The sequence below is a fragment of the Molossus molossus genome, unplaced genomic scaffold (genome assembly GCF_014108415.1).
Source record: "Molossus molossus isolate mMolMol1 unplaced genomic scaffold, mMolMol1.p scaffold_m16_p_5, whole genome shotgun sequence".
Classification (NCBI taxonomy): domain Eukaryota; kingdom Metazoa; phylum Chordata; class Mammalia; order Chiroptera; family Molossidae; genus Molossus; species Molossus molossus.
In genome coordinates, this window is record NW_023425388.1 from 4886144 (window position 1) to 4956366 (window position 70223).

Here is a 70223-nt window from a genome sequence, read left to right on the forward strand (position 1 = left end):
GTCTGGCTGGTGTGGCTCAGTTAGTTGGAGCGTTGTCCTGTACACCAAAAAGTCTCGTACCTCGGTTGCAGTTTGTCCCCGGCCCTGGTTGGGGTCGTGTGGGTGGCAGCCACTCAATGTGTCTCTCTCACATTGATGTTTCTCTCTCTCTCTCTCTCTTCCTTCCTCTCTCCCTCCTGCTCTATCTGACAATAAATACAAGAATGTCCTCAGGTGAGGATTAAAAAAAAAAAAAAGGTCTCAGGTTTAATTCACGGCCAGGGCACATAACCAGGTTGCATGTTTGATCCCGGATCAGAGTGTATACAGTAGGCATCCAATCAATGTGTCTCTCTCACATTGATGTTTCCTTCTCCCTCTCCCTTCCTCTCTCTCTAAAATCAATAAAAGGATGTCCTCAATAAAATAAATAAAACTATAAAATGGGGGAGAAGTTTAAGGCATCATTCTATTTTATTATTTTTTAATAGTTTATTGATTCCACTTACAGGACAGGAGGGGGAGACACAGGACAGATACATGAACTTTCCATGGTCACAGAACCGGGGCTCCACGACCCCCGGCCAGGTGGGGCCCAGCCTAGAACCCAGGCCTGTAATCCACACCCCCCACGGCCTCCGATCAAACACAGGTGAGCAAAGGCCCAGGCAGTCAGGAGGCCTCCCAGCAGGAGGAGGACACCCCGTGAAGCTTGCCTAGCGGAACGAGCCCTCTCCCGGCAGGCGGCAGGCGGCAGGCGAGGCCGGTGACTTCTGAGCGTCCTGTGCCTGTGACACAGTCTGCCCTCAAAACTAAAAAGAAAGAAAGAAATGAGCATAATGGTGGCAGAAATAATTAAAGATGAGATGAGAACAATTAAAAAGAAAGGAAAGGGGGAGGGGTTTTCCTGAGAGAGCCGTACTTTTAGGGATGATTTTTCTTCTCATGACTCTGGATCAAACGCTGAGGTTCGATGAAAGAAATGACCTTGAGCCACAGCGGAGAATAATAAAAGATGATTTCCAGTAAGTGTGCTCGCTCGAATTAATGATTTACTTTTTATTTTTAAACTGAATTCAGTGGAGATTTACATGCATTAGATTATAGTGATTAACATTTGAAATTTGACCTTGAAATAATCTTTACATTTTAAATTCTTAATGATCAAAACAATGTTCTCAGTGATTAAAACATATTAGTAATTAATTATTAAAGGAGAATAATTGCAAATACACATTCCTAAAATCTCAAGGCTTTTAAACCATTTGTACAAATGACTGGACATTTTCTAAATTTGCCCCAAAAAAAAAAACACCTTCCATCTGATTTCTCATTTTCTTTTTTTTTTAATCCTCACCCGAGGACATTTTTTCGTTTTTTGTTCAGATAGAGTGGGAGGGAGAGAGAGAGAGAGAAACAAAGCCAAAGAAAAGGAAAATCTGTTAACATTTTTTTTTTTTTTTTTATCCTCACCCGAGGACATTTTTCCAATCCTTGTACAGATAGAGTGGGAGGGAGAGAGAGGGAGAGAGGAACATCGACGTGAAAGAGACACATCGAGTGGCTGCCACCTGCACGACCAACCAGGGCCGGGGACAAACTGCAACCGAAGTACGTGCCCTTAGCGGGAACCGAACCCGGGTCTCTCCGGACCGCAGGCCGACGCTCTAACCGCTGAGCCAAACCGGCCAGGGCTGTTAACATTTTTTAAAATCCCCAAAACTTCTTAAGTGAGGGTGATAAAAGGTCAGCAGATTTGACCATAGCATTTCTTTAAAAGCCACTTTGTAAACAGCTTGGTGACAAAGTCGGGACAGGACCCCAGTGCTGCACCCAACAGCGCTGGTGGTGCCGAAGTCAAAGAGGAGAGCATGGCTACTCACAACCCGGATTCTCCTGAACGGTGTTTACTAAGCAACAACTTTGCAAAAGAACAATGACACCTCACGCTGCAGAAGAAGAGAGTTCAGCCGGGCCCACCTGGAGCTTCCCTCTCAACAGAAGAAACCCCAGCAGGTGGACAGACCGGGCCTGCCTGCAGCTGCCCCCGGCCAAGGCTGTCCCGGGACCAGGACGAGGACTCTCAGGGGCACGGGCCGAGCCTCCTCAGGGCTGCCCGCACCTGGCCCATTCTTGGAAAAGATACAAAAGCACCCTCTCTTCTCTCCCCAGTCTAGCCCCTTGGCCATGGGGTCCCATCAGAAGTGACAATGTTTAATGGCCCAGGCGGTGTGGCTCAGTGGTTGAGCGTCGACCCTGCACCCAGAGGTCGTGGGTTCCATTCCCGGTAAGGGCACATGCCCAGGTTGTGGGCCACATCCCCAGTGGGGGGCATGCAGGAGGCAGCTAATCGATGTTCTCTCCCATCGATGTTTCTATCTCTCTCTCCCTCTTCCTTCCTCTCCCTCTAAAAATCAATAAAGAAAAAAATTTTTTATTTTATTTTTATTTTTTTTATCCTCACCCGAGGATATTTTTCCATTTTTTGTACAGATAGAGTGGGAGGGAGAGAGAGGAAGGGAGAGAGAGAGAGAAACATCGACGTGAAGGGACACATCGAGTGGCTGCCACCCGCACGACCATCCAGGGCCGGGGACAAACTGCAACCGAAGTACGTGCCCTTAGCGGGAACCAAACCCGGGTCTCTCCGGACCGCAGGCCGACGCTCTAACCGCTGAGCCCAACTGTCCAGGGCAAGAAAAAAAAATTTTTAAAGAGGGGACAATGTTTAATGAATAAAAAAGAAAAGGCAATTTTCTGGGGCATTTACTCTCTAATTTCCTGAGCGTCAACCATTACTTCTCACAGCTGACTACGTTGATCATAGCATGCTCTTTTCTAATGTAAAGGAGGGGTATCTAAAACGTTACCTGTATGAACCTCCTATTGCTGCGTAACGAATTTCCACGCGCTTCATGGGTACAGCGGCACAGGTGCATTGTCTCACTTCCGTGGACCAGGAGGCCTGCCGGTTTTGACCGAGCTCTTTGCTCAGGGTTTCTGCTGTGAACTAAATGTCTGTGCCACCTCGAAATTCATATGCTAAAGACCCCAATCATCAATGTGATGGGAACTCTGGGAGGTGGGCCCTTTGGGAGGTAACTGGGTTTAGAGGAGGTCATGAGGGTGGGCCCCCCAGACAGGGTTAGTGCCTTAAAAGAAACGAGACCAGACCTCTCTCTCGCTCCCCACCACGTCAGGGCACAGCAAGACGGCGGCCGCCTGAAACCCAGGAAGAGAGCCCTCACCAGACACAGAACCTGCCGGCACACTGATCTGGAACTTCCAAGACCTCAGACACTGGGAATAAAAGCTGTGGGCCCCCCAGCCTGGTAGAAGACAGCTGAGACAGCCCCAGGCTGAAATCCACCTGTGCGCAAGGTGCTCCCTCATTTGTGGGTCTGTCCTTCATTCTACCCCTTTCCATGCAGGCAGCAAAAACGGTAACCCCGAGGGTGTTAAAGGTCCAGGACAGCCTTGGACCGAGAACTTGCAGTAAAAGCCCTGTCTTTGTCCTGCTCTGCGACCTCTGTCCAGACACCGCAGCTGTGACTCCCGTTCCCACCTCCCCGCGGGCTGGGGAAGCCCCTGCGTTCCCCGCAGGGAAGTAGTGACCCCGCCGAGGAAGACCGACCTTCACACCAGGTGAGCACAAGTAATCTGTCACTAACAACGCCGTACCAGCGCCAGCATAAGATGGTCACTCTTCCAATAACTTACCATAGATTAAACGCCATCCCTGAAGTCATGAAACTTGATGTGCTTCCCGGTGACTGTTGCTTTCCTTTGCATTTCACTTGGGACACAGTTTCAACAGGACGGACGTCAAGGGCAAGCAGAGAGTGCGGAGCTGCGCGGGCACGGCCTGCGGTGAGGAGACTGCGGCCCCTCCTCTGGGCAGGTGGGCACCGGGAGTCCAGCTGCACCGCGTCCTCTTCCGTTCCGAGACGGCTGCCGGCGCGCTCACGGGAAGATCCGCGTCCTGGACGGTGCCTGTCCCTCCCGGGCTGGGGAGCACCCCAGCTCCTGCGCGGATGGGGCCTCGCCTCTTTCTCTCCTTAACACCGAAAAATCGGTGAATTCCATTCATTGTGATCTTTAGCAAAAACCATGTTTATCTAAGTGTGTTGACTGTAGTGCACGTTTGCTCGATTACCTGGGGGATACGGAAGAACAAAATCTTTTGAAATATAATCTATTCCTTAAAATACATTTTAAAACTAACTTTCAATAATTACATCAGCAATATTCAGTTTTTGGTTTGTTTTTTTTTAAAGCTCGTTTTCTTCACATTTAATTTTTTTATTTTTATTTTTATTTTTGGTACGTGCCCCTAGCGGGAACCGAGCCCGGGACTCTCTGGTCCGCAGGCCGACACTCCAACCGCTGAGCCAAACCGGCCAGGGCAGCCATCTTCAGTTTCTGCCTATAAGGTGACAAGTTCTGAAGATCTTCCAGGGCTGCTTGCCCAACGTGTGGATGACGGCGTTCACGGAAGTCACCGAAAGCGGCAGTGCCGTTGGCCTCACTTCTGGAGGAGATCTGTTACGTGCTCTAAAACTCCGAGTCCATCCACGGGACGCGTCATTACACCAGATGCACACACATCTCCACAGCTTGGATGTGCGTGGCGCCCAGTGCGTGTGGCAGTGGGCTGAATGGTGTCGAAAGGGAGCAGAATACTCCGCCCCAAAATATGCCGCTTTGGCACAAGGGCTCTTTATTTTATTTTATCTTCATTCGAGGACAGTTTTTTGTCATTTACCTTCAGATAGAGCAGGAGGGAGAGAGGGAGGAAGAGAGAGAGAAACATTAATGTGAGAGACACATCAACTGGCTGCCATCCACACAACCCCAACCGGGGCTGGGGACAAACTGCAACCGAGGTACGTGCCCTTAGCAGGAACTGAACCTGGGTCTCTCTGTACCGCAGGCCGACGCTCCAACCGCTGAGCCAAACCAGCCAGGGCGGAAGAGACAACTTAATCACCAGACTCCTATCCCTGGTGATTGTCAACTCGAGTCAGCTTAACAAACCTTACTCAATAGCCCTTTTCTTCAATTCACTCCCCCACATATTTACCTTCCCACAATGTACCCTCCTCCGGGCGACAGGAAGCCCAAATCTCATTGTCTAGTCACTTCTCTACAATGTATCACCTTTTTAAAATGGTATATAAGCTCTTAAACCTAGCTGGTTCTTGGGGTTTTCATTGCTTTTCTGTATAGCCCCTATGTACATGCAAAACAAATCTCTACTCCTGAGCTATCTTTTGTTGGTTTAATTCACAGGCCCCAGCCACTGAACCTAAGAGTCTAGAAGAAAAAGTTTTCCTCCCTTATAATGTCCCCACAAAAAAAGAAAGGTCTAAGTCCTAAGCCCCAGTACCCGTGAATGTTGCCTTACTTGGAAATAGGGTTTTTGCAGACATAATTAGGTGAAAGATCTCAAGCTGAGATCATTCTGAATTAACTAGGTGTACCCTGTATCCAAGGGCAATTTCGTCTGAGAGAAAGGACAGAGAACAGATCCAGAGAGGACACAGGGAGGGTGATGTGACTATGGAGACAGACCGCAGCGATGAGGCAACAAGCCAGGGACACTCAGGTGGCTGAGAGGGTGGCTGAAAGCGACGGACGCTGAGACAGGCCCACGACAGACACTCCCTCGGGACCTCCGGGAGGAACCGACTCCGCAACACCTTGGCTTCAGACTTCCGGCCTCCGGGAGGGTGAGAATAAAATTCTGTCATCCTAAGCCACCAGGTTAGTGGTGACTGGTCACAACCACCCTGGGAAACTCACACACGTGTGCCAGAGGAAGAAAGGAAACTGTTGACACAGGGCAGGTAATGTTTGTTCCAGGTGTTAAGAGAGCAAAGAACAGGGTCTGGTTACTGTCAGTCCAGCCCCGGAAGGGCAGCAGGTGCAGCGGGGAGCAGATGCCTGCGGCTGGGACGGGCTGATGTGGTTGCCTTGTGGGCACCAGACACCAGGTAAAGAACTGGGCCTGTGGAAACCCAGTGACCAGGAGGAAGGTTCTGTCAGCCCTAGAGCAGGAGCCCGCAGACCCTCTCTGTGAAGGGCCGGTGGCGAATACCCCCAGCTCTGTGGCCGCGAGGTCTGCCGCTGCTGCTCAGCTCTGCTGTCGCGAGGCGGAGGCAGTTATAGACAGCTGGTCCACAGCCGTCTGGCTGTGTCACAAGAAAACTGCAGTCACACTTCTGGGTATGTGCCGAGAAGCAGGGACGGCACAGATGCAAAGAGCTACTGGCTCCTGTGTGCCCAGCGCAGCAGCAGCACGCACAGGGGCAGAGGCGGACACATCCCAAGTGGCCACCACCTGGTGCGCAGGTCCACAAAACCTGGTCCATGCACACAGCAGAGTGTTACTCAGCCAAAAAGAGAAGGGGGTCCTGGCCCGGCTGGTTTGGCTCAGTGGTCAGAGTGCTGGCCTGTGGACCAAAGGGTCTTGGGTTCAATTCCCAGTCAAGGGCACATACCTGGGTTGCAGGTTCAATCCCTGGCCCCGGTCAGGGTCGTGCAGGAAGCAGCCAATCAATGTGTCTCTCTCGCATCAATGTTTCTCTCTCTTTCTCTCCCTCCCTCCCTTCCACTCTATCTAAAAAACCCAATGGGAAAATATCCTCGGGTGAGGATTAACAAAACAGGAGAGGAATCTTGATACATGCTATAACATGGATGAAATGAGCCGAGTGAAATGAGCCCAACAGACGGGCAGACCGCACGATGCCACTCACGTGAGGTCTGAAGGAGCCGAACGCCCAGGAACGGAGACCAGGACGGCGGTCCCGGGGCCGAGGGGAGAAGGACGTCAGGAGCTGTTACTCTGGGTACAGAGTTGCCATCTCACAGATGGAAAAGTCCTAGAAAGCTGCGGTATGACACTGGAACAGTCACCACCACCGACCTGCACATTTCACATGGTCACGGCGGCAAGTTTTAAGTTATGCATTTAATAAGCAAAGGTGCACGATGAACAAGTTCTGGAACAGGAGTTAACGAGACGACTGTGTACCTGAAATACGCTAAGAGGGTAGATCTTAAGTGTTCTATGCTAATGAGCTTGACTGTGGTGATCATCGCGTAATGTGTAAGCACACCAAACCATCAAGGTGTACCCCTGAAGTACACACAATGTTTAACTGTCACGTACACCTCAGTAAAGCGAGGTGGGGGGCAGCGAAGTCCTGGCACCTGCTGCAACACGGGTGAACCTCAGAAGCTCGGCACTAAGTGACAGAGACCAGACACAAAAGGGCAAATGGTGTATGATTCCACGTACATGAACTGTCGACAGCAGACGGATCACAGAGCAGAGCAGGTTCGCGGTTAGCAGGTGCTGGGGGAGGGGGCGGGGCTGCCGCCGAGCGGGCACAGAACTTCCGCTAGGGGCGATGGGGATGTTTGGGAAACAGAGCGGTGATGGTCACCCAGCATCACACTCGGTACCACTGAGCTGTCCATTCGAAATGGTTTAAACGACACATTTTATCTAGTGCGTATTTTACCACAATAACAAAAAGTTTGCACTTTAACAAAACTTCATAAACATATAGGGGCTGGCGACAGTTTGCTGACCTCTGACTTAGACTTTTCTACAACACTGGAGAGACTCTTACCACTTATTACTAATTCTCCAGCGCGACAGGTACAGGGCGGGAAGTCCTCCCCACAAACTGCGACCCTGTCCCCGGGCTGGGCCAGGTCCTTGTAGATATATGCGGATACACACATGGGACATGGAGGAAGGGCTCCTTCTATTGGGTTGCTGTGACCTTCAAACGCCTCCAGACTGTGTCACGCACACCGTGCTGTGTACCTGAGAAAGCAGGCAGGACCGTCTGGGAGACCCAGGCTCCAGGCACCGCCTCGCTCTCTGGGCCGCGTCCGAGCAGATGAGTCCGATCTGCTGGCCACCTGCCACCCGCGTCGGAGAACAAGCGGTGAGAGACCGTCACAGCTGGGGGGGCTGCCACCGTCCTCGGGCCCCGTCCACCCAGGAGAGGAAACACCCTCGGAGAAGGTTCCCAAAGTGCGAACCCCAGTCACGACTCGGGGTCCAACCACCCGCAAGCCAGCGCGGTTTCACGCGATGACAAATAAACCCAGACACGGGGGGTCCTCAAGGGGGTGCTGACGTGTGTGGTCACTTCTCGGGCATAAGGCGAAGGAGCTGTAAACGCTGCTTCCTGCAGGGATTTTCCTCAAACAGAAAGCGGTCACACGGGTAGAAAAAAGTGCAGACACGCCTCATGTCTGCAGAAACCATAAAAGAGGAAGATCAAATGGAATCTCTTTCTTTCAACACAGACAACCGCCGTGAGACTCCCCGTTCGGGCAGACCGAGCGCAGCCTCGAGCGTCCGTCAGTCATCCTGACAAAGCCATTCGGGCTGAGTGATGTCGGGAGTGAAATAAAACAGGGGAGGGAAAACCGGAGCACGATAAAAGGCATTTTTCTTGGTCTGCTGAGAACTCGCTGTAAGTTATCCATTCGGGAGGGAAGGCCTCACTTCCTGCCAAGGACGGCCCCGTGTGATCTGGGGTTCTCAGGTGACTCTTGTTTGACAGCGATAGAATGGAAAGACAAAACTCAGTTTTCATGTCCCTCAAAAGGGAGCCAGCTCTTTTGTACCCTCACAAAGAAAAAAATGTACATAAACAAAAGAAGGGACACCGGGCGCTGTTCCCGTCTTTCTGCGCAAACCTGAGCGAATGGGCGAGAACAATGCCCTGAGAACGCCGGCCAGCACCCCAGGCTGCCAGCAGCCCCGCCTGGCCCCGGCCTGCGCACTTGGAGCAGGTCCAGACTGGCTGTGGGGCCAGAGCCCGGGACGGAACAGGCCCAGGCAGCGTTCTGAGTGCAGGTGTCTGGCCCCCCAGCTCCCTGAAGTTCCTCCTCTTCTGGGTCTTCCTGTCCCAGAACCCAGACGGCCGGAGACGGCCAACAGAAGGCTGCCCCCCTCCAGACGAGACTCCGAGCCCCACCCTACACTGGACCCAGCGTTGCAGGATCAGAGGGCAGCCGTGGGAACGCCCAGCAAGGAGCTGTGTGGACATCACCACGTGGCAGCAGGCAGGCCGGGCTGAGCTCCGCGGCAGGCACTTTGGCCACAGCATCTCCGCAGCGAACATTCTTGCCACGTAACTAGTTGGCTGCGAGGAGATTTTGCCATTTAAAAAAAGAGAAAACCACGATGATAAAAAAAAAAAAAAAGAAAAAAAAGAGGGAGATGTAAAGAAATTTAATAAAATATGAAAAAATAAAAAACAAAATCCTAAAGATTTTATTGTGAGATGCAAACCATTTGACTACATTTAATATGTGTGTGGCCCTGGCTGGTGTTGCTCAGTGGTTAGAGCGTGGGCCCCTGGACCCGAGAGTCGCGGGTTCAATTCCGATCAAGGGCATGTACCTCGGTTGCGGTTAGGTCCCCAGCCCGGGTTGGAGTCCTAGGGGATGTGTTTCTCTTCCTCTCTCTCCCTCTCTCCTCCTCCCCTCTATCGGAAGATAAATGGAAAAATATCCTCAGGTGAGAAAGTAAACAAACAGAACGTGTGCAGACTCAAGGCAATACCGCACAAACGACAGGCTGTTCTGTGGGTGGCACCTAAGCACTGGCCTCCTTCTGTGGAAACAGTGGGCACAACTCTGCCCTCAGAGAGGCTCCAGGCCTCGCTTTCCCCTCCCCACGTCCTGAGTTTCAAAATAAGAAACCAACCTGCCCGGCCGGTGTGGCTCAGTGGACTGAGCATCCTCCCACGGCCTGAGAGGTCCCGGCTCAACTCCCGCTCAGGGCACATGCCGGGTTTCAGGCTCGATCCCCAGTGGGGGGCATGCAGGAGGCAGCCGGTCGATGTATCTCTCTCATCGATGTTTCTATCTCTGAAAAATCAATAAAAACATTTTTTTAAAATAAGAAGAAGAAGAAGAAACCAACTCCTGGGGCAAGAGATCACGTCTGGAAGAAACGCCGGCTACTTTAAGACCACGGTGGGCCACGCCTGCCCATCACTGCAGAGACCACGGCGAGGGCTGGCTGGGACCCACACGTAACACAAACACGGGAGCAACGGAGAAATGAAACCAAACCACAAAAAAAACTCTCAACCCGTTATTTTATCTTTTTTATGTCACTTGATCGAGTCGTCAAGAGAGAAATAAAACCAGACAACAAAGCTGTCGACCAGTTATTTTCTCTTTTTTACAGCAAAAGTGCCTCACAGCCAATAGTTCTGTGGCAAAACTGTTTGCTGCAGAGATGTGCACAGCAAACATGCTACAGTGGCGAGAGGACCTAGAGCCCACTGTGCTCTGCTGAGTCCCCGTTCTTGTGCAGGGACGCGACTTCGCCCGCTGACCCACCAAGCTGGATTTCCTCATCTCTCGGGAGCACAGTGCCCGGCGAGGATGACCACTGTCCAGGGATGGCGCCCATCTGGGACGGTGCTGGCCCAGCGCCTCCGCTGTCCCTGAAGTGCTAAGGCAGCTTTTCTGACTCCCCAAGCACACAAATCTGTCCAAGTGCCAACTTGGACTCAGCAGGTCCAGGCGGGCCTGAGAGTCTGCATTTCTAACAAGCGTCCGGGGTTGCTCACGCTGCTGGTCTGCAGATCACCCTTGAGGGGCAAGGTCCTAAGGCAAGTGACCCCAGTAAAAGGTGCCGTCAGTGCTTATCAGCTTCCTGAGGGACGCTCTGGTGGCGGTGGTCTCTCCTAGAGACTCCTGCCACTAGTAATCTGTAAAAGCAAAAAGGTGGCGAATCCCGGTGGCCCACTAAAGAGACGGAATATTTCCTCTTTCTCAAAATGTCTGTTGGTCCCCTGAGTCATGGCTCCCAACCTCGGCTATGCCTGGCTGCCGGCCCTGTACACTGAACCACAACATCACAAACAGCTCATGATCTCAACCCGAACCCTCTTCAGCAAGATCCATTTCCCAAACGAGCAGCAGCCGCCACAGGAAGGAACTCCCATCAGCCACGTGTAGGTGTCGCTCCTCTTCCCATCAAAGGGGGAAACCTTTGACGCTGGATGAGGCCTTGCGAGCGCTCTAGACGAAATGCCACGAGAAAACAAGCATGCAGCCAAGGCCGGGCCAGGACGTGCACAGATGCAAGAGGTAGGGCAGGGTGTGCAGTGGAGAACCGTGGATTCGTCTTGATCTAAGGACAGCCGGTGGGGCCCTGAGAACGCCCAGCAGACCCATGAAGCCATTTCGAGTGAGGCTGCCAGGGCGTCCCCGCCCTTTGGGGTCTGGAGCCTGTCGGTGACGTGCAGGGCGGAGCCCACGGTGCAGCGCACGCAGCCTTGCTGTCCTCACGTTGCACACACCCAGCACCGGCTGGCCAGCCCCCGTCCATCCGAGGACACGGCTCCTCTCCGCCAAATGCGCCAGTTTCTAATTCTAGAAACATGTGGCAGAAGACCAGCCCCGGGAGCAGGCTCCCTTTCTCGGTGTGGGTGGGCAACGTACACTCCCCAAAAGTGATGCTTCCGCTTCCCTCTGTGTCAGGACCTCTGTCTACATGTGCTCGGTGACCACAGAATTAACACCTGCTACCTCATGGGAGAAATTCTCTCCTTTTCAAAGAAAAAGTGCTAAATATTGACATTATTGATGGCCTGTCCACAGGCAGAGACAGAGCAGTTCCTGCGTCTTACCACCTGCCTCCTCTGTCCCCCTGAGCCCACCACACCCGGCCAGGCCCCTTCATCTGGAACTCATGTTTACTGGCCTGTTTCTCATCCAAGGAGGTCCAACGGCCACAGGCGAATCTGAACGTCTGCTTTTACCCCAGTAGCAACACAGAGTTGGTCCTGCTTTGTCCGGACCGTCTACCCTCTGAAAGGAACGCGCCCTGGCCGTTTGGCAGAGCAGCAGGTAAGCTTCCTCAGCTCAGCGGTCCTCTCCCGCCATCAAGTGGACGAAGACGGAAGTGTCTCAAGCTCACTGCCAAGTCCCACAGACTCGGAGCACCACTTGGTATTTTTCGGGAACCGGCCCCAGCCTTTGGGACAGTGACAGGTGCGGCTTGTTTTTAAAGGAGACACAGCTGAAATGCCCCGAGCACCTGTCGTGGGCTGGCCACTCATGTTTAACTGGACTGGCCGAACCAAGCGTTAAGCACTGAGCTCTGGGTTAATCTGTGCTCGACTCAGGCTGGTACTATTTATAAGATTATTTCAGCAGCATTGGCACTCTCTATCCTGCCTCCCAAAACCATCGTGACGGTGGCCTTGGAAAACCAGAACGTTCCAGCTGGGAGAAATTAAAGCAGCTGTGCCCATCGCCCCGAGGCTCCGAGAGGGAACAGTGGGGCACGCGAGACACCTGGAGCTTCAGGAACCCCACATGCGCTAAAAGGTCTTCAAGCTGAAACAAAAATATGCCAACTCGTAACATGAAAACACATAAAATTCACTGGTAAAGGTCAATATATAGCCAATTTCAAAATATTCTAATATTGCAATGGTGGTGTGAAAATCACTTTGAACTTGAGCCTATAGGTTAAAAGACAGATTTGTTAAAAAATAACTATAACAACGATATTTTGTTAACGAATACACAATATGAAAATATGTAAGCTGGGACACCAACAACATCCATTGTGAGTGTGAGCAAGTAAACCTGTAGAACGTTTTACGTAACTTAAGTTATCAGCCTAAAATAGTCATGACCGTAGGGTGGATGATGAGAGCCTCGTGGTACCACCAAGCAAGCAGAATGGAAGCACACCCCTACAGGACTCAGCTTCCAAAGACAGCAGGAGAGAAAGACAGGAGTTACAAAGCAACCAGCAAGCAGTTAACAAAATGGCAATAGCAATCAAGTTATTCAGATGGAAAAATGATTTAAATTCCCTAATTCAAAGGCCAAGAGTGGATGGATGAATTTTTTAAATGGCTTTTAAAAAACCAATGATAGCCTGGCTGGTGTGGCTCAGTGGTTGAGCATCGACCCTGCACCAAGAAGTCACTTGGTTCAATGCCCGGTCAGGGCACATGCCCAGGTTGTGGGCCCGATCCCCAGTGGGGGGCCTGCAGGAGGCGGCCAATCAATGTTCTCTCTCATCGATGTGTCTATCTCTCTCACTCTCTCCCTTTCTCTCTCTCTAAAATCAATAAAGGATCCCTGGCCGGTTTGGTTCAGCGGTTAGAGCGTCGGCCTGCGGTCCTGAGAGACCCGGGTTCGGTTCCCGCTAAGGGCGCGTACCTCGGTTGCAGTTTGTCCCCGGCCCTGGTCGCTTGTGTGGGTGGCAGCCACTCGATGTGTTCCTTTCACGTCGATGTTTCTCTCTCTCTCTGTTCCTCTCTCTCCCTCCCACTCTACCTGAACAAAAAATGGAAAAATGTCCTCGGGTGAGGATAAAAATAAAATAAAATAAAATCAATAAAGGAAAAAAAAAAAATTTTCCAAATCGCTTAATTGAGATGTGACTCATGTGCCACACAATTCATGGAAAGTGTGCAGTTCAGTGGGTTTTAGACTATTCACAGTTGTGCAACCACCAGCACATCAATTGTAGAACAGTTTTCATCACCCCAAAAGGAACCCCGGACGCTTCACTCTCACCCTCGACTCCCTCCAGCACCCAGCTCGCAGCAGCCACGGTCTACTCCCATCGCTGTGACCCGCCTGCCCTGGGCGCTTCCCGTGGATGAGATCACGTGGGCTTTGGGGCCGGATTCTTCACTCAGCATAACGATCTTAAGGGCCATCCATGTCCAGGACTTCATTCCTCCCTATGGCTGAAAAGTTCTCCATTTCAGGGACACACCTTTAGTTTGGCCCCTGGCCTGCTGAAGGACATCTGGGATTGCAGGGAGTCCTCACGTTCGTGTCTGTGTGGACGTGTGTTCAGTTCTCCGGGTGTGTACCTAGGAGGGAACCGCTGGGTCTTAAGGTCACTCTTTGCTTGGCCTTTTGAGAGACTGACCAACTGATTCCCAAGCAGCTGGCCCACTTCCTTTCCCACCAATGGCGGACAGGCTCCCAAGTTCTCCAGATCCTCAGCAGCTCTCGTTCTCGTCTGTGTTGATGACAGCAGCCCGAGTGGGTGTGAAGTCCACTGGATTTCTGTGAGCAGCTTTTAGAATTTGTTCACAGCCTAATGTTAAAACTGCATGGAATGGAAGGAAATTAAACAAGAAGTATCCAGGGAAAGGTTACAACAGACTGAGAAAGACAGAGATGCCGTCTGAGAAGAGAGGACCAGCCCTGAAGAGAGCAGTTGGCACACTTGTGTGTGGTGCAGTGACACTGGGTGTGGGGTGCAGTGACACTGGGTGTGGGGTGCAGTGACACTGGGTGTTGCACTCTGACACTGTGTTTGTTGCACTGACACTGTGTAGTACACCGACACTGTTTGTTGCACTGACACTGTGTGTGTTGCACAGACACTGTGTTGCACTGACACTGGTGTGGTACACTGATACTGTTTCACTGATGCTGTGTGTTGCACTGACACTGTGTGTTGCACTGACACTGCGTGTTGCACTGACACTGTGTGTAGTACACTGACACTGTGTGTTGCACAGACACTGCGTGTTGCACTGACACTGTGTTGCACTAACACTGCGTGTGTTGCACTGACACTGCGTGTGTTGCGCTGACACTGTGTGGGGAGCACACTGACACTGTGTGTGGGGCACAACCCTATTGTGTGGGCTGTGACCCTGCTGTGTGAGATGACACTCCTAGTGCCCCAGCCTGAGCAGTGCCTCTTCAGCTTTTAGCTGGAAATATGTGAGGAATGCCTGAAACCTCCTTAACTTCTAGGTGTCTGTCCCCTCGGGCCCAGTCTGAGTAGGAGGTTTCCCACCCAGACTCTGCAACCCAATACCAGCAGGGTAGGTGTGTTAGGAGCCTCGGGCATGCACAAGGCACCAAAAAAAGAGAACAGGAAAAAATGTTCGAGACACAATAATAATGTTTATTTCTAACTCTGTCAGAGGAACCCACTCACTGGGTTCTGTGTGTTCCACATGAGATGGATTCGATTTCCAGGAGGGAAAACAGGAGGGCTCTGGGCAGCAGGAAGGTCTGAGCAGCGCAGGCCCAGCCCCAACCTCTGGGAATCCAGAGACCCCTCCATGGCGCCACCCCCTGCATGACGCACCCAGGGGTCCCTGGAGGCCAAAGCCCCTTGAGGTTATAGAGGGATACCCCCTTCTTCCCACCCTGGTTCTGAACAGGGTATAAAATAAGAGTCAGGATAGAGGTCGAGATGTGATGGTGGTTTCAGGTCAGTTTATGTACATGAACCTCAGAATCGAGCAGACACTCCAAGGCCCAGCTGTGCTGGACCAGGCCAGCTTCCCCAGCTGGAGGCTTGACCAGGAAAAACTCCAGGGGAAAATCCTAAAGAACTGCATGGCCAGCCAACCCGTCTTCCCAAATTAGCAGTTAGATAAGCTCTGCTTCAGGGTGCAAGAGGCAAGGAGCACCTTTAGAGGTAACGCCCTCCTCCTGGGAACCCTAAATGTGTCCCCCAGAAGGCTCCTCCAACACCTACGCTAATGCGTCCACGTGAGAAGGACGCATGGGCAGAGGAGTGGTGTCTGCAGAGCAGAGGGGCGAGCCCCCGGCTTCCTGAGTAAGACTCCATCTCTCCCGGCGCAGGCCGAGCCGTCCGAGCTCTCTCGAGGCGACATGCGCAGTGAGGACGCGGGCTGGCTGCCCGGAGAGGACATGCGCAGTGAGGACGCGGGCTGGCTGCCCGGAGAGGAGAAGGCTGCTCTCTGGCAGGCGAGGCTCCCACTACCTTTTGCATCAAGACGGATGTTTCCATGGCGCGGCAGGACAGCAACGCTGACCCCTCCGAGGCCTCCCACCGAGCTTTCTGAGGTCGCAGCTCGCTGACGCCAGGTGAAAGTCGAAGCAGCCTCCTCTGAGCCAGTCGGTGCCAGCTAACAATCATGCCGCAGGCACTGGCCAGCGTGGCTCAGCGGTGGGAGCGTCGGTTTTCGGACCAAAGGGTCTCAGGTTCGATTCACCGTCAGGGCATGTACCTGGGTGGCAGGTTCAGTCCCTGGGTCAGGGTAGCATGTGGGAGGCAACTGATCAATGTCGATGTTTCCTTCTCTCTCTCCCTCCCCTTCCACTCTCTCTAAAAATCAATGGAAAAATATATCCTTGGATGAGGATTAACAAAAAACAGATGACAGGCAGAGGGCGTGAGCTGCCCCCCCAGGTGCGGACAGCGGGGAGGCGCGGACACAGGCCCACCACACTGAACAGCGGCCTGAGGGCGGGAGGGGCCTGTTCCACCTGTTCCCCGCGAAGCAGGGCAGGCAGGCTCAACTGAAGCTCTGCACACACGGCTCTGCACCCAGGCGGATATGCAACAGACGCTCCTGTCTTGTGTTTCAGTGACGTCCGGTTCTCATAAGCGCCGTGTGCTTCTGCAGGATGATCTGACCGCTGCTCGGACACCCCCCACCCCTCGGCTGTCCTGGACATTAACAGCCATGGAAACGCTGTGAAAGTGTAAGACCACAGCCAAGATCTAAAAAGTACTATTTAGAGCACACTTCACATAGAGCCACACTCAGAGAGAAGTCACTAGCCTAAAACGCCTTCCTAACTTAAAAAAGAAGGCAAAGACTTGTAATTCTGAATGGCCAAGTGAGCACACGCGTGTTTCTCATCCTCCTGACACCACGAAAACCACAGAAAGCAGCAGAATACAAGGTGAGCAGCCGTCACAGAACGTGGTGAAGGGACTGGCTGACCAGGTCTGAGCTGCAGACGGACTGGGAGGCAGGGCACACGGCTGTGTACCACGATGACTCATCAACAAGTCATGGTCGGCACTGGATGTCCCTCTGATCATCCAGTTCCCTGGTCCACAGACAGCGGGACACACGGCGTCGCAGGGCCTCTACCGCGGAGGGCTAGCACAGCAGAACAGCCTCACCAGCCCAACCGGCTGTTTCAGTTGGGAAGTCAAGGGTGGAAAATCTGAAGTGCTCTGCTCAGCTCAGAGCTCCCTAACCCTGCTGGTGTCAAAGGGTACGAGAAGCACTTCGTGCAGCACAGCGCTGAGTCAGCCGCAGCAGGACACCCAGTGACAGAAGACCCCACACGGAGCTGGCTGGCTCCCCGCTCCCTCGGCTCCCTCTCTCGGTACAGTTCACACTTTCTTCACACTTCTTCCTTCAGGGCTGCTGTTTATTTTGAGTTTTCCAAGAGCCTTAGGAGGGCACATCCTTCTTCACTTCCAGCTCCGCAGGCCCGGAACCTGCTCTGCCCGCTGCAGATGTGCTAATGTCCTGGGCCCTAGCCGCGGCCGCCGCGCCAGCCCACAAACGAGAGGAAAAGGCACAGGATCGCGTACACTGTTGTTTATAGAAACATCCGTCACGTGTACAGGACTCCAGGTAAACGAACCTCAGTGCAAAGACAGTTAAGAAGTCTCGCCCCGCAGAGGAGGCGGTCCTGTGACTTCGGCAGTTACCGGAGAGCTGCCCGCAAACTGCTCAGGGTCTCGGCGGACACCCGGAGGACCTTCAGCCCCTCTGCCCACAATGCTTCAACCAAAGTGAGCTGGTCTCTCAAAGCCACTTCTTCATCTTTCATGTGACACACCTGGAAGTTATTTTTAAATTTATTGTAATAAAAGATACATAAAATGTACCATTTTGAGCACTTTTAAATATACAATTCAGGGTGTTAAGTGAGTTCACAGTGTTATGTCATCATCACCACACTGTTTCATCGTCCCAAAAGGAAACCCTGCCGCATTAAACACTGCTCCCCGCTTCGGCCTCCCAGCCGCGGCACCTCTCCTGTCGGTCTCCAGGAATCCGCCTACTCTAGCATCTCATGTAAGTGGAATCATGCAGTATTTGTCTTTTTTCTGGTTTATTTCACTTAGCACAATGTTATCTTCAAGGCTCATTAAAATTTTTAAATCCTAGCAAGGTTTTCATTCTAATGAGATTAGTCATTTAATTAATACATTTACTAAATTAAAATAAAAGGAAAAGACTACTTAAAAACATATTACCAAGAATTCATGCAATAATGTTACCTATTAAAAGGTGCTGACACAATGTTGGTAGTGAGAAAATAGATCACATCAATGTTCATTTATTTAAGGTATTAAATAACACCCTGAGGTGTACCATCCTTATCCAATGCATCCAACATGAGACTTATTCAAAACACTTCTTTAAGAAAAGATTACAGCTCGGCCAGTGTGGCTCAGTGTTTGAGCCTCGACCCATGCACCAAGAGGTCGCCGGTTTGATTCCCAGTCACGGCACATGCCCAGGGTATGGGCCCGATCTCCAGTGGGGGGCATGCAGGAGGCGGCCAGTCGATGTTCTCTCTCATCGATGTTTCCATCTCTCCCTCTCCCTTCCTCTCTCTCTAAAAATCAATAAAGCCCTGGCCAGTTTGGCTCAGGGTTGAGCATCAGCCTGCAGACCAGAGTCCCGGGTTCGGTTCCCGCTAGGGGCACGTACCACACACACACACACACAAAATCAATAAAGAAAAAAAAATTTTAAAGATGCAAAATTATAGGAACCTACCTTTTGAAGCATAGCATTAGCTTCCTCTGTGAAATAGTGGCATATTTTCTGGGCTATGTCCAAACTTGTCTTCTCATTTGTATCTGAAATTATTTCCCCAAGAAGTACTTTTTTCCAGCGTGGACTAGAACCAAAATGTTTAATAAGATCATTTCAGTAGGGTCTCAAAAAATAAAGACGACTTTTACACTGCCCGGCTGGTTTGGCTCAGTGGTACAGCGTCGGCCTGCAGACCAATGAGTCATGGGTTTGATTCCGGCCGAGAGCACGTACCTCGGTTATGGTTCGTCCCCAGCCCTGGTCGGGGTCATGAGGGAGGCAACCAGTCGATGTGTCCCTCTCACACGAATGTTTCTCTCTCTCCCTCTCCCCCCCTCCCACTCTGTCGGAAGATAAATAGAAAAATATCCTCGGGTGAGGATTAAAAAAGAAAAAGGCTTCAGACACAGCATACCATGTCCTCTGCTAGTCACGCGGAAGCATCTCAGGGAAGTCCTCCCTGTTCACGGCTCTCACGCCAGCTTCACTCCCAGTGCGCTGCTCCGGTGCCCTGACCGCCACCGGGCCGAAGGAGCTCCGGGCTGGGCCACACCGCCCCGGGAGCCCACGGCCCTTTCCGCACCGGGGAAGAACCAGAAGCCTGACCACGACGCGCGTTACACCAGGGGCTCCTCTGTGCCCCCCCATGAACACGCCCAGGCCTCTCCTTCCCTGGGGGCCTGGGCCTGCCAGGGCGGAACTGGTGGGGGTCAGGAGCTCTCCTGGCTTCTGGACGGGCCAAGGCCACACTTGGACGTGCATGCCCTGAACGAGCTGCGGGCCAGCAGGGAGAAGGTCTGAGCAGAGACGAGGACGTCCCCCGCACCAGCACCCTCGTCACGATGCTGAGGCCAGCGCTCCAGAAACAGTGACGGCTTGGAGGTGAGCAGCCGCCCACGGGGAGTGACGGCAAGGATGAGCAGCCCGGTGTGCAGGGCCTTCCAGAACACAGCCCGCGGCCCACACGAGGGACTTACAATTCTTCGGCCTCCAGACATAACAACTTGAGAGCTGTGAGCAACCTCCACGACGGCCCGTCCCATCCAAACGTCAGATTTCTAAAGTAGGACGACAAGGACAGACCCGTCACTTCGGGGCTTCATGACACCATGGCAGAAAGTTTTTCTAAAGCAGCCACTAAATACGTAACCCGCGACCTTGGTCAGAGAGATAAAAGGGAATAATAAGTCTGTAAATACTTAATTATAAAGCCTGAGTAACAGAAAAGTCTTTCATGTTAAAAAAAAAAAAAACTAAAACGCTGTTTTCCAACTTGTTTTGGGAAGCACGTGAACTCGGATGAGGGGCACAGCGGGGGGCACGAGCCACAGCCGAGGGAGGTAAGTGAAGAATCTGGATCGTCCTGGGGGTCAATGGAACGGCAGCCGCAGCCACAGCGAGACTGCCCCCGTACCGAGGCTGGACTATTTATAACTTATTTCATCTACAGAAGGGGGAGCCTTGAACCCTGTTTACCCCACATGGTGTGAAATCACCCCATCCCAAGAGCCCACACCATGTGTTAGGTGAGGGCCAGCCTGGCCTCCAGTAGCCTAATGCCACCCCCCCTTACCACTCGGGAGACACGCACACTGGCCACCAATCAGTACGCAGAGCTGTCTGCTGCCTTGATTACCCAGTTCACGACCCTGAAAGAGCTTCGTGAGAGGAATCTCCCACCCCTGCGCGCCCCACAACAGCGAGCACAGTTCACTGCACGTAGCGAGTGCTGGACAAACACCCCCTCCGAAGGGTGCCAGCCAAGAGGTACCGCATACCCACAGAAACCCACACGGACAGTTCTGAGAGAAACACTTACTCTATAAAGTCATGATCCTTTAAAATGGACATCTTTTTGTTCATCTGTTTATCTGTTGATGGGAGATATTTAACAAGCATATCTACATAAAAAAATCAGAGTGAGATCGAGGGTGTAAGTGGGATAAAGCACAGCCTTTCCTTCTCAGCTTGTCTCCTTCCCACTGGCAGGCAACACTGGAGACAGCGTTGCCTAAGCCACGCCCGGGAAATCCACTCTTCAGTCCCACTCGACGAGATCGTCGTCAGCTCCAGAAAAGCCACGAGAACTCCAAGCAAGGACCCTACACCCCCAACCCCAGCTCACGCTCCCTCTAAGCACATCCACCAGCACACTCGGGCCACGAAGCCCTCGGAAGGACCTCGGAGCACACCCACCGAAAGTGTAGGCTCTGGACAAACACGAGAAAATGCGCCCAGAACTACGTTTCTAAAGCCAGACTTCACCACTGTCTGACACTGTGACCATAACCGCCAGCCACTGAAAGAGAATATGCAAAAACTGACGAAGCTATTTGGAGTATTAGAGTCATGAGAGACTTCTGTATTTATTTATTTATTTTTATCCTCACCCGAGGACATCTTTCCATTTTTTGTTCAGACAGAGTGGGAAGGAGAGAGAGGAAGAGAGAGAGACATCGACATGAAAGGGACACATCGAGTGGCTGCCACCCGCAGGACCAACTGCAACCGAGGTATATGCCCTTAGCAGGAACCAAACCCAGGTCTCTCTGGACCGCAGGCCGACGCTCTAACCGCTGAGCCAAACCGGCCAGGGCTATTTTTAATTATTTAAATGTAATTATAACTAATACATAAATGTTCACAAATCAGTATTTCATCAATATTTAAGTTATTCTGATAACATGAGGTTAGTTTCAAGGCTAGTTTTCTAAGACACCCAGCAAGGTCCCATTGTTGCTTTCCTATTTTATTTTAATAAGTAACTTTTTTTTTTTTTAATAAATAAGCAGTTCTTTAATAGTTATGTAAACATATTCCAGAAGTGAAGAGTGTTTATAATTCATTTACAAGTGCAGTCTATTACACCAGTAAATGTTTCTTGACCTGTTATATAAAGTAAACAATGCGTGAGAATTAGTCCTGAAATAGTTCGTTGAACTTGTTTCAAATCCGGTGAATTAAGAACACAACTGTGAATGGTATAAAAATGTAAAAATCATATTGTGATAAAATCAATCGCAAAAATAAAGAATCCAGATCCTACCCAGATGATTTAAGTACTCAGCAGTTTTCCTCAAATTAAACATGAGCGCCACACAAAATATTAGAGATGTGTTTCGATGTGATTCAACTGTATAAAACTAGAATATGACCATTAGATGACCAATGTATCAAAATCAACGAAATTCAGAAGACACATCTAATTCTAAAGTAAGCAGAAATAAAAAGGCAATTTACAAAGAATTATATCTGCTCTCTAATCATCATCAGAGTCTGAATCATATGTCTTTCCTCGGATAGTTTTCTTTTCCAGCTTTGTGAAGTTTGTTCCAGTTTTCTTTCGGCTCTGAAATGGTGGCTCCATTAAATTTCCACTGTAATTGAGAATATCAGAACCACCAAGCCTCCATTCTAAAGTTTCTGTGGTGAAGTCATCTGTATTTCCTAGGTCAGTAAATCCAACGATGTAATCTTGTGTTTTTCCATCTTTTACCAGTGCCAGTGGGGGGAATGACTTTGATCTTCAGTCTCTCACAAAGGAAAGGTGCTTTTTCCACATTCAGCTTCAAAAATTTGGTCTCCAGATGTTTCTTGGACAATATCACCAAATGTTTGTCTAGTATTTTACACCTCAACGTGGAGTCTCTGTAGAAATGGCAAACCACATTTTTACTCTCCTTGACTTCTTGAAAAAAGTCTCTCTCACTAGGGATTTCTCTGTATTCCCCATGTCCTTTGGAAAGCCATTCTTGTTTCTGCTGTTGAGCTTTCCTTAGTGCCTAAGTCTCTTTTCTTTGAGGTGTTCCAATTCATCTTCGTCCATCTGATCCATTTTCTGAATTTCAGCATCCAAATATTCTTCCCCTAGTTTGGTGGTCTGCAGCAACTGATTCTCCAGGACTTTTGAAAACATGTCGACAGATGCATTAGCTTCCATTCCTTACAGTTCAGCCTTGCTGAGTAATAAGTAACATTATTATTCTGCCTACAGAATGTAGTTATCGCCTCTACCAAGTTTCTGCTCTCACTAAACTTACATCAAAGTACCTCAGATTACACACTCAGTAACTGGCCATTTCGTCGTGGCCTGGAAAACCGTTTCTCTGCTGCTCCAGGAGGGGGCGGGAAGAATCATCTTCTGTGTTCTGCTTTTTCATACTATATTTGGAGTTTTCACAGCACAAATTTAATAGCTAAATTATTATCTTAAAAATAAGAACACCAATGACACTACTTAATAGGTCACAAAAGAACATAAACCAGTATTTCATCATGGCACTGAACCCCGAAACAAGGACTGTGTGACATACCCATCTCTGTGATGAAGTCAGTGCTTAATAAACATGTGTTATTTGTTGCTTTCTAACCATGTTCTATCTTTAGCTGAGAGTGAAATGTCTCAGTACAAAGATTTCCTTTTCTTTCCATCTATTAAATATTTAATTCCTGCCCTGGCCGGTTTCCTCAGTGGTTAGAGCATCAACCCTTGGACTGAAGGGTCTCAAGTTCGAATCCTGGTCAAGGGCACATACCTGGGTTGCAGGTCTGATCCCTGGGCCCGGTCAGAGACATGCAGGAAGCAAGCAATCCATGTGCCTCTCTCCCATCGATGTTTCTCCTTCTCTCTCTCTCCTGCCTTTCCACTCTCTCTAAAAATCAGTGGAAAATAGCCTCACGTGAGGATGAACCAAAAAGAAATGTATTTCCTTACACTCTGCCTGCTGGCATCCTGCCGTCTGACCTAATGCAATGGAGCTCTGCCCGGTTTTTCTCACCCTCAACATCGATCGAAGCCTTGTTATTACTGAAGCCAATGGGCACTAAGAGGAAGGCCAGTCCTACTGAGGAGACATGACTAATATACATTTTAAAGTTTGTCATTTTTATTAAAACTGAAAATAACCTCATGCCGACAAGGAACGAAACTTCTATCCCGCTCGCGGGAAGAAGCAGAGCGAGCCCCACCTGGGGAGACGCGGACGCAGGCGTGGGGGTTCCGGCGGGGGACGAAGCCGTACTCCAGGAGCAGCCGCTGGCTGTCGTGCGGGCCGTAGCAGACGAGCACCTCCTCGTACGGCCTGCAGCCTGAGCCCGTCCTCACCTCGTAGCAGCGAGTTTCCTCACTGAATGCTGCTTTTACCTGGAAAGTCAAGTTGTTCAAGAGTTTGTTAAAGCAAAACATAAACTAAAAAGACTAAGTTTCTGTATTAATTTAAGACAGATGCCCCTGCCCAGCCAGTGTGGCTCACAGGTTGAACACGGACCCAAGCACCAAGAGGTCACTGGTTTGATTCCTGGTCCGGGCACATGCCCAGGTTGTAGGCCTGATCCCCAGTGGGGGGCACGCAGGAGGCGGACAGTTGATGTTCTCTCTCATCGATGTCTGTCTCTCTCTCTGTCTCTCTAATATCAATAAACAAAAAACTTAAAAAAAAAAAGAAAAAAAGATAAAGACAGAAGATCCTCGCAAACACCTGACAGTGGATTTAAACACGCTCAGAACAATGCACATCCACACTGCATTCACCTGCTGGGGAGGAAGGGGGTCCTGCCCAGGTTCTGAGGATGGCAAACACCTGACAGTGGACACTGGTACATACACAGCCTGGGAGAAGGACAAGCGGGCCACACAGGGCTGCACCAGGAGCAGGGTCGGCAGCAGGGCCACCAGAAGGAAGCAGGCTCTGCAGTAACGGGTGGTTCCTGGTGCCCCTGCTCCCTGTGGGAAGATGTGACTGGCTTGTCTGAATAATCCCACGGGCTGGCAGGGAGGCTGAGACCAGGCAGGGTGCAGCTAGCCTGGCCGACAGAGCCACTAGCCAGGTGGGAGCCATGCCCAGGCCGGGGACTATCCGGTGAGAGCAGAGTACTCACCGCCAGCCTCTGGGGCCCTGTGAGGCCCGAGGTGTCCAGGCAGCACACAGATTCAAGTACACGGCCCTTGAGCTTGACATTGTCGTGTGGGTTTTGTGACAATTCTGTGAGCTGACAGGTACAGAGGCAAGAACAAGAAAACCTAACTGCTCCCCACAGTGAGGACTGGGCACAAGCACCGAGACCGCCTACCTGGCAGCGAGTCCCAGGAAGGCTGGAATTCCTACCTTGCAGCACCAGCAACAGATTAGGGCCATGGTCTGGGTTTCACACCAAAAGCCAGCTGCAATGCACCTGAGACTAGAAGTTGGCACTTTTTCTCCATAAAGGGCAGACAGGAAGTATCTCAGGCCCATCCAGGGCCCTGGAACCACATGCGCACAGGCTGTAGAATGTGGTGCCCGACACTCAACTGTACAATCACTGGTCTGGGGCACAAATGCACTGGCAGCCCAATCAAAACCAAGTCACGCCAATGGGGACCAAGCCCCTGGGTTCAGCATCCTATTGTACTTCATGCCCCGACATCAGCCACAAGAACACCCTTCTAACCTCGGCCTCCTTTGCCAGCGTTGTTAGAAACCTCTCTCAACAGAAGTGACAAGCAGACAAGCCGGGAGAGGGCCCTGGCCTCGGACAGCACAGCCAGGGCCCCACACTCTCCTCTCCATGGCAGCGGGCTCCCCAGGTGCCACGTGCCCTCTCAGGACAGCTGCCCATCAGGCCCAGCCAGTGTGCCTCCAAGCTGCCCCAGCTGGGCTACAGGAGAGCCAACACACGGACAAGCTCTGCCCGCAAAGCAGAGCCCTACAGACAGATCCATCTCCTTTCTGATTTCCCAGACTCCTTTCCCCACAAATATGCATCCATTCAACAGAGGCTTACTGAACGCCCACTGTGTGCCAGGCCCTGCACTGAGCACTGACTGGGGTTTCAACGAGGAACAAGGCGCCGGCCAGTGTGGCTCAGTGCACCAAGAGGTCGCTGGTTTGATGCCCGCTCAGGGCACATGCCCAGGTTGTGGGCCAAATCCCACAGGAGGCGGACAACTGATGTTCTCTCTCATCGATGTTTCTATATCTCTCCCTTCCTCTCTCCCTAAAATCAATAAAGAAAAAAATTTAAAAAGAAACAGCCCTAGCTGGTTTGGCTTATCAGTACAGCATCGGCCCACAGACCAATGAGTCACGGGTTCGATTCCGGCCAAAGGCCTGTAACTTGGCTGCGGTTCGTCCCAGCCCTGGTCTGGGTCATGCGCGAGGCAACCAGCCAATGTCTCTCTCACTCCGATTTTTCTCTCTCTCCCTTTCTCCCTCTATCTCCCTCCCACTCTATCTGCAGATAAACAGAAAAATATCCTCAGATAAAGATTAAAAACAAAACAAAACTAAATAAAAAAACAAAACAAAACAAAACAAAGAGGAACAAGGCAAGTCCCAACCCTCTGGGGCTGCAGAGGTCAGCGAGGGCAGAGGGAAGCTAAGTCACGGCAGAGAAACGCTGACAGCAGCGCCACCAGGGGCAAAGGGGTGGGACAGGAAAGCCAGACAGGCCTAGTGCCAGCTCTGGGGGGAGGAAGGGAGACTCGCACCCCACGTGGGAAGGAGGGGCGGGCTGCTGGTCAGACGGTCCAGGGCACACAGCGCGGACACCAGGGGGGAAAGCGGGGCTGGGAGGGAGGACAGGCGCACACCTGAGGGCAGGCAGGTTTACCTGGAGCCAGCTACACCTTTCCCTGTGGTGTCCCTATCCAGGTGCTGCACGTCGGGGTCCCTCCTATCGAAACAGAGCACGCACCCCTCGTGGACGCCTCACCTGGACCTCTGGGCTGTGATTCAGCAGATCCAGGTACGGGGCGAGCGCGCAGGTGTCCGGCTCTGCGGAGAAGCACGGCCTCCGCCCGCGCTCCATGTACACGGCCCTGGTGCTGACCGTGCACCAGGCCCACAGGAAGGCTCCGTAGCTGAAGATGCTCTCAACAGCCTCCGAAAACAGAGGCTGCAGGGAAGAGAAAAGGTCTCTGGAGGAAGTAAACAACTCCTGCACGTGGGTTCTCTGCTCGCTGGCCTTCGCCTTCAAGCATTTGGGAAGAAGATTCACCACTTCTGGCTCTAAACAAACAGGGCAGGTGTAGGCCTTCGGCAGAACCTCCAGGTACGGCTTCCAGGGAGACCGATCCCCAGCATGCCTTTCTGCGACTAAAAAGGTGCACAGAGCCAGCAGAGGAGATGGAGGAGGCTGCCACCTTGTAAAATTAAAAGCCAAATTAAAGGAATTAATTTCACTGAAAGATACAGACATCCTAGTGCTTTGTTCTGCTCAGTTCGTTTCCCGCGCCCACAGTGGGGCCTTCCTTCCTCAAGGGTTCCCCCCCAGAGAGCACCCAACAAGGGTGCTCTGAGCAAGGCACATCGACACAAGAACGGACTCACGGACCCAAGTCCCAGCTTTGTTTGCAAGAGAGTCCTTTTTCCAAAACACCTCTTTGCTTCCAGCTGGTTCCCTAGTTTTAAAGCTTTGGCTGGAAGTTCGGCCGTTTCACTTGGACAGTGACAAGAAACAGTGGGGAAGAAACTGATGAATCCAGACATGCCCCATCCGCTGGGTACGCACAGCTATTTCGATTTTAGTCTGAAACTTACCGTCTCTGTTGCAAATTATACACTGCAGTATTTTTATCTGTTTCCAATAAAAAAGATCTCATGCTGCAAGAATGTATTTAGAAAAGTTTACGTTAATTCTTCAAAGTCCAGATTCCTAAATTACCGTACATTCCACTCAGAATTCCAGAACGAGATGGGAAACATGTCCTCGCCTCTACTTAGGCCAATGAGGATGTGTCAGTCTTCTTACAGAAGCAGGTGGGGGGCACATTCAGAACCACCCTGGGCTAAGAAACAATATGAGCCTTCAACCCTCACAGTTCAGAACGCCCTCTGCCGAGGCCTCGCACTGCCTCGGACAGCGCCCGACGAAGGCCCGCTGTTCCATGAGCTGGAAATGAGTTCTCCCTCCACTGCCGGCCTCCTCTCTTCCACGCTACATAAAACTCTCTGATAATGTCAACAACTCTTAAAGAGTTGAAAGAAAATTCAAGTACAATAAGGGTAAGAACAAGATAGAGTAATTAACATCGGTCAAGCTCTGTGACAGTGGGGAACAAGCTACCATGAGGCAGGGCACTCGGCCACGACTTATCTCTATTATTCCATTGAATCTTCATTTTCCGTGACAGATCAGGATTCAAGCCCACCTCCCAGGCAGCCTTTTAAAAACCTTTAAAATGCAGTTTACAATGAATTAAGAGCAAACTTCGTAGAAGAGCAGACCCTGAGCATCATTTCAGGTATCGGCTCTGCAGAGGGGCTGGACCCTCGGGAACTCTGTCCTCAGCGACAGATCTGCCAATGACAGACATAAGGAGAAGCAGGTGTGCCAGGAGAGCACGTGTGGTCACTTACTTAGCAATGTACGCCCCTAAGTAGCTCCTAATCACTGTGTCCGTGGTGAGCAGGCAACTCTCAGGCAACGAAATAATCACCTGTCCCTCCTTACCAAAAAAGAAAGTACAGTTTAGAACACCCATGCTTTGGGAAGTACCTGTGAGTACGTGTTTTTCAAAGTCCTTGATTTCACTACCTCTACTAAGAACCCAGAATAACCAACCAGACACCAAAGAGCCCACCGGTAGACTGACTCCAAGCGAGTCAGCGGATACAGGCAAGCCTGCTACAGCGCAGGTACTACGACCCCGACAGGAGTTAAAGGTCAATCATGTGACTGACACCTACCACCAGTCAACCTTTCGCAGGAAGGGCTGTGGAAACACTCTGACAACTGAAACCAAATTGTTCCTGCCCTCTCTTAGGCCAGGAAAGAGTGCTACCTTCGGGAAACAGGTATAAACCACCCAAAAAAATTCCCTCCAGTGAAACCCCATGTATCCATTGACAGTCCCAGACAATGGCCTACTCTCCATGTAATTTGTGCCCAGTAGCTAAAGAAATGGCAGCCCACCCAACACGAGGGTCTCCTCTTACTACCTGCAAAAGTATTGTTTTCAGCCCCTCCCACTGAGATAGAAACAGAGAAAGAAAAATTAAGATGTCGAGTAACAGACCCCAGAAACAAACAAAGCACTAGGAAGCCAGGTGCTGAGACCCTAATTTCATCATAACTGGCATCCAAGTTATAATTTCAGGCAACAATCGTCTGGGTCCCGCTTCTGGTTTCGCATCTGTAAATCGAGATTAAGCCAGATGATCACGACCACCCTCCTACCCTAACAGCCAAGGCTTTCTGATTTTGAGAAAAGCCACTGGGCCCTGGCCAGGTGGCTCAGTTGATTAGAGTATCATCCTGTACACCAAAAGGTGGTGGGTTCAATTCCCAGTCAGGGCACATACCTAGGTTGCGGTTTGATCCCTGGTCAGGGCACATTCGGGAGACAAACAATCGATGCTTCTCTCTCATATTGATGCCTCTCTCTCTCTCTCTCTCTCTCTCTCAAATCAACAAAAACATACCTGGTGAGGATTAAAACAAAAAGCCACTTGATAAAATGGTCTAGATCTTCATTGGGGTAACTCTCTTCATCTTCAAAACTCGTCAAACTGGACTCTTAAAACCTGTGCATTTCACTATGTGTAAACTATGTTTCAACTTTCAAAAGTTTAACGAAAAAGTCACTTTTTTTTTTTTAATCCTCACCCAAGGACTTTTTTTTTTTTTGCATTTATCTTCAGACAGAGTGGGAGGGAGAGAGGGAGGAAGAGAAACATCGATGTGAGAGAGACACACTGAGTGGCTGCCACCTACACAACCCCAACTGGGGCCAGGGACAAACTGCAACCGAGGTACGTGCCCTTAGCGGGAACTGAACCCAGGCCTCTCTGGTCTGTGGGCTGACGCTCTAACCGCTGAGCCAAACCAGCCAGAGCCAAAAAAGTCACCTTTAAAAGTACATGTACATGTAGCCCAGCCAGTGTGGCTCAGTGGATTGTGCATCGTCCCATGGACTGAGAGGTCCTGGTTCAATTCTCAGTCACGGCACGTGTCCAGGTTGTGGACTCAACCTCCAGTAGGGGGCGTGCAGGAGGCAGCCAGCCAATCGATGTTTCTCTCTCACATTGTTTCTCTTTCTCCTTTCCTTTCTCTCTAAAAAAATCAATATAAACATATTTAAAACAAATAAATAAATAAAATAAAAGTACATGTAAAGAAACTGCCAATTCTCATTTCATAATCTAAACAAAAATAATCTACAGTTACTGCTGTATACACGAGAGGTATATTTCTCAGAAGTAAATTACACCTCCGTTCAAAAAATAAAAATATTACACAACAATGTAAATGTACTTAGTACTAATAAGCTGCACACTTAAAATTATTAAGATGGTAAATTTTATACTATGTATATTTTACCAATTTATAAAATAATTAAAATAGCATAATAGAATTACAACATTAAAATTTACCATATGTAGCCCTGGCCGGTTTGGCTCAGCGGTTAGAGCGTTGGCCTGCGGTCCTGAGAGACCCGGGTTCGGTTCCCGCTAAGGGCACATATTTCGGTTGCAGTTTGTCCCCGGCCCTGGTTGGTCGTGCGGGTGGCAGCCACTCGATGTGTCCCTTCACGTCGATGTTTCTGTCTCTCTCTCCCTTCCTCTTTCTCCCTCCCACTCTATCTGTACAAAAAATGGAAAAATATCCTCGTGTGAAGATAAAAAAAAAAAATTTACCATATGTACAGGGCAAGGTTTTATAAAAATCAAATTAATAAAATTAAAAATAGCCTGGCCGGTGTGGCTCAGTGGTTGAACGTCAATCCATGCACCAAGAAAATTAAAAATAGCCCTGCCGGTATGGCTCAGTTGACTGAGCATTGTCCCATGGACTGAGAGGTCCCAGTTTGATTGCTGGTCAGGGCACATGCCCAGGTTGTGGGCTTGATCCTCAGTGGGGGGCATGCAAGAGGTGGCCAATCAATGTTCTCTCTCATCGATGTTTCTCTCTCTCTCTCTCTCTCTCCCCCTTCCTCTCTCTCTAAAAAAATCAATAAAAATATATTCTTAAAAAAAGAAAGACATTAGAAATAAATTTAAATAATTTTACATAAAAACAATTAAAAATAAATAAAGGGCCCTGGCCGGTTTGGCTTAGCGGTTAGAGTTTAGCCCCACGGTCCAGAGAGACCTGGGTTCGGTTCCCACTAAGGGCACGAACCTCGGTTGCAGTTTGTCCCCAGCCCTGGTTGGGTCGTGTGAGTGGCAACCACACAATGTGTCCCTTTCACGTCGATGTTTCTCTCTCTCGCTCTACCTCCCACTCTATCTGGACAAAAAATGGAAAAATGTCCTCTGGTGAGGATAAAAAAAAAAAAAATGAAGGAATTAATTTGCAGCTTTACAGAAAACTGCGCATTAGATGTCCTTAAATAGCACAGAAAGAACTGCTGGAGCCTGGAGCTCGCCCAGCCATTCCCTCCCGGTTCTCCAGGGCAGGGAGCAGCAGCCGAGGGTCAGGAGCCTTGCTCCCTCGGGTGCTGCCGGAGCCGAAGGCCCTCCTGGGAAGGCTCCGAGGCCTCCTCCCGGGGGCTCAGTCTACTTAGCCACTCCACACAGTCCCTCAGGGAGGGCGGCTCCCGCCCTGGCACGTTGAAAACACGACCTGGTGTGTAAGGTCAGCCGCGGCTGAGACGTGTGACTGCGCACGCCAACAGGCCTTCCCTCGTCACCACTGCAATCCCATCTGCAGGGTGCTGACGACAGGGCTCAGCCCCTGGCAGCGGCTGGGGCTGAGGGCCGGGGTGCGGCAGCTGAGATGAGGCTGAATTTTCTTGACGGGAGGGAGTCTACCCTTCCTCACCCCTTGCTCGGTCCTGCTGCTAGAGCTTCAGGAGCTACACACTAGACCTGAGGGTGTCTGGCTCCCCTAAGGACAGGGGCAGAGGGCTGGAAAGGGCCTGGGCCTCTGACGGCCCCGGGACCACACCAGCCAGGTTGGCCCACCAGGAGTGTTTACATGACAGCGAGATAAACTTCTCTGTTTAAGCACTATTACTTTGGGTTTGCCTCTTGTATGCAGCAAACAACTCTAACAGAATTGTACTGAAAGTATCTATTAGGTAAAAAATGCCTTATGTATGTCATTTTTCTTTTTTAATCCTCACCCGAGGATAGTTTTCTGATTATCTTCAGATAGTGAGAGAGGGAGAGAAAGGGAGAGACAGAGAAACATCAACGTGAGAGGGACACTTCGACTGGTTGCCTCCCGCACGACCCCGATCAGGGCTGGGGACAAACCGCAACCAAGGTACGTGCCCTTGGCTGGAATTGAACCCGGGACTCTCTGGGCCACAGGTTGATGCTCCACCGCTGAGCCAAACCGGCCAGGGCTGTATGACGTATTTTTAATTCGCTTGATTCAAACCACAAAAACAAAGCAGCAAAATCAACACTGGGCTTCGAGGACGAGAGAGTCTCACCTGCAGGGCCGTCTTGCTCATCATCCCTCTGCCTGTACCTGGGAATGCGAAGACAGAGCAAGGGTGAGTCACACTGTAGCTCCAAGGTCTCGGACACTTTGGCTAGACGATATGAATGAACTTGAGAATCACTCAAAGCTGAAGCCGGGCCTCCTGTGTCCTTCCAGCCCCAGAGGATCAAGACGCTGTTCTGGAGCACGTGCGCACCTCCCTTCGGTTCCGAATCCTGGAAGGGCACCGTGCGCTTCAGATCAAGACCTGAGATCGTGCGCTTCCTATGGATCTGCTGCTGGGACTCTTACAGGAACCTTGAGCTGAGCCCCCAGGGGCCCACCAGCTTCAGGGACAGGGTCGGGGCAACCTATTACCCACCTGACTTCAGGGGCCTCGGCCCATTTACACCAGACCCAGCTTTCCCTAGTAATGATCTCGAGACCTCTCTGACGGACTGACCGGTAGCACCCAGTCAGGTTCACAGAGCCTGCGGACTACACCCAACCCTCCTTGACCAGGCACCCCATTAGACTGGGTGCTTTCCTTGACTGGGCGAGCTCAGTGGGGTAGACCGAGGGCCGGCTGCCCTTGACCAGAGCAGTCACAGTGACAGTAACATCACCAGCAGCACTGTCAACACCGCCACCACCCTGAAGCTCGCCCCGGTGCCCAAGGCCCCCTCTGCGGCCATCAGAGAGCAGCTGTTCTGGGGGCTCAGATACACCCGGCCCGGCGGCTACTAGGCAGGGTCCAGAGTGTTCATCTCTTCACATGCGTAGTTCTTGCCCTTTCTTCTCTGCGCTAGGAGGGAATGTAATTCGGCAAAGGCCAGTCTCTGCAGGACTACTGCGGGCTCCTGGTTCAAGGAGGGAGCTCCTGCCTCACGTCCTGCTTCAGCATCCAGCAAGTATGGCGTGATGAGTCCCCCTCGCCTCCCTACGCAGAAGCACGCCGCCTCACCGACACCCAGTTTTGGTTTTAAGAACTTATGTAATTTCCTGTGTGTGTCCCATGGTGGAGTTAATCCTCCCTGTGGGCCAGAACCCTCCCCGGAATCAATTACTAAGAAAATGATTTTTTCCCCTCTGGGGTCATCCTTTAAAAGACTTGTATGACAGCCCTGGCCAGTTTGGCTCAGTGGTTAGAGTGTCAGCCCACGGACCGAAGAGTCCCGTGTTCGATTCCAGCCAAGGGCGCGTACCTCGGTTGCAGTTCATCCCTGGCCCCGGTTGGAGTCGTGCAGGTGGCCACCAATCAATGTGTCTCTTACATCGATGTTTCTCTCTCTGTCTCTTCCTCCCTCTCTCCCTCCCGCTCTATCTGGAGATAAATGTAAAAATATCCTTGGGTGAGGATAAAAAAAAAAAAAAAACTTGTATGATAGTTTAAGTGGAAATTTATCTCCAAACATATATAGGGGTGGGCAGAGGTAGACTTACAGTTGAAATACAAATAAATACTACGATAACTAATACGTTATAATACAAGAACAAACTGTGTTTGGAGGACTCACAGCTGGGCACCTACCTCTCCCCGCCCTGTACTTGAACAGAACTGTCACGGGGTGAGCCTGGAAGACACTTGACCTCCATCCTACCATCTGTCCGAGCTCGGCAAGCAGACAGTGGCTGGCACGTCCCGAGGCGGGGCGGGACGCGGCCACTAGGACCTCGTAAAGGAAAGCTTCTCACAGGCTGCTCCCCGCCTTAACCTCTCCGCTCTCGTAAGTCTGCCAGGGACCGGACAGGGCCGGATGTGGTGGGAGAGCACCGAGCAGTCCCTGAAGCACACACCAGGTGAGGGCCTGGAGGCTGAGTCCTGCTGGCAGCCAAGGAGCCTCTGGCTCTGCCACAGACTGGGGTTGAATTCTCCCACGTGTGCGTGTTCACAGTCTGCCATAAATGCTCCTACCACCGCCGACTGAGAGCTCAAGATACAGAAAGGACGCAGAGAAGGTGTCGTGGACTGAATGTCTGTGTCCTCCATCCCCTAAGAGTTCACATGTGAAACCCTAACCCCTAATGTGATGGCGTTAGGAGGCAGGGCCTCTGGCAAGTTGTTAGGTCATCGGTGGAGTCCTCACGATAGTCCTTCTAGAAACAGGCAGGAGAGCTGCTCCCGGTCCCGCTGCTCCACCATCTGAGGACCCAGGATGGCAGTGTGCAAACCAGGACCGGGTCCTCACACGCTGACCCTGCCGCACCGCGACCCTGCACTCCCGGCGCCCAGAACTATCAGGATCGACTGCTGCCTACGCCCCGGGGCCGTGGTGGTTTGTTGCGGAGGCCCAAGCTGACTCACAGAGGTTCCCAGCCCCCGGAACTGCCAAGCCATTCTGCTTGGGCTCCCCCAGGACCATGAGTCTGGAGGTGGGCCCCGAGACTTGCTCCTACTTTCAAACACAGTAACTCTTCACTGCCCCAAACGACAGGCAGATTCCTTCTTCTCAGGCACTGCACTTAACGGACATGCGATTCCTGCTCGATCATTTCAAACCTGTCCTTGTCAAGCAGAGACCCTGGGAGACCGGCCTCGGCACAGCACCTCACTCCCGTCTGCTCTGATCCCCTCGTGAAGAATCCGTCCAGGAAAACCCAGGACTGTGGCTTTTACTAACTGTTTCTTGACACAAAAACAAGAAGTTAAACATTCTGTTAGAGGCTGACTAATAAGATTCATCGCCATTAAGTAAGAGCGACCCTAACAGAAAATGGCTTAAATCAAGTATTTTAGCCCAAAGTCGTCCTGTGAAATAGGGAGCAACTTTAAACACGTCACTGATCTCGGCGAGGGCACACGTGGTGAATGACTGATCTTGGGTGATGTAGAAGGAAGTTAATTTGCTCAATGCTAGATAACCTAATGGGTACTCGAATAATCATTTTAATGGCGAGAGAGAACATTCAGGAGCATACGATTTAAATCTTCTATCAGGTAAGATATCTGCACCAGACCTGTGGCGTAGAATTTCAAGGCCCTGATCACACAACTGTCTCTGTGCGAGAGCAGACCCAAAATCCTGTAGATCATTCTGGTCCCCGCTGTGGGTACCTCGAGCCCACTTCTAGACAGAACCGGGTACCCTTGCCTGCAGGCACACGCCCACAGAAGCTGCCTGGCTTCCGTAAGATGTTCCAGAAAAGAATATTAATCCGACTTCCACAACAAGCTCCTCAAATTCCAGAAGAGGATGTTCACCCACCTCTGCTCGGGTGACTGCTGAAGCTAAGGCCACAGAGGCCTCCTCCTCCAGCACGTGGGGAGCAGAGGTACAGAGCAGCTGAGGCCTCCCAGGACGCCTGTGCTCCAGCCACACAGCAGACAAGCACGCCCACCAGCCGTTTGGAACCTCCCCGCCCTCGGAAAAAGATTTTGATTCACCTGAGCTACGAGATAATCCCTTCAGCCTCCATGGCTTGAAAAGTCCCATGAAACCACCGAAAGTGTGTCCGTAAGGACACTGGTTTCCACATTACACAATGTCTTCCCTACGAGGAGCCAGTGAAGACATTTCCCTCAAGTCTAGGTTCCCGGAACACCTGCACTTCTGCAGAGTCAACAATTCAGGTTACAGAAAGTGACTCCGGTTACTGACCATATAATTTGCCTCCGCTGCTGGAGAGCATCAGATTTGTGGCTCACCTCTGAGAGGCAACAAGATTGTATAATTGTGGTTTTTATGTATTATCCTTATCCTTGCCTTCGCCTTATTTTTCTATTCTCATTTCCCTTTTTTAATTCTGAATTTTATTTCACCATTTCGTATCTCTCACCACAAGCCACTTCAATTTATTTCTAGAACAAGGTAAAGTACGTTAATCCACCTTCACAACTACAGCTACAAGCAGGAAGCCTGACGCACATGTAAGATATGGCCCCAGAGAGAGCAAGCCACCTGCAAGACTCACCCTGCTTTCCTGTCACCTGTGCCCACGTCTCATGTCACAAAGTGATGAGAACGGAAAGCCAGTCTTACCTGGAAAACAAGCAGGTATTAAGCTTGTATCTTCAAACTTCCTATCTTTCAGCCACTTCTTAAGTTCTATAAATTCAGGCTTGTGGCTTTCATTCACTAATCAATGGAAGAAAAAGGTGATTAAAATCACTATATATGCCTGGTCAGTGTGGTTCAGCAGTTAGAGCATCAGCCCAAGGACTGAATGGTCTCAGGTTTGATACCCAGTCAAGAGCACATACCTGGGTTGCAGGTTTGATCCCTGGCCTTGGTTGGGGTTATTTGGGAGGCAACCAATCGATGTGTCTCTCTCACACTGATGCTTCCCCAACCTCTCCCCTCTCTCTCCTTCCCTCCCTTCCACTCTATCTAAAAATCAATGGAAAAATATCCTCAAGTGAGGATTAACAAAAAAATAAATAAATGAAAATAAATAAATTCACTATATAATCAGATCACCATTTAAAGAGAAAATCTCACCCTGGCTGGATTGGCTCCATGGACAAAGCGTTGGCCCACGCACCCAAGGGTCACGGGTTGAATTCCCAGTCAAGGGCACGTACCTGGGTTGCCCCAGGTGCATGTGGGAGGCAACCAATCAATGTGTCTCTCTCACATTGATGTTCTTCTTTCTCCCCCTCCCTCACTCCCTCTAAAAAAATCAATGGAAAGCCCAGCCAGTGTGGCTCACTGGCTAAGCATCAACCCATGCACCAAGAGGTTGCTGGTTCAATTCCCAGTCAGGGCACCTGCCCAGGTTGGGGGCCAAATTCCCAGTGGGGGGGCATGCAGGAGACAGCCAATTGATGATGACTCTCATCAATGTTTCTGTCTCTCTCTCCCTCTCTCTAAAATCAATAAAGAAAAAAAATAATTTTTAAATCAATGGGAAAAATATCCTCAAGTGAGGATTAACAAAAATAAAAAATACAAATAAATAAATAAGCCCTGGCCAGTTTTCCTCAGTGGTTAGAGCATTGGCCTGCATATTAGAGCTGCAGGTTCAATTCCATCAAGAGCATGTACCTCAGTTGAGGTTCATCCCCAGCCCTGGTAGGGGTCATTTGGGAGGCAGCCAGTAGATGTGTCTCTCTCACATCGACGTTTCTCTTCCTTTCTTTCTTTCTTTCTTTCTTTCTTTCTGTCTTTCTGTCTTTCTGTCTTTCTGTCTTTCCTTCTTTCTTTCTCTCTCTCTACTGCCACCCCCCACTCTGTCTGAAGATAAATGGAAAAATATCCTCAGATGAGGACAAATAAATAAATAAATAAAAAGACAATCGCTGCTCAGCTGGTATGTCTCAGTGGTTGAGCATAGACCTATGTACCAAGAGGTTCCCGGTTCAATTCCAGATTAGGGTACATGCCTGGGTTTTGGCCTCAATCCCCAGCATCCCCAGCATCCCCAGCAGGGGACGTGCAGGAGGCAGCCAATGGATGTTGATGTTCTCATCAATGTTTCTCTCTCTCCCTTCCTCTCTCTCTCAAATCAATTAAAAAAAAAAAAAAACATATTTTTTAATTAAATAAATAAAAAGAAAATCTTTGATGAATTGTCTTAGTGTTGTTATAAAAAGAAATACAATTTAAAATGTACAAATAACGTAAACTAAAAGAACTGTGTGATCATCTCAAAGAGGCAGAAGCCACTGGTAAACCCTCACGTTATTAATGTAGTACCTTCCAGTTGGCCAAGCACTCTGACCTATAGTGTGTTGTTCAAACTGGGTTATATTGAAAAAACCCTGCAGGTAATGAGAGGTCATCCCTAGAGAAGACACAGTTGAAGGAATGAGAAATATGTTTCTATTCCCACAAGGGCTAAAAAGAATGTAACGGCACAATCACAAAGAGTGCCCTTTAAGAAACAGTCTCTGTGAACATGCCCCTGTGCCTTTGAGAGAAGTTGTGTGCATCTGTTAGTATCAAGCAACAAAAGGTTCCTTTTTTCATTACTGGCACCAAAAAAACCGCATCTGTACCTCCTCTTGATGTAGAACTGCAGAGTTTTCGTCTTCTGATCCGGCTTGTTCTTCCTCTTCCCTTCTTCATATTAAAATTGCAGTTTCTGGGGGCCAAAGGGGGCATGTAATATTTCAACAATAAAGATAAAAAAATTAAAATAATTTCTAAAAATAAAAATAAATAAAATTGTAATTTCTGTTTAGGTGCCCAATTTAAAATACAAAACACTTCCTTTGTCTTTTTTCCCAGTGTATGATAATCACTGTTCTTTTTACCTATAATAAAGATTTAAATAGACAAACATATTATTTGGTAAACCATTTCTCTAAAGTATTTTTGCATACAGAACGTTTATGCTGAGAGCTAAATGCTTGTGCAGTAGAGGAATGCCCATTTGATTGGTCCTTCTAAAACAATTCTTTTTTATATAAATTTTTATATATATATACATATGTGTGTGTGTGTGTGTGTGTGTGTGTGTGTGTATTTTTTAAATTTTTTTTTCACTTTTTTTTGGTACATGCCCCTAGCAGAAACAGAACCCAGGACTCTCTGGTCCGCAGGCCAACGCTCCAACTGCTGAGCCAAACTGGCCAAGTCTAAATATTTTTTCCTTTATTGATTTTAGAGAGAGAGATAGAAACATCGATGAGAGAGAACTTTGGCTGGCCACCTCCTGCACTCCCAACACTGGGGATCAAACCCGCAACCTAGACTTGTGCCCTATGGGGAATCAAACTGGCGACCTGTTGGTGCATGGGTCGACACTCAACCACTGAGCCACACCGGCCAGGCTCTAGTAGCCATTTTAGATTTCATGATCATTTCTACCTAGGTTTGTGGGTTCAATCCCCACTTGGGGCCCATGTGGGAGGCAATCAATGGATGTTTCTCTCACATTGATGTCTCTCCCCCACTTAATCTCTCTCTCAAATCAATAAAAACATATTCTCAGGTGAGAATTGAAAAAATAAAAAATAAAACAGGATTCCAGTAATGGAGTATTATGCAGCTACTAACAAAGGGGAAATATATGCTAAGATGTAAAAAGGCCCAAGATATATTATGTGAAAAAAACAAAGTTGTTGAACGCTACACTCTGATACCTTTTGGGTTTGCTGTTGAACACATTATACATGTTTATAAAAACCAGAGGGTTGCCTCACCAATGTGGCTCAGTGGACTGAGTATCAGCCCATGAACCAAGAGGTCACTGGTTCAATTCCCAGGCAAGACACATACCTAGGTTTGTGGGTTTGATCCCTGGTCAATGTTTCTATCTCTCTCCCTCTCTCTAAAAAGGTCAATTAAAAAATATATTTTTAAGAGGATTTAAGGAAAGATTCAAAGATATGCAAAAGGAGGTTCTTTTACTTTTGTACCCTCCTATGCTGTGATTTATGTACGTATGAGTGCGTAAGTGACATATATGAAGATTACTTATGTGCATTTTAAGCACACAACTGCTTTTCAACTCTACTGCCAATGCCCGGCAGAAACGAGTAAGAAGACGAGCGCTCCGGACACTCTTAACATCCCACTTCAGCCCTAAAAGGGTCACCGGGTCATCTACAGAAAGGTGGCGAGTCGGTCCCAGGGCTCGTCCCGGCTGCCCAGCGCTCCGCCCGCACACTGGCCCCGTCCGGCGGGGGAGCCTTGCGCGTGGAGCCAGGGTGACAGCCCAGGTGACAGCCCGGCCAGCCGCACGCTCCTCCCGCCCCGGCCGCAGACCTGCACGGAGCCGCCGCAGCTCCCGCGCCCGGGCCGCTGCAGCCGCGCCCAAGCCCCGGGCCTCGGGCTCCTCCGCGCCGCCCGCCGCAAATCGAAATAGAAAAGCTCCCGCCAGAGCCGGCTCCCGTTGCCCGGGCCCCGGCCCGGAAGTGCTTCCGGCTCACCTGGCGCGGGCACAGTCTCCAAGATGGCGGCGGGGCAGGCGGGCCGGGGCACGTGGAGCCGGGGCACGTGGGCCCAAAGCCGCACCCCAGGGGCCGTGGGTTACAGGGACGGGCCGCGGCAGCAGCGGGGAGAGGGTGGGCGCCGTCGGACCCGCCTTGATCCTCTACCGAGACCAAGGCTTCCGCCTGGCGCGTGCGCAGTGTGTTCCGGATGCGCCAAGCCGCCCCAACCAGCTGCGGTCTAAGTCCCCCGACCCGGAGCCACGGGTAAGGAAACGCGAGCGCCCGTGGGCGGGGAGCCTGCGCTCTAAAGAGTCGGCCAGAGCGGAGTCCTCCACTTCTTAGGAAAGGGGAGGAAGCTCCTGGGCTCGCGTCCCAGGCCCGGCCCTCAAGGCATGCACCTGGCCCGCCCTTTGGTCCGCGGACCTCGCTTCCGGGAACCAAGGAACTGGGGCAGCCTTGGCCCTGCCGGATCCCACAGTCCCCGCCTGCCCGCCTGCCCCTTTGCTCGCTGGCCCCGCCCCACTCCTCCCTCCCCGCCCCACTCCTCCCTCCCCGCCCGCCCCTTTGCTCGCTGGCCCCGCCCCACTCCTCCCTCCCCGCCCGCCCCTTTGCTCGCTGGCCCCGCCCCACTCCTCCCTCCCCGCCCGCCCCTTTGCTCGCTGGCCCCGCCCCACTCTCCCTCCCCGTCCGCCCCTTTGCTCGCTGGCCCCGCCCCACTCCTCCTTCCCCGCCCGCCCCTTTACTCGCTGGCCCCGCCCCACTTCTCCCTCCCTGGCCTGGTCCCAGGATCAGCCTTGCAGGAGAATTCCACATTTTTTTTTCCCTTTACTGAGTTTAGAGAGAGAGAGAAACATCCATGAGAGAGAACATCCATTGGCTGCCTCCTGCATGCCCCCCCACTGGGGATCGATCAGGCCCACAACCTGGGCATGTGTCCTGAGCGGGAATTGAACTTGTGACCTCTTGGTGCAACCAAAGATCCACACTGGTGGGCCAGAATTCCACATCTTTTATTTTTTTTTTTTTTTATCCTCATCCAAGGACACTTTTTTATTCTTTGTTCAGATAGAGCAGGAGGGAGAGAGAGAGAGAGAAACATCGATGTGAAAGGGACACATCGAGTGGCTGCCACCCGCACGACCAGCCAGGGCCGGGGACAAACTGCAACTGAGGTACGTGCCCTTAGCGGGAACCGAACCCGGGTCTCTCCGGACCGCAGGCCGACGCTCTAACCGCTGAGCCAAACCGGCCAGGGCCACATCTTTTAGGTAAATACTACTTCCTGCGCCAGATGGAGCTCAATTTCTGCCCCACCCACCCCTACCTTGATTGTGGGATATGCTTCCAAAGAGTGCAGAGCAGCATGGGGGAAGTGCCTACAGTGGAGAAACCTGGCAAGCAGTACCTGGTCAGGTGATGAGGGTTAAAATCGTCAGTAATGAATTATGGGGATGGCATGCCCGGGATATAGAGAGGATACTTCACCTCTGTGCTCTTCCTCCTCAGAACCCCATAACCCCAGTTCTTCCTGGAGAAGAACATCAGACAAATCCAAAACACCTGATCAGTACTCCTAAAATCTGTCAAAGGTCATGAAACACAAGTAAACTGAGAATCTGTCATACACCAGAGAAAACTAAAGAGACGTGACAGTTAAATGCAATGTCATACTCTATAGAGAATCCTGAACTAGAAAAAGATATTAGGGGGAAAGCTAGTAAAATTCTAATAAAGCATGGAGCTTAGTTATTGCTACTGTTCCAATGTTAGTTTCTTAGTTGTGACAAATGAACTGTCAAAGTAAGATTGTTAATAGTAAGGGAAATTTGATGAGGGGTGTACTGGAATTCTCTTTATTGCATTTGCATCTTTTCAGTAAATCTATTCTAAAATTAAAAGTTTACTGAAAAGGGGGGTGGGCTGGAAATAGATGGTTCTGTGGTAGACAGACAGACATGAACAGAGCAAGGAAGATGGGCCAGACAACTGGTAGAGCAAGCATTGGGAATAAGTATTATTAACCAGGACCTCACCCCTAAGGCATCCTTTCCTCCCCTAGAACTTCAGTCATGCAGGTCAGATTCTCCCTGACCTTTTCTCCCCTGCCATGTGGCTAATCATGTGTAGACCCCAACCCACAGAGGAGAACAAGGGGCTGGAGGAAAGCCCCATCTGACTTCCATACAAGGACAGAAGACAACCTGACAGGTCCCCACAGATAAAGAAGAAAGCATTAACCACCACCACCCCCACGTTAAAAGGAGCCCTAGCCCACACCCTAGGGCAGCTCTTTGAACTGCCCCCTCGAAATGTCCCTTTGAGTATACTTTCTGTTTTCTTGCTTAATAAATCTACATTCAAGAGTTTGAGTCTTGGCTCTGAATCATTCTCCTAACCAGAACTCAAGTACCGAGGTCTACTTTCACTATTTACAGTTTCAAATTTGGACTGAAGAATCAGTGCTGTCCTCAAAAATCAAAGCTCTTTCTAGTTTTCCACACAGTACACTCCTTAGGGAGTTAGTATTGACTTTTTAGTTTGTTCCCTCATGGTCTCAATATAGTTGCTATAACTCCAGTCATCACATTCTCACACAAATACTTTCAAAACAGGAAGAAAGGGAGCAGACAAAATGGGTGTTTTCCTTTTATGAGGAAGGGAGATAATGTATACTCCCATTTTCTAGGTAGGAATTGACAACGATTCTCTCCTTTACCAAATCCTAGCCAGGCTCTCCTGAGCCTTCATTTCAACGAGGCATCAACCTTGGCCTGTACAATCTGCAGACTCAGCATGAATGATTCCATCAACTCCATCCTCCCACATTAAAGACTCAAACAAACACTAACATCGTTTCTGACAGCTCAAGGCCTGCTTCCCTAGGATGACCCTACTCCCTTTTAAGGAGCTCAAGGCTGCCAAAAGAATGTACTCATTGTTTTAGACAACACTTGATGGCAGGCCCTTTACCACCCTTTCTTAGAGCATTTACTAAAAACACTTGCACTGTGAAAATCCTTGCCCTGTGCATTTGAGATATTATGTATCTCTTACAACTCAGGAGTGTCTTTTTCAAAGACCTGAAAGCTGTTCTTTTGAAATGTAATTATCAGAAAGGACAGGGTCTCTGTCTCCCAGTTTCTGTGTAGCCACACTGCTGGCCTAATCAGCATTTACACTGATTAGGAATTTTTCACTTCCTTGACTGTACTCAAGCCCCTCTGGTCCCCCTCCCTCCTCCCTTACTCTCCCTTTAAAATGCCTTGTGTACAAATCCAAGTTGAGTTCAGTGCATGCTGGATCCTCTTCCCTATCGCAGTAGTATACTACTGATTCAAATCCGTCCTTGCAACTTTAGTGTCCAGCTTTACCTCTGACAACGTTAAGTAAGTTGTTTTGAGTTACTTATCTACTAACAGCTCAGCCACAGTGTGATTCCCATACTCAAAGTCCATGCTCTACCCCCTGTAGGAAGATTTACTGAACACCCTACACAAACTGTAAGAAGCAAAGCCAGTGTCAAGTTGAGTTTTCTGAGGATAAATAATCATGGGCAAGGGAAGACCCTGAGACCTTAATAACTTCTATAACAATACTGTTTTCCAACACCTATTTTAAAACACCATGGAACTGTGTACTTTAGGACAAGTGAAATAACTGCCTCGAGCCAGTGGATAATAAAGATGAGAGTTTATTCCATAGGTTAATAGAAGTGATGTGATAAAATTCTTTCTCCATACATCAACCAGGATGATCTCAGACTTGAATCTCACAGCTTAAGGATCATCTTCTAAATTAGCCATTAGCAGTAATAACAGAGATCTGAGGCCTCCACTTTTTCTCTCTTGTTGTATTTTGAAAGTTGTTCAGAACCCAGGCAAAGTGTTAGGTGTGGGGAGTGGGAGGGTGTCAAACACAGCCCCAGGATTCAGACCCAGATTCAACAGGAAAAAAGATATAAAATCAGCCAAGTAGAGCTTAATTCACTGGCTTTAAATGAGCATGCTTTTCAAAATAAATCTTCAAAATGGTCCCCATAGATCTGTCAGTACTTTTGTGTTTCTTCCTGTTCCCATGCTAACAATTTTCCCACATGAAACAAAATATACATTTTAATTAAGTTTTCTTATACTTGTTTTATGGTTTTATAAAACAATACAGTGATACCTCGGTTCTCGAACATAATTCGTTCCAGGAGGACGGTCGAGAACCAAATTGTTCGAGAACCGAAGCAATGAAACCCAATAGGAAATAATGGAAACTGAATTAATTCGTTCCAAGCCCCAGAAAATGCCTATTTACTGGCCTAATTTGTATATAATATGTAGAAAAACATAAGTCTCAACAAGAAATAAAAGTGTACAGTGTGTCTAAGGGTTAAATTCAGTGTAAAGCGTGACTCTCTCCACAAAGCGTGACTCTCTCTCTGCACTCACACTGATGATGCGAGCAAGGCGCGCGGGGCCGAATGAACGCCATTCGGCTCAACTCGGCTCATCTCGGAAGTTCGAGTTCCAAATATTTGTTCGGATTCCAAGACAAAAGTTTCTCGAATCTCCTGGTCGAATACCGATTTGGTCGAAAGTCAAGGCGTTCGAGAACCGAGGTATCACTGTAATTTAGAAAGTGAGAAAGCATTTTTTTCTCTCGAAATTAATTGGGGTATATTGCGAATATCACTTTTCTTTCTAATTATTACTCCCTTTCCCTATTATCATTATTGGAATAGTTCTTCCTTTCCCCCATTAATTGTTAATGCCACTTACATCATATGCTGAATTCTTATTACTGTGTGATATTTTATATATTGTATTTTCTGGAGCATCCTGCCCTCCTGACCTGTCAATTTTTGTGTTGCTACCACTAATAACATGATAAATAAATCAGGCTGAAGATCTTGATTCGTGGCACTCATAGAATACGCCTTTTGTTTTGTTTTTTAATCCTCACCTAAGGACATTTTTCCATTTTTGTTCAGATAGAGTCGGAGGGAGAGAGAGAGAGAAACATCGACGTGAAAGGGACACATTGAGTGGTTGCCACCCACAGAACCCAACCAGGGCCGGGGACAAACTGCAACCGAGGTACGTGCCCTTATCGGGAACCGAGCCCGGGTCTCTCTGGACCGCAGGCCGACGCTCCAACCGCTGAGCCAAACCAGCCAGGGCTAGAATATGTCTTTTGAAACAGCAGGCCCTTCACCGTGTGCTGTCCTTCTAACACTGGTTCACCCCAGCTATAGAAGAAAGTAACTAGTGGTGTGAAAGTAGTCCAACAAATGACAGACCAAGCATATACTTGGATAAGGGAGGAAATCCAAAGCAAAGCTCTTAAATTACACTAAGTGAAAATAAAAACCCTGCCAGGCCGGTATGGCTCAGTGGATTAAGCGTAGTCCCATGGACTGAGGGGTCCTGGTTCCATTCCCAGTCCCGTTCCCGGTCAGGGCACGTGCTCGGTTTCTGGCCGGATCCCCTGTAGGGGGCATGCAGGAGGCAGTTTATCTCTCACATCAATGTTTCTATCTTTCTCTCCCTTCCTTTCTCTCTAAAATATCAATAAAACATACTAAAAGCCCAGCCAGTGTGGCTCAGTGGTTGAGCGTCGACCCATGCACCAAGAGGTCACCAGTTCCATTCCTGGTCAGGACACCTGCCCAAGTTGTGGGCCAAATCCCCAGTGGGGGGCATGCAGGAGGCGGCCAATCGATGGTCTCGCTAATCAATGTTTCAATCTCTCGCTCCCTCGCCCTTCCTCTCTCTCTAAAATCAATAAAGAAAAAAATTTTAAAACATATTTAAAAAATAAATAAAAATTAAAACCCTAAAAGGCTATATACTGTATGACTCATCTATGTGACATTCTGAAACAGTAAAGTTTTTTTTTAATATGTTTTTATTGATTTTTTTAGAGAGATAGAAACATTGATGTGAGAGAGAAACATCAATCAGCTGCCTCCGGCACGCCCCCCACTGCGGATCGAGCCAGAAACTGGGGCACATGCCCTGACCTGTAATTGAACCACTCAGTCCATGGGATGATGCTCAATCCACTGAGCCTCACCAGCCTTGAGAAACAGTAAAATTTTAGAAATGTAGAACAGATTAGTGGTTGCCAGGAAATAGGGTTGGGAGTGGTGGGCAAGAGATAGTATGTTTGGTTATAAAAAAGCAACAGGAGAGATTCTTGTGCTGATGGAAATGTTTTATGTCTTGACAATAGTAGTGGATATACAAACCTGCACACGATAAATTTGTATAGCTCCAAATACACACACAAACACAAGTACAAGTAAAACAGGAAATTTGAATATGATTGGTGAATGGATTGTTTGGATGTCAACATTCTGATTGTGATATTGTACTACAGGTTTTTAAATTTTTTATTTATTGACTTGGGGGGCATCGATTTGTTGTTCCACTTATTTATGCATTCATTGGTTGATTCTCTTTTCTTTAATCCTCACCCGAGGACATTTTTTCCATTTTTGTTCAGGTAGAGTAGGAGGGAGAGAGAGGAAGAGAGAGAGAGAGAAATATCCACATGAAAGGGACACATCGAGTGGCCGCCTCCCACATGACTCCAACTGTGGCCGGGGACAAACTACAACAGAGGTACGTACGTACCCTTAGCGGGAACCGAACCTGGGTCTCTCTGGACCTCAGGCCAGTGCACCAACTGCTGAGCCAAACCGACCAGGGCCATTGGTTGATTCTTTCTTTTCTTTTTTTTTTTGGTGTTACGTGCCCCTAGCGGGAACTGAACCCAGGACTCTCTGGTCCGCAGGCTGACGCTCAACCGCTGAGCCAAACTGGCCAGGGCATTGGTTGATTCTTATATGTGCCCTGGCTATGAGGACAGGGCCCTAACCAACCGAGTGACCTGTAGTATAGTTTTGCAAAATGTTACCATTGAGGAAAACTGGGTGAAGTATAGGGAATCTCTGCATTATTTGTTACTACTACATGTGAACCTACAATTATCACCCAAGTTTTAATAAAATAAAGCAAAGCTCTTTTCCTGATGATTAGTTTTGGTTTTTTGCCACACCTACCTTGAAATTGCAACATAATTGGATTCTGCCTAAAGCATGCTTTTCTTCAGAGCTTTCTGCCCCAATTGAAATATATATCTGCACCGTCCAGTACAGGGCCACTAACACACGTGACTCTTGAGCCCTTGAAATGTGGCTAGTGCAACAGAGGAACTGACTTTTAAATTGTACTATTTTGATCAACATTGCACTTAGATGGCCACTTGTGGCTAGTGGCTCCAATAAGGGACAGCACAGAAATGAAACCTGACTTTATAGTCCCATTTCCTCTGTTGTAAGTACTAAATAGTAAGGAAGAACATTCATTTCCCACCACAACTAATTTGTGAACTTTTTGAGGATCCACTTCCTCACTTTAAAATGGGGATAATAAGCCCAGCCAGTGTTAGCTCAGTGGTTGAGCGTGGACCCATGTACCAAGAGATCACGGGTTTGATTCCCAGTTAGGGCACGTGCCCAGGTTGTGGGCCCGATCCTCAGCGGGGGCCATGCTGGAGGCAGTCAAACGTTCTCTCTCATTGATGTTTCTCTCTCTCTCTCCCCCTCCCTTCCTCTTTCTCTAAAATTAATAAAGAAAAATATTTAAAATAAAATAAATTGGAGATAATAAGATGCATCCTGATGAGTTATTCTGAGTGTGAGAAAGGGCTGCAAAGTCACCTGGCACCTGGCACCTGGCACCAAAGGATCTGGATACAGGTAACTTGACGACCTTGCAAGTATCTTGGGCAGTGATTTTCAACCTTTTTCATCTCAGGGCACATAAACTAATTACTAAAATTCTGTGACTCACCATAAGATATATTATTTGTTGATCTAACAAAAAAAATTAGATATAATTTTGATTCACATAGGATGACTATTGTGTTGGCTGTTGTGGTTTTTTGTTTCTGTTTTTTGACAATCAAGGAAAAGAGGTCAGTGCCCCTGACTAAATAATCAGGTATCGCATGTTTTAAAAATCCTTGCAGCATACCCCTGTGCCATGGCACAGAGGTTGAAAATCACTGGCCTAGGGAGTGGTCACCCTGTGACGATTTCGTCAACATTGCCCACTGTTATGAAAACCAGCCCAGGATAAGCCAGGACTTTGCTTTCACACACTTAGGGGACAAATCAACACGTGAGCCCTTGTCAGGTTCTCCCAGCTTATTCCACAAGTCCAGTTTCAAAGACTTTAGTCTTTTTTTTTTTTTTTTCTAGTCTTCGAGCTGCATTTTTTAAAGCACGGAAGGGGGGCGGGAAGGGGGCTGGATTCTTTACAAATGTTCCATTTCTCGGAGCGCAACTGTGTTGCCCGGTTAGGGGAATACAGTAGAGGAAAAACCTTTGGAGAACAAAGGGTAAGTGTTCCGTTTAAATGTAGTCACACGACCAACAGGAATAACTTTCCGCTGACAGAACAATAAACCTGCTAAGTCACGCTTATTTGTATTTTTCAGCACCCCTGGGAGGCGGGGGGGGGGCGGTCCACGCCCTGGGGGCGGGGCGGGGCGGGGCCTGCGCCTGCGCGCTCCACAAGGCGGCCCTGGGCTCCCGTCCAGCCTGTGCGCACGGGGCACGCTCCAGCCGCGCGCAGACGCTCAGAGCCTCGCGGGAGCTGTCGGCCCGCGCGCGGTTTGCCGTCCACAGCCCGGTCCGCTCTCAGCGCAAGTGGTTCACGGGCCCCCTGCCCAGCCATGTCCTGCACCCGTGTGGCGCTGGTGACCGGGGCCAACAAGGGCATCGGCTTCGCCATCACTAGGGACCTGTGCCGCCAGTTCTCTGGGGACGTGATCCTCACGGCGCGGGACGAGGCGCGGGGCCGGCAGGCGGTGCAGCAGCTGCAGGCCGAGGGCCTGAGCCCGCGCTTCCATCAGCTGGACATCGAAAGCCTGCAGAGCATCCGCGCCCTGCGCGACTTCCTGCGCAAGGAGTACGGGGGCTTGGACGTGCTGGTCAACAACGCGGGCATGGCCTTCAAAGGTAAAGGGTGGGTGGCCTCGGGGTGGGGGAGCTCACCCTCGAGCACCTCCAGCCAGGGCGGGCTGAACCGGTGGGAGAATCTCTAAGGTGTAATAAGGTGGGGCTCCTCGCACATAGGGGGTGCAGAACCACTCCCTCGGGAAGTAGGGGAGGTAGGGGACACGGGTGCCCATAGATCAAAGTACAAGAGAAGCTGGAATGTTTTCTGGCCAAAGGGCCTTTGTGTTTCCGTGGCACAGGTGCCTGGGAGTCTGTTCTAGGCTGTCACAGCTTCTCCCGGGTTAGCCTTTAAGGTAGTTGGGTGAATTTTTAATGGATTTTTACACAAACAAGAAAATTGCACAAACCGGTTCACAGAGATCCCATTATGCACCCTTCACCCAGCCACCTGGAATGGTGCCATCTTTTTTTTTTTTTTTTTTTTATCCTCACTCGAGGACATTTTTTTTTTTTTCCATATTTTGTTCAGATAGAGTGGGAGGGAGAGAGAGAGAAACATCAACATGAAAGGGACACATCGAGTGGCTGCCACCCACACAACCCAACCAGGGCCAGGGACAAACTGCAACCGAGGTATGTGCCCTTAGCAGGAACCGAACCCGGGTCTCTGGACCGCAGGCCGTCGCTCTAACCGCTGAGCCAAACCGGCCAGGGCTGGAATGGTACCCTCTTAAACACCATAGAACATCTTGGAACAAGATAATGGTCATTGCACAGTGCTATTCCTAGGAGCCAATTGAACACAAAGTTCCTATCTTATATCATTCTATGGAATTTTACCACATGCCTATTTCTTTTCCCTCCTCTCCTGAAAGTGAATGATCCCACACCGTTTCACATTCAAGCAGAAGTGACGATGAAAACAAACTTTTTTGGCACCCGAGATGTCTGCACGGAGCTCCTGCCTCTCATGAAACCCCACGGTGAGTGTGATGAGCCCTTGCTGGCCTGTTTCTGGCAAGACCTGGTCCTGCCTACTTCTGATCTCACCTCCAGGCCCCTGCTCCCGCTCCCTACTGAGCTACACCGCCTCCTTGTGTCCGCCAGGACAGGTGCCCTTCAGCCTCAGGACTCGGTGCACACTTGTCCAGTGCTCACCGGTGCTCTGTCCAGCGGGTCTCTGCACAGCTGCCGCTTTCTCCCCCCGCAGGTCTTTCTTCAGAAGTCTCCTCAGAGAGGCCGTCATTGCCCAGGCCCCTCACAGGTCGGAGTTCCCCGAGGATCCCATGCCGTACCTTTCCCTCTCCCTCCCCCTCCGTCTGAGTGACCTTACTCAGGTAGTGGAGCCTTCATTACCACCAGCTCATCAGGCCCCTGAAATCTTCTGCATCTGATCACATGGGCTTTCCTTTTTACTCGACTGATATAGTGTGTTACATTCATTAGTTTCCAGGTACATATCTGAGATAAATACCACTTGGTTTTTTGTTTTTTTTAAATCCTCATCCGAGGACATTTTTCCATTTTTTGTACAGACAGAGTGGGAGGGAGAGAGAGGAAGAGAGAGAGAGGGAAACATCGATGTGAAACGGACACATCGAGTGGCTGCCACCCGCACGACCAACCAAGGCCGGGGACAAACTGCAACCGAGGTACATGCCCTTAGCGGGAACCGAACCCGGGCCTCTCCGGACCGCGGGCGGACGCTCTAACCGCTGAGCCAAACCGGCCAGGGCTACCACTTGGTTTTTATAGGTTCAGGAGGTCCTCAAGACCACCCTCAGGTTCAAGAATCACTACAAGGACTCAGAACTCAGGAAAGCTGTTATACTCAAAATTAGAGTGGATTAGAGGAAATAGAGAGGGATTCAAATCTACAGTGGGGACACTCATCAGAAAAGACCAGGCATGGGGCTCCCAGCTGTCCTGTCCCAGTGGAATCCTGCAGACACAACCTTGTGTGACAATGTACACAGAGTACTGCCAACCAGGGAAGCTCACCCAAGCCTTGATTTCAGGTGTTTTTGTTGAGGGTTGGTCACATAGACATGGCCCACTGTTCTCTTGGCTGACCTTACTCTCCAGCCCCACCAGAGGTCCAGCTAAGACCAGGTAGACTCACCGTAATCATATTGTTAGCATACATTGTGTAGCCTGACTCTAAACCCCCAAGTAAACAAGTACAGTCTTAGGCAAGACAGTCCAAGGGTTTTAAGATTATCCCCAGGGGCCCTGGGCAGAGGGCCAAACCTTGCTGTGGCCAAGCCTAACCCTTTATTTCCACAGGCCACCTCCTGGACCCCTGCCAAGGCTCTCTTCCAGCAGAAGGATCACTGAGTATATATACTTCATATAAAATTTACTTAACAGATACGGACATAGGACCAGAAGTATGCCTAACATTTGGAGGAGCCAGTGTGGGGTAAGAAGAGAGCGAAAGGGATAGATAGTCCATCCTGTAAAGCTACTACATACATTTTCACGTTTTTGTCCCCGTTTGATTCCCCTTGATTAACTGCCATTTATACTATACCTAGCGCACAACTATTTTGCAGAACTATTTAGTATTGTTAAGAGATAAATTGAAGCATACCAAAAACTTTAAAGTTTATTTGAGAAGAAACTATTTGCATTGGGAAACACCAAACCGGAGTGCTTAGGAATGTTCCCCTGACAGGTGCTTGGAAAGAGACTGTTGTAGAGAAAAGGCAGAAGCAAATTAAGGAAATTATTGATTGGCTATAGCTTCATCCTAGTTGTCTGTTGGTGATTGATGGTCCTTAGGTTTCAGTTTTATAACCTTGAGCCAATTACAGGCTTAGATTTGGTTTGCTTATTTAGGCAACCATGATATTAGAGTCATCACAATCTAGTGGCCTCCTTGTTTCATTAATTTAACAGTACAGACATTAGCAGATGGCCGCCCTGGTCGGTTTGGCTCAGCGGTTGGAGCGTCGGCCTGCGGTCCAGAGAGACCCAGGTTCGGTTCCCGCTAAGGGCACGTACCTCGGTTGCAGTTTGTCCCCGGCCCTGGTTGGTCGTGCGGGTGGCAGCCACTCGATGTGTCCCTTCACATCGATGTTTCTCTCTCTCTCTCTTCCTCTCTCTCCCTCCCGCTCTATCTGAACAAAAATGGAAAAATGTCCTTGGGTGAGGATTAAAAAAAAAAGCCCTGGCCCGTTTTGCTCAGCGGTTAGAGCGTCAGCCTGCGGTCCACAGCAGATGGCCAGCTAAGTCCAATTCCTCATTAGGCTAGTCATTTTCCATCAGTATTACATCCTGAGGAGACTTTAACACAATCTCCCAAAACATTTGATCACTGATACGAGTATCATCATGTAACTCATTTACATATGGTAATTGGATATTAACAACAAGGGCAGTGTTACACCATATTACAGTACAGTTGTACATGTAACCTGGAAAGTAAGAATCAAGAGATGCACATTCTTTGCCGGGCTGGTGTGGTTCAGTGGTTGAGCCTCGACCAATACACCAAGAGGTCGCTGGTTTGATTCCTGGTCAGGGCACATGCCCAGGTTGTGGGCCTGATCCCCAGTAGGGGGCATGCAGGAGGCGGCCAATCGATGTTCTCTCTCATCGGTGTTTCTGTCTCTCCCTTTCCCTTCTCTCTCTCTAAAACCAATAAAAAGAAAATAATTTTTTTATAGAAAGAGAGATGCACATTCTTAGAGTGCCACTCAGTCATTAACATTGATGAACTACAGTTCATCACCGTTTCATGCGACCCAATCTCCCAGACCCATGCCACTCAGGTGCACAGGCTCTCTTTCTATATGTCAGGTCCCAAAAGCAGGAGTGGTCTTGGCAACACATGGCTTCACCCTTTCTAGCACCCAGTATCATTGAGTCAAGAGACAGTATCATCTCTAGAGGCACCAATGTGATGTTGGGTGTCTCTTGTTGCATGACCCATTGTATTCATTCCTTTACCCTCAGCCATCATTTCTGCTTCTCCCCATTTATCATTGACTTTTACCCAAACTTTTTCCCCTTCCAGAGGGACACGGAGTTCAGCCCCTGTGCCGATCCTGATCGCCTGCGGGGATGCTAGTCTAACGCACGCCCTCCCTCCAGCCCACTGCCGTTCATGTAGGGTAGGGCTGCGCAGGTCCAGAAACAGCGGGCTGTCTCCACCACCCGGCTGGACAGCTGCACTCACTGCCACTCCCATCTGCCAGGTGGGGCGAAGGCACAGTCCACGCCATCAGGCCCCTAGGAATTCTCACCGAAAAGTTTAAACCTACAGTTACAGTTTCTCGCTTAAGAATTTCTTGCAGTCACAGTCCTGGTCCCAGGACCACAGTATCAGGTAGGAGAAAAGAAAGATGAGGTGATATGAGGGAGAGCTGTACAGTCACCCCAGCATCCTCCCAGCTCCTCTCCCCCCCACCCCCAGAAACAAGCATCTCTCCACCTGGGAATCTCCCTTGGCGACCCCCCCTCGTGTTGAGGGTGAGCACATGCTTGTGAGTGTGTGCGAGCCAGCTCCTCATACCTTTGTCTCCTTGTGTTTGAACCAACCAGTGTTTCAATTGCCCATTCCCGCTCTCTGTCCGACTGTTACTCTGAGCACGAAGGTGTGTTGCTTGGTCTGTAGATGAAGCCTGTCAGTCCAAATGGGTGCAGTATCTTCTGATCTCGTAGGCACTGCCTGGTCCGGAGACTGTGGCTCATCTTCTCTGGTTACTGCCTTCAAACAAACTTGCAAACTTGGTGCAGGGCCTTCCCCTCAGGGAAGCGCTCCCATAACCACCTGCGGTCTGTCTCTCACTGGCAGATAGAATGGTCCTCGGAGAGTGCAAGGGTCATATGTCAACAGTTACCCCAGTCCCACCTCTGCATCACTGCAGCTGCCCACTTCCACTGTATCAGCTGCTCCCAAGCTGATGGATCTGAACACAGAGACAACAACATGTAGTTCGGCCCAGCGAACTGATTTGTTTTTACCTCCCTCAATCAGAGCAGCCGCCTTCCAAACAGGATGTTTTTCGTTAACTTAGAACTGCTCTTTTTATGGCCATAGACACCTCTTCACAGAGCCCTGCACCGGTGACTGAAAGATCCTCAGGTGTTCCCAGAAGTGGGCTTAGGGACAGGAGGCTGTGTCCGAAATGCAGTGAGTACCTCCATACGTCCCACTGAGCATGTTCCCGTACAAACCACCTGCATTTCCTCATGGAACTCGGCACAGCCCTCCCCACGAAAACCTCTCTGACACCGTCTGAGACATGATGGGCTGACAGGTGTCTACACTCTGCCCTTCCTTCGCTCACAGAGAGAGTCTTCATCACTATTCACAGCACACTGGGGGCTTCTTGGATGGAGATTCCTGGTCCGTAATCCCCGCAAGCGGGGCACTCGTCCTTCTGGTGCATGCTTTTCTCCATAATGATTTATGTTGCATTTCAGGCAGAGTGGTGAATGTGTCCAGCATGGTGAGTCTCAGGGCCCTGAAAAATTGCAGCCCAGAACTGCAGCAGAAGTTTCGGAGTGACACCATCAGCGAGGAGGAGCTGGTGGGGCTCATGAACAAGTTCGTGGAAGATACAAGGACCGGAGCGCACCAGAAGGAGGGCTGGCCTAACACCGCCTACGGAGTCACGAAAATCGGCGTCACGGTCCTGTCCAGAATCCATGCCAGGAACCTGAGTGAGCACAGGAAAGGGGACAAGATCCTTCTGAATGCCTGCTGTCCGGGGTGGGTGAGGACCGACATGGCTGGACCCAAAGCCACCAAAAGCCCAGAAGAAGGAGCAGAGACCCCTGTGTTCTTGGCCCTTTTGCCCCCAGATGCTGAGGGGCCTCACGGACAGTTTGTTATGGAGAAAAAGGTTGAACAGTGGTGAGCTCACCTCATAGCTCCCTCCATGGGCCCTGTAACTTTACCTGTTCTGAATTGACCAAAAGGCCGTGTACACTGTCAAATAATTTCTATTCAAAAAAATATATATATATCAAAATATCTTTATAAAGCATTCAGTTTGAGTTGGCTACTAATTCTGGGAGTGGTGATGTCTTCTGTGACACGTGGGGAGAAAGTGGGGTGAGAGTAATGAGTGAAAATGGGCAGGTGAGTATAGGATTCTTTCTACAGGGGCATCATGCGTATTGTTTACGTGCTCAACTCGCTCAGGAATCTGATGGACCGAAAAGTTCAGTCAAGGGAGGGACAGTATGACTGAGCCGGCAAACATTCTAGAAAGAGCCAGACTATATATTTTCAGCCTCAAGGTAACAGTTTGTCAGAAGCACTCAGATCGGCTTTTGTAGCGTGAGAGTAGTCACACGCAGTTTCTCAGCAGTGGGTGGGGTGGGGCTTATAGATCTCTGTGAACTGTGACCTAGGACTGCAAGCAAACAGGAATTATGTAACCATGAAATACACATGTGATCCCTGGCTTGGCACATAGTAAGAGCTTCATAAACTCTCCCTCCCGCTTGGGGGCACTGTGGGCATGCTCAGAGGGAGGAGCTCCGCCCACACGGAAAGTAATCGCAGGACCTATTTCTTTAGTTCTGTCTTGATTTCTCTCAAGAAAGAAAGGGAATCTATGTCCTCAGAAGCCATTACCCTGTCTAACTCTTTCGTTGTGTTTTAGGAAAAAGCCAATGTCCCCTTTCTGGTGGATGATGGGCCCAAGCCAAAAACATGACCTTGGCACAACTCTCACCTTCTGTGGTTCTCCTAAAAGTTTCTAGTCCAACTGCCATCAATCTCTTGCCCTCGATGATCATTGCCACCTCCCTGCCTCCATCCACTGCTGGGCTCAGAGCTGGGATCGAAAGAGGGTTGTGTGTCCTGCTTGGGCCCAAGGTACATCACAGGAAAGGGCAGACCCGCAGTGGTGGTGGTAGTAACCCTGGAGCACAGCCCCTCTGTGGAGGGAGGGGCGGGGGCAAGCTTCTGTCTGGAAGTCATAGCCCCGGAGCCCAGAACTCAGTGTTGTACCACTTCTGGGACTGTCCGGGTCACCACAGACTGCAACAGCACCGGCCAGCCCGAGACCCACAGCGCGGTCTGCTCTCTGTTCAAGTGCCCTACTCCCCACCCAGCGGTGTCTTCCTACAGCCACGTGGCGCTGGTGACTCAGGCCAACAAGGGCTTTGCAGTCACAGGGGACTTGTGCCGGCGGTTCTCAGGGGACGTGGTGCTCACTGCATGGGTCTCAGCATGGGGTTGGGTGGCCTATGGCAGCTGAGGACCGAGGACCTGAGCCCGAGCTCCCACCAGCTGGGCATCCATGACCTGCAGAGCATCTGTGCCCTGCGCAAGGTGTCCGGGGGCCTGGACGTGCTGGTCAACAACGCGGGCACTTCTCCCAGGGTAAGGATGCCAGGTCGGAGGAGGCAGCCTTTCTGAGGGGGACCAGCCAGGGTGGGTTGAGACAGCAGCTCCTATGGCATGTAGAGCAGGCTCCGCGGGGAGGGTTAGAGGCCCCCGTGGGAGGTAGAGCAGTGGGAGGTAGAGCAGGCTCCGTGGGGGGGTGGGGGGGGTTTAGAGCCCCCTTGGGAGGGCTAGAGGCCCCAGTGGGAGGTAGAGCAGGCTCCATGGGGATGGTTAGAGGCTACAGGGACAGAACACTCAGAGATTGGCAAGCTTCCCAACCAGAGTGTCTTTGCTTTACCTGCTGGATTTCAAAATTGCTCAAGACCAGTGACTCTATCTTCCATTTCCCCCCTTGGAATGGAAGCGCCTGTAACTGTAATCCTAGCCTGGCCCACCATTACACATTGGGAACATGACTTGTTTTCTACTTTCACACAAATGTAGGAAAATTCTGCCACAGAATGGATCATACCCAGTCTTACTAACACCTATTTAGATGATAAGATTTGGGACTTTTGAGCTGGTGATATTTTAATAAGCTTTTGAACTTAGGTTGAAGTTGTAATGTATTGAAACTTATGGAGATATTGGAATGGGATGAATGTATTTTACATGTGGGATGGACATTAATCTTTGGAAGCCAGAGGACAGATATACTGTGATAAGCTTAACAAAATGGCCCCTAAAGCTATATTCATTTCCTAATCTAGGGAATGAAGAATATTACCTTAATTAGTGTGATTATTATTATTTTTATCCTCACCTGAAGACATTTTTCCATTTTTTTGTGCAGATATAGTGGGAGGGAAGGAGAGAAAGAGAGAGGGGGAGAGAAACATCGACGTGAAAGGGACACATCGAGTGGCTGTCACCCGCACGACCCAACCAGGGCCGGGGACAAACTGCAACCGAGGGACGTGCCCTTAGCAGGAACCGAACCCGGGTCTCTCTGGACCGCAGGCCTGCACTCTAACCGCTGAGCCAAACTGGCCAGGGCATTAGTGTGATTATTAATTTTACATGTGAAATTGGCTGGGCCACAGTACCCAGATTGTCACACACCAGTCTTTTTATAGTTGTGAAGGTATTTTCTCAATGAGATTACCATGTAAATCAGCAGACTTTGAGTAAGCAGATTATCCTATTAATGTAGGTGGGCCTTATCTAATGGTTTGGAGGCCTTAAGAGAAAATTAAGTGAGGTCCCCTGAGAAAAAGGGAATTTGCCTGTCTTCTCCAATTTTTTCTTTAAATATTTAAGTGCCATGGTATTGAGTGCACATATATTTATAATTGTTATATCTTCCTGATAAATTGACCATTTTATCTTTTTTTTTTAAATCCTCACCGGAGGATATTTTTCCATTTATCTTCAGATAGAGTGGGAAGGGTGGAGGGAGAGAGAGAGAAACATTAATGTGAGAGAGACACATCGGCTTTTTGCCTCCTGTATAACCCCGACCAGGGCCGGGGACCAAATCACAACCGAGGTACATGCCCTTGACCGGTCGGTATTGAGTCTGCAACTCAGTGGTGTGCAGGCCCCTCTCACTGCTGAGCCAAACCGGCCAGGGCTAAAATACCTTTTTCTCTCTCTTCACTTTCAGCCTGTGCACATTCTTAAGGCTAAAGTGAGTCTCTTATAGACCAGTACATAGTTAGGTTCTGGGCTTTTTATTTCTTTTTTTTTTTTTTTCAGTCTATTCAGCTACTCTGTCTTTTCACTGGATAGTTGAATACATTTATGTTTAAAGTATTGATAGATAAGGACTTTCTCTTGTCACATTGTCACTGGTTTTCTGCCCGTCTTGCAGTTCTTTTGTTCCTCTTTTCCTCTCTTGCTGGCTTCCTTGGTGATTCATTGATTTTTTTTGTAGTGGTACATTTTGATTTCTTTTTCTTTTGTTTATCTCTTCTAGATATTTCCTTTGTGGTTACCATGAGGCTTTCATAAACCGTCTTATAGTTATAACAGTCTCTTTTAAACTTACAGAAACAACTTTCAATCAAATACCAAAACTGTATATTTACTTCTCCACCCACACACGATGTATGTTAACAAGTGACGTCGCTCGGCTCTCCGACAGGGATCGGAGGCATGGGCCTGGACAGGCTCTCCGGGAGATCCCAGGCTGGCCTCACTGGGCGGCACACTCAGCTCTCCAGGAGCGTCAGGCCGTCCTCGCTCGGCTCCGAATCACCAGGCCGTGCCGCTCCGGGCACCTGAGAGGCCGGGCCAGGCTGCTGGTCTCCGAGAAGCTCGGCTGGCCTCCGAGGCTTGTATCAGTCTGCTTACCTACATCGAGCTGCTGGGGCTCTGGGCCTCGCTGGGCCCTCGGAGCACAGGCTGTGCTCTAGAAGGCCAGGCTCCGAGGCTCCGAGGCTGGGCACGGCTCTTCGGGTCTGACCTGGGGTCTTCGCGGCAGGCCTTGGCTCTTTGGGGCTGGGCTCAGCTCCCATGCTGAGGCAAGGCTAGACTCTGAGGCTAGCATCAGTCTTTAATGATGTCACACTTGCACATTGACAAGTCATACGTTTTGTTCTCATGTTGGCAGTGGCAACTTACCATGAGTCTAAAGGGTCTGAGCACCAGCCTGGCCTGCAGGAAACACACTCATTCCCCCTCCCCCTCCCCCTCCCCCTCACCCCTTTCCTTCTGAATTCCATCCTGGGCCTGTACAGAGAGCAGCAACTGCCATGGACTGGTTTCACTTGAGTGTACACCAACCTTACACAGAATAATAAAAAATATTCACAGCCGTTCCATAGTATCCGTATAATCCCAGGAGCAAAGACCCTTTTATCAAAAGGGATTCTATCTAGCCTGGGCGCTATGGCTCAGTGGTTGTGCATCAACCCACGTACCAAAGAGGTTGCCGGTTTGATCCCCAGTGAGGGCACATGCCCAGGTTGTGGGCCCCGTCCCCAGTGGGGGCATGCAGGAGGCGGCCAACTGATGTTCTCTGTTATCGATGTTTTTATCTCTCTCTCCATCTCCCTTCCTCTGTCTCTAAAATCAATAAAGACCAAAAAAATGGGGGGGGGGGGTTCTATCTAGGACTGTGCAAAATTCAAAAGGATCAGATCCCTTTGAAAGAGTCCAGAGTCCATGAAATAAAAGTGACCCGGGCCATGGGGAAGCCCCGGTGTGCCAAAGATCACCTTACAGGAAAAGACCCCTCAGTGAGCGAGCGCACTGGCCTCGGCACCAGAGGTGGAAAGGGCTCCTGACTCTGGAGGGAGAGGTGGGTGTGCAAGTCACTGTCACTCACTGAGGTGGGCTCCCTTGATCCTGCTGGAAGGAGAGGTATTGCTTGTGGGCACCTGCCAAGCAGTTCTGCAAAAATGGTCCGGGTTCTCAGTTCAAGATGGCAAAAGATGGGCTTCTTCAGGGGGAGAGCAAGACATGGGAGACAAATACAGAATAAAACACAAACTGCTCACACAACAGAAAGTAAAGAACATACAGGGAAGGTCTGCTAACCAGGATGGCAGGATGACATCACCTGATGGCCTCCAGCAAAGGAGACAGACGGCTCTCTGTAGCTGAGGCTGCCCCTCTGGAGAATGCCACCCTGCCCTGCGTGTTCAGAAAGTGGGGCTCCTGGGAGGCGGCCCACAGCTTGGAGCACTAGTGTAGACATGGCTGTTGGAACTCCCGAAGCAGAAAATGGTCTTTCTCCTGGGGCCACACTGCCAAGAGTGCACAGGGAACAGTCTATTCCCTGAGGCCCAGGCTTCCTTCTGTGAAACCGTGGCACCCAATGACACCTGTGGTTATTGGTTCCCGGACTGTGGGCCTTGTAAATTCTAATCCCCAGATAGCATGTGACCTGGGAGTTGGAGGCCCTGAATTTAAATCACATCTCTGAAACAGCTATGAGGTATCACCTCACACCTGTCAGAATGGCTGACATCAACAAATCATCAAACAAGTGCTGGTGAGGGTGTGGAGAAAAGGGGACTCTAGTACACTGCTGGTGGGAATGCAGACTGGTGCAGCCACTATGGAAAACAATATGGTGTTACCTCAAAAAATTAAAAATTGAATAGTCATTTGACCCAGTGATCCCACTTCTAGGAATACCCTAAGAAGCTACAGTTCATCCCTTGGTCGGGGTCATGGGGGAGGCAACCAGTCGATGTGTCCCTCTCACGTCGATGTTCTCACTCTCTCCCTTTCTCTCCCTCTCTCTCTTTCCCACTCTATCTGAAGTGACCCATCCCGCAGGTCGAGCAACGAGGACTCTAGAGGGGGAGTGAGGATGAGGAGGGACAAGAGACACGAGAAATGGAGACAAGACAGGATTCTGATCAAGTCTCGTTTATTCAGGGCGAGTTCACATAATATATAGGGGAAAAACAGGTGAAACAGTTGAGTATCCCACCTGAAGCAAATTCCAGCAAATACCCCAGGTGGAACAAATGATAAGCAAAGAATGGAGTAAACAATTATCTAGAGGAATGCAGACACTGTATGCAGAGGCCCCGCCCTGGGGCCAGAGACGGCAGAGCCGACTTTAACAAGATGGATGCCATGCAAATGGTCTCCCACACTGAAGATGAATAGAAAAATATCCTTGGGTGAGGATTAAAAAAAAAAGCTGTGGTACATATACACAGTGGAATACTATGCAGCTGTAAGAAAGAAAGACTTCTTATTCTTTGAGATGACATGGAAGGACCTAGAGAGTATTATCCTAAGCGAAACAAGCCAATCAGAGAAAAACAAATACCACATGATTTCACTTATTTGTGGAATATAATGAACAAAACAAGATGAACAAAATAGACCCAGAGACATAGAAATAGGGTACAGGCTGACAAACCTCAGAAGAGGGGGAAAACGGGGGGGGGGGGGAGAGATAAACCACATAACTTTATGCATGTATGCGTAACCATGGACATAGACAACAATGCTGGGGGGCGGGGCAGGATTGGGAGGAGAGTGTCAATGGGGGGGGTAGGAGAAACATCTGTAACAAAAATAAAAATAAAATAAAATAAAATAAAAAATAAACCCCATCTCTGGCTGTGTGACTTAGGTTCATTACTGCCTGAATGTTAGGCTCCCAATGGTGCAAAGCAGGGGTTGGAATCGGATCATTCTTCCATCCCTTCCTGCTGGAACGTTCTGGGTATCTAAGCTTGCTTTTTGCTCTTATGCTTGTTATTCCCACTATCATCGCTTCTTGTGGCTTCCTGATTCCAAATGTGTGTTGCTTGTGCCCAATGTGGGGAGGCTGGGGTGGAGAATATAGCTTCCAGCATACAGCAGGTGGAAGCTATACAGCATATAGCTTCCAGCACACGCGCACACACACACACCCTCCAATACCCTTTCTCTAGCTCCACCCTTGTGCTTGTATATATTCTCTGCCAGGTCAGAAACAGAGAAGATGGGAAAAAGACCACGTCTTTCCCCCACCCACTTTCGGTCCTCTCTCATTTTCCAATGGCAATCTGGGAGCCTATTTTACTACATTTCTTTCTTTCTTTTTAAATTGATTTTTTTAAGACAGAGAGGAAGGGAGAGACAACCATCCCACGTGACAGAGAAACAAGGATCAGCTGCCTCCTGCACGCCCCCTACTGGGGATAGAGTCAGCAACCTGGGCATGTGGCTGACCCCAAACCGAACCGGGACCTCTCAGTCCACGGGAGGAGACTGCATCCCCTGAGCCACACCGGCTGGGCTATAACCGTATTCTCAAAAGAAAAAAAAGTCAAATGCCCACGCAGTGACTTCGCACCTTGAGCATGAGTTAGAGATTTATGGTCAGTTCATCCCGTGAGGTTACTTTCCATCACTGACTTCGTGCAGAGCCCCGCTTTCCTTCACGGGAGCGGGCTGGAGGTGGCGCCTGGAGAGGGGGTGGCGGTGTGCGGATGATCGGCGAGGGATCAGGGTGCTGGCGCAGGGCTCTGGAGGACGTGGGGGGTCAGCAATGAATGGCCCGCTACCGAGGACGTCAGGGAACCAGGGTTCCCCAGAGCAGGCGGAGGGCTGTGGGGGTGTCTTTCAGGCGGGGATCCGGCCGGCCAAGTATTTGCTCTGAGTGAAGCTGCGGTCGGTCAGTCCCTGGGGCCATATTCCAGGGCTTCACCTTTTTAGGGTCAAGGCCACGGTACACTCCAGTCTTCCAAACACCACTCACAACCGCGCAGGCAAATTAAAAGACAGCGACCCAAGCACACACCGTGCGGCTCAGGCGCACTGACCCAGAACGGGTACCCGCCCCCTCGCTGCGCAGGCGCGCTGAGCTCCGGCCGCATCACGCAGGGAGGCGGGGAGACGCTCCGCAAGGGGTGGGCCTGACGGCGAGGGGCGGGGCGAGCTGGAGCTCGCGGCTGCGCACTCGCTAGAGCCTCCTGCCCCACCCACTTCCGGCGCGAGTCTTTTCCCGGTTGAGGCAGCCAAGCTGACCACTGACCCAAGACCAGCTGGGCCACACCACCATGGGGTCCCGCGGGGCTTGGGGGGCGACTGTGCGCTGGGGGCTGCCCCTCGGCGCCGCCACGCTGCTCCTGCTGCTCCTCCCGGCGGCCGCGGTGGAGAAGTCGCCCGGAGTGGGTGAGGACGGCGGAGAGGGCTCCGGTCCTGAGTGGGGCCGAGCGGTGGAGGGGGCGCGGGGTACGGGGTCGGGCGGGGAGACGGAGGGGGCGCGGGGTCCTGGTGCCAGGCGGGGGGCGTGGAGGCAGAGGGGTTGCTGAGTGTCGGGGTCACAGCTACGCCGGGTGGCCGCCCCACTTCCATCCCCGTCCCGGGCCGCGGTCTGCGGGGGCGGCGGACTGGGGCCACCAGAGTGTCCGGTCTCGCGGGTCTAGCCGCCGCTGGGGCCCCTGGAGGGGGCTGGCCGTCCCTTTGTCTTGGGTCAGCCGCTGCCGCCGCCCCGCGGGGCTGTGCGGGGTGGTCCAGGTTCGAGGCCCGCGGGGCTGCGCGTTCCCGCGGAGCCTGCAGGGCCGGCCTGGCTCAGCACCCTGCCCTCTCGCTTAGCCTCACCACGTCCCTCGACCCTCGGAAACACTCTCGGCTCTAGTTTCGAAGTCGGGATTGCATTGTTGGATCTGAAGAACCTGCTCAAGCGTCACCGGCACGAGCCCACTCGAGGAGTGGTCCTCGGAGTTACAGGGGGCCTGAGCTTCAGGGGAATGCACAGTGCCGTAGCGGCTGCCACTCTGGGTCGAGCTGATTCCCTTCGACACTCCAGAACTGCGTTGGGCCTTCTTCATTGGGTTTCCCACCTGTTGCTAACCACCTGTGTGTGCCGGGCGCTGGGCCCACGGTGGTGCCCCAGAGTTCCTTGAGAAGCTGAGTTTCTGGGAGACTGACCAAGAAACAAACTATCCAGAGTGCTGGGGGCTGGGGAGGGGAAAGTGAGGGGAGCGTTGGTGGAGGAAATTGCATGACCTGAGGGCCAAAGAGTTGCAGAAACCGAGTACTGTATTGCTGGAGGGTGGCTCCATGAGGGGCAGGTGAAGGGGTGACAGCCCCAGGGCCTGAAAGGGTTTGAGCTGGGACTGTAAGTTGGATCTGTTTCAGAAATGTTTCAAACTGGCACTGTGTGTGGGTACCCATGTGGTCACTAGTTGTGGGAAATGGAGCCAGGGGCAGGCCTCTTAGCCTCTGTTTCAAGACCTTTACAAGTAGACTTGACCTGGGCCCAGCCTGAGGTCAGTATTTTCTCTCAACTCCTTTTAGCCCAGGCTTTGTCAGTGTCTGTTGAGCACAGCAAACACCTTTCCTCTTTGTGACCTTACTGCAGGTTTATTCCAGTACAGGACTGTTTTGATTTTCTTCTAATTTACTTCCCGGTCTAATTCTGTGTATGTTTTTGTGATTTTTCTTAACAAAGCAGCCTAGTTGCACTGTAGAGGGAACTTTTGGTCTAAGTTGAGTTCTCAGCAGAAATGAGGAATGAGCCCAGCCGGTGTGGCTCAGGGGTACAGCCTCATCAACCCATGCACCAAGAGGTTGGTGGTTCGATTCCCTAGCAGGGCACATGCCTGGGTTGTGGGCCAATCCCCAGTGGGGGGCATACAGGAGGTGGCCAATCAATGTTCTCTCTCATCAGTGTTTCTGTCTCTCTCTCTAATATCAGTAAAGGAAAAAATTTTTGCCCTGGCCAGTTTTCTCAGTGGTTAGAGCATCGACCTGTGAACCAGACCTGGGTTTGGTTCTGCAAGGGCATGTACCTCGGTTGCAGTTTGTCCCCAGCCCTGGTTGGGGTTTTGTGGGTGGCAACCAGTCGATGTGTCTCTCTCACATCAGTGTTTCTCTCTCTCTTTCTCTCTCCCTTCCTCCCGCTCTATCTGAAGATGAATGTAAAAATGTCCTCAGGTGAGGAATCAAAAAAAAAAAAAAAGAGGAAAAAAAATTTTTTTTAAATGGGGAATGAGTACTGTTTATTTACTTAAATATGTTTCTATTGATTTTTTTAGAGAGAGAGAGAAAGAGAAACATTGATCTGCTACCTCCGGCACACCCCCCACTGAGGATTGAGCCTGCAACCCAGGCATGTGCCCTGACCAGGAATCAACCAGGACCTCTCTCAGTCCATGGGCTAACGCCCAATCCACTGAGCCACACCGCTGGTCAGGCAGGGAATGAGTACTTTTTAGCAAACAATGGATATCTACAAAAAGAATCTGTGATCGCAGAAGAATCTCTCAGTGGCTGAGGGCGCGAGTCAGGAAATGCCCTGAAGTGTTTGAGAATTAAATTAGAACTGTTATTTTGAGTAAAAAGCAACTCTTTCTCTAGGCGTGTGGCGTGTACTTACTGTCAGTCCAGTTGGAAGTTGCTTTATTATAGTAACCCACTTTGTCTTCTAGATGTGCCCCAAGTCCTGGGTTGGTAGTGAGTGAACTGTTGTTTCTCTTGTCAGCAGCACCTTCAAATGGGAGGAGTGGTGTCAGGTAGTTATGGTGTTCATGGCCCAGGTGCCCTTCGGGTCTGCGTTCACCTTTCATTGGAGAGGGGGCACTGTTACCGCGCTGAGACCCCCTTCCCGCAGAGTATGTACTTAGTGTGAGACTTTTGCTGCTTGTTAATCTATAGGAATGTGACTACACTATTTAAAACATTGTGTCTTCCTCATTAAGCATATTAGTGTTCTCCAGAGAAGCAGAACCAATATAGCTGTAGTGAAAGAGAGTTATTATGAGGTAATAGTTCACATGATTACAGAGGCTGGGAAGTCTCTTGATCTGCTGTTTACAAGGTGGAGGCCCAGGAAGGTGGATAGTGTAGCTCCAGTCCAGATCAGATGGCCTGAGAACTGGGGAGCCAGTGGTGTAAGTTGCAGCCCAGTCTGAAGGACCAGGAACCAGGAGCACCGATGACCCAGAACCGGAGAAGATAGAAGTCCCAGCTCCAGCAAGAAGAGAGCAAATTCACACTCTGCTTGTTAGTTCTTTCAGGTTGTGTGGGGGAGGGCATCTCTTTTTTCTCCAGTCTACTGATTCAGAAGCTAATCTCTTCTGAAACACCCTCACAGACAACACCCAGAAATAAGGTTTTATCAGCTGTCTGGGCTTTTCTTAGTCCAATGAAGGTAATACATAACATTAACCCTCCCAGGTGTATGAATTCTAAGTGTACGTCACACCCATCCAAAACCAACAATTTCTACCATCTTTGTATGCTTTGCTGGAGGGGGATGGGAGCAACCCGCGGCACTGAAGATCTGAGAGCAATCTCATTACATTAAAGAAACCTTCCTGTGCTTTTGGACCCCACTTGCGTTGTGCATGGGCCAGACTCCATCCCAGAATTTCATCTGTACATCTCAAGGAGAGGCGATACCTTCAAGGACCCCAGGCTGCTGTCCTGAACAGAGGGGTCCAAAGGAGCTCTGTGGGGCACCCGACTGCTGCTGATAGTGGCATCTGGATGTGCAGGGGTCTGCAGCCATCCTTCCCACTACCCACCAAGAACTGGAGCTTTCGCAGCAGGTGGTGCAGGTGTTCACGTATGTGTACATATGGTCCATGGTTTTATGTACTACAGTCTTGACTCTCTTCTGCAGGGATAGGAACGTGACCAGGGCTTTTTTGTCTCAGTGAATTTTCCATCCTTGTTTCTCACATGAAATGGACGGTTTGGCTTTGTCATGGGCACTGTGGACATGTTGCCCAGATAAGGGGCTTGTTCCACCGCCTTGGGGCTCAGCAGCTACAGCCCTTTGGCCTATTATGTGAGCTATAGGCCATAAATAATATACTATTTCCTTCTTTTATGTATTTATTTTTTTAAGAATAGTTTGACAGTGAAACATCAATTGGCTGCTTCCTGCATGCACCCCACTGGGGATCGAGCCCACAACCCATGCCCCAACCAATGGGGAATGGAACCAGCAACCTTTTGGTGCACGGGACGATGCCAACTGAGCCACACTGGCCAGGGCATTGTTTCCTTTTTTTATTATTATTTTTTAAATATGTTTTTGTTTTCTTGTTTTTTTTTTAGAGAGAGAGAAAGAGAAACATCAATTGGCTGCCTTCTGCATGCCCCCTATTGGGGATCAAGCCTGCACCCGGGGCATGTGCCCTGACCGGGAATGGAACCGGGACCTCTTAGTCCATTGAATGGTGACATTCAATCCATTGAGCCACACAGGCTGGACTGTTTCCTTGTTGTTAAAAAATGTTATCTTTACACGTGCTAGTGTATGTCCTTTGGTACTTAATCAGTTGACTCACCTGAAAAGAACTAGAAAGTGGGTCATGGGTTGGTGTGCCCTACAGAAGAACTTTTTTTTGTCCTTTCATTTCCAAAGTGAGTGAGACTTAAAGCTCTTTAATTGTTAATATATAGAATCTAAGTTGAAGATTTCAGAACTCGCAGTAGACATAAGAAACGGCTTTTTTTTTTTTCCTTTCTCTGGCTTTGAGCACATGGTTTTGAGTGAGTGACATCTTACAGAAGGAAAACTCCCGATCCTTGAAGCAGTAGCAAATGGTTCGTGTATTGTTCTTTCTTACTGTGTGAGAGGATGAGGGTGTTTTCCAGGGAGTGCAGAATGACCTTTCCCAGCTCCGAACTTGTTTAACACAGATGCTTCTGCTTGTGTTGAAAACCTGCCCTGTGCCTGGCTGTGCTGGTGCAGAAGGGCTGGGCAGTTCCCTTGGCCCCCGCCTCCCATGCTTCTTTGTTGACTCATACTGGCCTGTAGTCAGAGGCCATGGGGTGGATTAAGTTTAAGGGGTGTGCTTTGGAGCATAGTTCTTTTAGTTCACGCGAGAGGAGCTATCACAAAGACTTCAGAAGTGAAAATCCCCGTGAAAAATCCCTGTACTGCATCACCCCTGCTGCCTGCTGCCATTCTGCTAAGATAGATGGGGAGGAAGTGCCACCTTTCTTGTGGAAGTTCTCAGCAAGGACTTGAGAGTGGGTGGGGTAGGTGGTGCACAGGTTCCCACCGAACCTCCCCTGCCTAACTCTTCTTTTTTTTTGATCCTCATCTGAGGATATTTTTCCATTTATCATCAGATAGAGTGGGAGGGAGGGAGAGAGAGAAACATTGATATGACAGGGACACACAGACTGGCTGCCTCCCACACGGCCTGACCAGGGCCGGAGACAAACTGCAGCCGAGCTATGTGCCCGAGACTGGAATCGAACCTGAGACTCATTGGTCTGAGGGCCGATGCTCTAACCGCTGAGCCAAACCAGTCAGGGCCCCTGCCTAACTCTTTATTCAGCAAAATTTAATAGCCACAGAGAAGTTGAAGAAATAACTAGAACATTGAGCTTCTGAGTCTTTGTTCCCACAGCGTTTGCCACGTCTGCTTTGCTACTCCCTCTCCATTTGCTTGTTACATTCTTAACCAAACCATTTGAGAGTAAGTAGTGATGTGGCCCTTTACCCCTAAATTCTTGAGGATGTGTCGCCTTAGAACCAGGACATTCTTTCATATAATGGGAATGTAATTACCAAAATCTTGACAATTACCAGTGATATGATACTTGAATACTTCATTTAACACGTGTATCCTTTAACACGTGTTTACCAAATATCCCAGTAATGTCCTGTGTCCCTGTCCTGCCCTCTGGCCCCATCCAGGCTCATGGTACATTTAGTTATGTCTCTTAATATCTGTTCATCTGGAATAGCTACTTAGTCCTGTGTTTTCCGAGAGCTGCTTTGTGCAGAGACCCTCAGTTTGGTCTTGTCTGAATTTCCTGTGATTTGATTCTAATGCTTTTTTTTATTTAATCCTCACCCAGGGATATATTTTTTTCCATTTATCTTCAGATAGAGTGGGAAGGGGAGAGAGAAAGAAACATCGATGTGAGAGAAACACATTGATTGGTTGCATTCCACACGACCCTGACCAGGGCTGGGGGCAGAACTGCAACCAAGGTACATGCCCTTGACCAGAATCGAACCCACAACTCTTTGTCCGCCGGCTGATGCTCCAACTGCTGAGCCAAACCAGCCAGGACTCCAATGCATTTTGATAGGGTTCAAACACTTGGTGACTGTCCTCCCTCACCCTCTGGGAGGCACCTGCTGTCACTTTGTCCCATTGTCACATGGTCACAGGTTACACTGGTGATTCTTTGATCACTTTTCGGGTGCCGTTTCTCATGATTAAGTGAGGTTAAACTGGGGAGGTACCACCAATGTGCACAGCGGTCTTGGTGTCCCTGTTTACTGTGATGGTTGCAAAGTGGAAATGCTTTCTCCTTTGCTTGCTGCCTTCTCTGTATTTATTTATTTCGTGTCGGTATGAAACCATGTATTCAAGAGGTCAGAGTCCATTGCTTCATTTACTTGGATGTTTAAATTGTCCCTCTTTAACAAGAGAAACCCCACCAATCCGACGTGGACGTGCTTACCGTCCACCTGCCCATCAGTCTGTGCCGCTCTCTGGCTCAGCAGGCTGCCCAGGGCTCATCTGCCTCTGCACCAGCTCTGGGCCAGCTGTTCTCCAAGGAGCTCTGGCTCCTTCTAGAGGAACCAAGACCTGGGCACCACACCTGCCCCTGCCCCTGGGCGTTGTCCTTTCCAGGCCCTTTCGTGGACAGCTAGGAATCGAGTGTTCAGGCTGCATCATCACCCTAACAGCACAGGGCTCTTTGCCTCTCCCTTCTCCTAGCGCCCAGGTGCTGGGGCCTCTAACATGGTGACGACTGTTCTTATCAAAATGCCACTGTCCCCCTATCTCTCTTACCAGTACCTTGAGACATCAGGGCATTTCAGGGGTTGTCGATTTTTATGTTTTTGGTGGGTTTTTTTTCCTATTGATTTTAGAGAGAGGAAGGGAGAGGAAGAGAGAGAGAAAAACATGGATGTGAGAGAACATCAGTTGGCTGCCTCCTACATGCCCCCCACCAGGGACTGGACCCACAACCTGGGCATGTGCCCCAACCAGGAATCGAACCGGCGACCTCTCAGTGCCTGGATCAGCGCTCAACCACTGAGCCACACCAGCCGGGCAGGGGTTGTCGATTTTCTTTACCTTCCTGGGACCAAATAAAATCTGTTGGCCGTGACTAGTGTGGTTCAGTGGTTGGAGTATTGGCCTGTACACCAGAGAGACTTGGGTTTGATTCCTGGTCAAGGGCATATATCTGGTTGCAGGTTTGATCCCTGGCCCCCCGGGCTCATGTGGTAGGCAACCAATCTGTCTGTCTCACATCAATGTTTCTCTCTCTCTTTTTCCCTCCTTTCTTACCTTAAACTCTGTCTTAAAAAAACAATCAGTGGAAACTATCCTTGGGTAAGGATTAATGAAAAAATCAAAAAAGATAAAGTCCGTTGTTCTAAGTCCTTAAAGTAGTTTAAAAGTAAGCATCAACATAAACCCGATAGCGCATCACTAGAGACACTGAAAAGAGTACTATTTAATAATTGCTGCAGAATGATACACAAAAGAATGGGGTTTTATTTCATTTAAAATAAAATAGGATTTTATTTAGAGAAATGGGATGTATGTAGAAGCACCACACTATTGAGTAGAAGAACCAACAATTTTAGCCCTGGCCTGTTTGGCTCAGCAGTTAGAGCGTCAGCCTGTGGTCCAGAGAGACCTGGGTTCGGTTTCCACTAAGGGCATGTACCTCGGTTGCAGTTTGTCCCCGGCCCTGGTTGGGTCGTGCGGGTGGCAGCCACTCGATGTGTCTCTCTCATATCGATGTTTCTCTTTC

At 49.9% G+C, this 70223-nt stretch overlaps 3 protein-coding genes and 1 pseudogene across 9 annotated transcripts in view; 2 read left to right on the plus strand and 2 right to left on the minus strand.

The window, feature by feature from the left end:
* Positions 1-16176: 16176 nt before the first annotated feature.
* Positions 16177-38121, minus strand: SETD4 (SET domain containing 4). 6 transcript variants are annotated; one of them, XM_036243508.1, is made up of 11 exons: positions 37876-38121; positions 35918-36013; positions 34438-34563; positions 31948-31985; positions 27923-28011; positions 26277-26706; positions 23553-23727; positions 20404-20485; positions 19562-19642; positions 18546-18669; positions 16177-17595 (listed from the first exon to the last, which is right to left on the minus strand). In XM_036243508.1, the coding sequence occupies exons 4-11, from the start codon at positions 31969-31971 to the stop codon at positions 17461-17463; spliced, it is 1140 nt and encodes a 379-aa protein (XP_036099401.1). In that variant the 5' UTR covers positions 31972-31985; positions 34438-34563; positions 35918-36013; positions 37876-38121; the 3' UTR covers positions 16177-17460. The 6 variants fall into 6 exon arrangements, with proteins under 6 accessions (XP_036099401.1, XP_036099400.1, XP_036099399.1 ...); XM_036243506.1 differs by lacking the exon at positions 34438-34563 and having other exon boundaries at positions 16181-17595; XM_036243507.1 differs by lacking the exons at positions 19562-19642; positions 34438-34563 and having other exon boundaries at positions 16179-17595.
* LOC118617524 lies at positions 21802-22622 on the minus strand (annotated as a pseudogene).
* Positions 38122-48381: 10260 nt separating the features above from the next.
* LOC118617249 (carbonyl reductase [NADPH] 1) lies at positions 48382-54658 on the plus strand. 2 transcript variants are annotated; one of them, XM_036243046.1, is made up of 4 exons: positions 48382-48775; positions 49591-49698; positions 53763-53855; positions 54149-54658. In XM_036243046.1, the coding sequence occupies exons 1-4, from the start codon at positions 48490-48492 to the stop codon at positions 54583-54585; spliced, it is 924 nt and encodes a 307-aa protein (XP_036098939.1). In that variant the 5' UTR covers positions 48382-48489; the 3' UTR covers positions 54586-54658. The 2 variants fall into 2 exon arrangements, with proteins under 2 accessions (XP_036098939.1, XP_036098940.1); XM_036243047.1 differs by lacking the exon at positions 53763-53855.
* Positions 54659-62457: 7799 nt separating this feature from the next.
* The window catches only part of LOC118617495 (PTTG1 interacting protein), a 23468-nt gene continuing 15702 nt past the window's right edge, over positions 62458-70223 (plus strand). Inside the window, exon 1 of the mRNA XM_036243458.1 lies at positions 62458-62639. Coding sequence (XP_036099351.1) covers positions 62525-62639 — 115 coding nt within the window. The 5' untranslated portion in view covers positions 62458-62524. The remainder of the gene's footprint in view (positions 62640-70223) is intronic.

What these genes read in the sequence shown, in the direction of transcription:
- SETD4 (XM_036243506.1), bottom strand. Translation starts at nt 37,981, where the DNA reads ATGCCCCCTTTGGCCCCCAGAAACTGCAATTTTAATATGAAGAAGGGA. An exon ending in AATACCTGCTTGTTTTCCAG is followed by an intron (nt 31,986 to 35,917) that starts GTAAGACTGGCT and finishes TCGCATTCCCAG; the next exon opens with GTACAGGCAGAGGGATGATG. An exon ending in CTGCGTCCGCGTCTCCCCAG is followed by an intron (nt 20,486 to 23,552) that starts GTGGGGCTCGCT and finishes TTTTTTATGTAG; the next exon opens with ATATGCTTGTTAAATATCTC.
- LOC118617249 (XM_036243046.1), top strand. Translation starts at nt 48,490, where the DNA reads ATGTCCTGCACCCGTGTGGCGCTGGTGACCGGGGCCAACAAGGGCATC. An exon ending in CGCGGGCATGGCCTTCAAAG is followed by an intron (nt 48,776 to 49,590) that starts GTAAAGGGTGGG and finishes CTCTCCTGAAAG; the next exon opens with TGAATGATCCCACACCGTTT. An exon ending in GAGGCTGTGTCCGAAATGCA is followed by an intron (nt 53,856 to 54,148) that starts GTGAGTACCTCC and finishes GTTGCATTTCAG; the next exon opens with GCAGAGTGGTGAATGTGTCC.